Source organism: Felis catus, chromosome X (assembly GCF_018350175.1).
Source record: "Felis catus isolate Fca126 chromosome X, F.catus_Fca126_mat1.0, whole genome shotgun sequence".
NCBI classification, from domain to species: domain Eukaryota; kingdom Metazoa; phylum Chordata; class Mammalia; order Carnivora; family Felidae; genus Felis; species Felis catus.
The window spans coordinates 112,010,401-112,080,683 of record NC_058386.1 but is presented as its reverse complement, the minus strand read 5'-3'; the positions used below and the strand labels follow the sequence as shown (position 1 = coordinate 112,080,683).

General features: G+C 47.7%; 3 protein-coding genes across 5 annotated transcripts; all 3 read right to left on the bottom strand.

Moving 5' to 3' along the window:
- Positions 1–2,058: 2,058 nt before the first annotated feature.
- On the bottom strand, positions 2,059–23,657 carry VGLL1 (vestigial like family member 1). Of its 2 annotated transcripts, XM_019824372.3 has the most exons (4): positions 23,421–23,657; positions 18,620–18,842; positions 10,158–10,577; positions 2,059–2,872 (listed from the first exon to the last, which is right to left on the bottom strand). In XM_019824372.3, coding segments are annotated over exons 2-4 (624 nt in total). In that variant the 5' UTR covers positions 18,822–18,842; positions 23,421–23,657; the 3' UTR covers positions 2,059–2,870. The 2 variants fall into 2 exon arrangements, with proteins under 2 accessions (XP_019679931.2, XP_023104998.2); XM_023249230.2 differs by lacking the exon at positions 2,059–2,872 and having other exon boundaries at positions 9,421–10,577.
- Positions 23,658–39,807: 16,150 nt separating this feature from the next.
- On the bottom strand, positions 39,808–54,548 carry HTATSF1 (HIV-1 Tat specific factor 1). Of its 2 annotated transcripts, XM_023248895.2 has the most exons (10): positions 54,338–54,548; positions 53,913–54,158; positions 51,976–52,156; positions 51,289–51,336; positions 50,410–50,564; positions 48,091–48,254; positions 46,642–46,741; positions 43,455–43,544; positions 42,548–42,685; positions 39,808–42,066 (listed from the first exon to the last, which is right to left on the bottom strand). In XM_023248895.2, exons 2-10 carry the CDS (start codon positions 54,096–54,098, stop codon positions 40,828–40,830), a joined length of 2,301 nt encoding a protein of 766 aa, XP_023104663.1. In that variant the 5' UTR covers positions 54,099–54,158; positions 54,338–54,548; the 3' UTR covers positions 39,808–40,827. The 2 variants fall into 2 exon arrangements, with proteins under 2 accessions (XP_023104663.1, XP_006944103.1); XM_006944041.4 differs by lacking the exon at positions 54,338–54,548 and having other exon boundaries at positions 53,913–54,222.
- Positions 54,549–58,555: 4,007 nt separating this feature from the next.
- BRS3 (bombesin receptor subtype 3) lies at positions 58,556–63,550 on the bottom strand. The gene is made up of 3 exons (XM_019823491.3): positions 63,056–63,550; positions 61,220–61,571; positions 58,556–59,931 (listed from the first exon to the last, which is right to left on the bottom strand). The coding sequence occupies exons 1-3, from the start codon at positions 63,487–63,489 to the stop codon at positions 59,518–59,520; spliced, it is 1,200 nt and encodes a 399-aa protein (XP_019679050.1). The 5' UTR covers positions 63,490–63,550; the 3' UTR covers positions 58,556–59,517.
- Positions 63,551–70,283: the final 6,733 nt, after the last annotated feature.

Below are 70,283 nucleotides of genomic sequence, written 5' to 3'. Positions count from 1 at the left end.
CTTCAGGATCATCTCATTTTCCAAAGAGAAACTGAGACCTGGCCGGCTAGGGGCCGGGACTGGAACACAGAGGTCCTCAGTCTATGTTCCCAGTAGCATCAAGAAAAGGCTGCTCTGGGTGCCTGGGTGGCTCAGTCGGTTGAAGGCCTGACTTCGGCTCAGGTCATGCTCGGTTCACGTGTTTCGTGAGTTCGAGCCCCGCATCAGGCTCTGTGCTGTCAGCACAAAGGTTATTACAGATCCTCTCTCTGTCCTCCTCTCTCTCTGCTCTTCCCCTGCTCTTACTCTCTCATGAATAAACAAACAAACAAATAAATAAATAGGCGCCTCGGTGGATCAGTTGGTTGAGCATCCGGCTTCGGCTCGGGTCATGATCTCACAGTTTGTGAGTTCGAGCCCCATGTTGGGCTCTGTGCTGACAGCTTAGCGTCTGGAGCCTGCTTCGGATTCTGTGTCTCCTTCCCTCTCTGCCCCTACTCCACTCACGTTCTGTCTCTCTCTCTCAAAGATGAATAAACATTAAAAAATACAAATAAATAAATAAATAAGGCTACTCATTTGGAAAGATTGGTGGAGGGTCACAGTTTTTACCCAAAAAGTAACCGTAACTGTTGTAAATTAATAGACTCAACTTGCTTCAAAGCATACAGAATAATTAAAAGGACAAAAATAAATAACCAGACTTCACTTTGAGAAGATCTTTGAGGCTTCATTTAATCTTAATTAAATTTATTTTAAAAATTGCGATAAAACCACCATCCCACAAAAATTCACAGGGACGTACGGTTTTAAACACTTACACAGTAAAGGAATTGAAATGGGCCATGGCATTATTACTGCACATTTGGAAATACAAAATGGCTTACTAGATTATTTTCAATTAATTTTATCAAGAGGGAGACCATTATTGAAAGGGCAGAGATTGTTTATATGGGAGAGAGAGAACTGTTATATTCCAGTTAGCATTTGTTTGTGGAGGGATAACTAATTTCAGTGTCAGCACGGAGCCCCACTGGGGGCTCGAACCCACCAACTGTGAGATCACGCCCTGAGCTGAAGTCGGACGCCTCACCGACTGAGCCACCCAGGCGCCCCTCCAGTTTCGGACCTTGATCAATCTGCTAATTCTACACCCCTCACCCCCAAACTCGCATCTCAGAAGATTATCAACTTCTGACGGGGCCAGCCACCCCACCTTTGTGTGTGAAGGGTGGCCCCCATCTGGTGTGCATTTTTAATTCCAAGAGTCAAATGCCAAAAGTAAGTTGAAGAGGTGCTTTTCAAGTTCGCCTTTTGGCAGTGAGGCGGGAAAAGAAACCAAGAATGGGTAGAGAAAACCGGAAATCGAAGTGTGGGATTATGTAGGAGTTGACCTGGGTGGGGATTTACCGGTCTGTCCGTGGAGCTGGAGGAAGGAGGCCTGGTCTTCCCTCTTTATTCAAGTGGGAAAATCGATTACTGCTTTCAGCTTTATTCAAGATAGAGCTTCCGGGCTGAGGAATTTGTTCAGGAAACGTTATTCGATTTTACCAGGCTACAGAAGATGCCAGGCTTCTGGGAATCATTTCTTTTTCCTTAAACAGTACATTAGGAGTTCAATCCTAGTGGTACATATTATCTTTGAACACTGATGAATCTTCCTGGCGTGAGCCAAGGAACGCACACTTGCATGATCATGCATCACCCCTAAAAAAGAGCATGGCTTTTGAAGGTAAATAACTTGGACGAATTGTACTGGCCAAGTTTCCTTTCTCTCCCCAGACGTAGGAAACACATGTAACACACTGGAAAAAAAAAAAAAAAAACTGTTCTTGACACAGGAGAATGAGTGTAATTCACTCATGCAAGAGCTGTGGTCTTTCTTCACATAGCAGATGGGAGGGAAAGTATGGAAGAGCCACCCCGATGTAGTGCGGTGGGGACACCGTGGGCAGGTCATTTGGCAGCCCTAAGCCTCAGTACCCACATATTACATGGAGGTAATAATGCCAGTCCCAGGGTTGCCGGGAAGTTGGCCCGAGACCACGGATGTGAAAGAACGTGGAACGGAGAACAGCGTGATCCGAAAAAGTAGTTTTATTATTCACCCCCTGAGCTATTACACAGGAGCAAGTGGGGGCTGTGTGGACGGGGAACATGGACAGCAAGGCCTTCTGGGGTTGTCACAGGCTAACTGCCAAGCTCACGCTGGCCACAGGGGCGTCTGGTAGATTAGAGAGATGAGATGAATGAGTTTGGAGAAATTTGTCACTTTATCTGGAACAGTCTGCAGGGAGGTCCTGCTGCCATGGCTTGGCCCAAGCCTTGTCTTTCCCCACCAATGTGTCTAAGACGCCGTGGGTATCCCCATGGGTGGCCCCAGCGGCTCTGTACTGAAAAGACAGATCATACTTCCCAGATGTCCCTAACCGTGGAAGAGCCGAGGGGAAGGTTTCATTGTCTGGGGAAGCCAGGTGGGCCCCGTGGCAGGCTGTAAGGTGTCACCAAGGTCCAGGGGGACACCTGTGGGGCGTCAGATGCCAGAATCCTCATCCCCGGAGTGAGGGCAGGAAGAAACTCCTGGAACTGCAACTGACAAACGCTCTTGGCACAGAACTTACTCCGGGTTCCGCTTGGGATGGGGCTCAGTCAGTTGATTGTCTGACTTCGGCTCGGGTCACGATGTCACAGTTTGTGAGGGAGAACAGAAACTTGCTCCTGGCGCAATGCTCTCTAGTGACGGAAAGGGAAAAGGACGGTGCAGTCTCTAGACCCTCAGGATTCACAGTAGAAAATCACGGGCAGGTGTGGAAAAAGGAATTCTCTTCTTCCGACTGAAATTCAATAAAAAAAAAAAAAAAAAACACATTTCTTCTCTCTGGAGACTGGCTTTCTGAAAAACAAGATAAGCACGATGAGGAAGAAGCTGGCTCTGGGGTCAAATGAGCCCAGGTTTGAATCCCGCCTCCATCACTGCCTAGTTGCGTGACCTTGGGCGAGTTACCTAGCCTATCGGAGCCCCACTGTCTCATCTGTTGAATGGGGCTACAGGCGAAACCTACCTCTTAAGATTCTGGAAAGGATTAAGTGAGTTAAACCCACACAAGGCTCCTTCTCACAGTGCCTGGCACATAGCTGCTCCGTAAATATTAACTACTATCTTGTTAAAGAGGCAGGGTCATTATACGTCGCAGAGTAGAATCAGCCTCGTAGGGAAGCACAGGACTTTGGAGTCAGAGCGAGCAGACCCTGGCACTCACTCACCTTGACTTTGGGCAAATGATTTAACCTCCCTAAACTGCAAGTTTCCCATCCTGTGAGTGAGGAGAAAAATAGCGCCTACCCTGTAGGTCGCTACTGGTTCTTATTTTGCTTCACCTCCGTGAACCTTATCATTCTTCTCATCTCTAATGACCTTTCACTTCCTTCTGCCTCAGCCAGCCATTCCCGTGGTCACGCGCTAGACTCTGTCGTCACCTACACAGGTAGCACCCTTGCCATTTCAACTTCAAACACCGACTCTCCACCCACCACCTCCCGTGTCGTTGGCGTAAGTAGTCTTATCACTACATGTTTCCATAACCTAATCCTCCGGTCCGTCAACCTCCACCTCTACCCCGATCCCCCTCCATCGGCCTCCATTTCCTGCTTTGTGCAGGTCAGAGACCAGGCCCCGCTGTTACAGCCACTCCATTTGCAGATACCTTAGCCCCTTTCCCTCCCTCCCCATCCGTCCGGCTCGCCCGCCAAAGCCTCCCTCCAGATGAACGTTACCATTTGCCCTCTGCGCATCGCACTAGCCAAACGGCACTGAGGAAAATCACACAACCCGGCTGGTTCAACCTGCGACTCCTGACCTCTGACTCCCGCTGGGCGTTCAGGAGGCTGACTGACGACTTTCATACTTTCCCGCTTTTCGACCCCGGCATGCGCGCTCTCGCCCCAGAGTTGATGGAGGAAACAGAGATCGTTTGATCCATACTCTTCTGACTCCCCAACAAACAAACCAGCCGATCGATTCGCATCTGTGTCCCCTATTCTCCTTCTGTGCGCTTTCCATGTTACGACGTCCCTCCTCCTAGCACGTGTCCTTATGTCCACGTGTCCCTTCTATGGGCTCAATGAGCTCCCCCGTGAAACTTTCAAGAATCATGAGATCATGACCTGAGCCGAAGTTGGACGCTCAACTGACTGAGCCACCCAGGTGTCTCAGGGAAAACTGCTCTTAACAAGGTTACCAAAATTTGATGCCGCATCCGATAGAAATTTCCTGCTTTTCTTGGATCTCCCGGAAGCCTCTGACCCAGCGGATCACTCCCTGTTTTGACACATTCGCTCCTACTAGTTTCTTTCGGTTCTCCTCCCACCACACTGACCGCTCCCCTCTGCTGCTTCCCCTTGGCCCCAACCTCTGAACATCGGCACGCTCCTGGACACTGTCCTCCACCCTTCTATCTACACCCTCTGCCCCGAGGATCTAAATACTGTCATTTACACACTGATCCACCTCAAAGTTTTCCTTGGGGTTCCCTTCTGAACTCCTCGCTTACATACACAACTGTTTCCGACATCTATCCACTTGGGAACTAGAGCATATTATCCTAAGTGAAATAAGTCAGTCAGAGAAAGAGAAGTATCATATGATTTCACTCATATGTGGAATTGAAGAAACTAAACAGATGAACTGAGGGAAGGGACGGAAAAATAATATAAAAACAGAGAGGGAAGCAAACCATAAGAGACTCTTGAATACAGAGAACAAACTGAGGGCTGCTGGGGGGGGGGGAGGATGGGGTAAATGGTTGAGGTGCTTTAAGGAGGGCACTTGTTGGGATGAGCCCTGGGTGTCATCTGTAAGTGACGAATCGCTGAGTTCTACTCCTGAAACCAACATCACACAAGGTATGTTAACTACCTTGAATTTAAATAAATAAATTTTAGAAAACGAAAAAAAAAAAAGAGAGAGCGAGAGCGATCCTGAACTCATGATCCTGAGGTCAAACCGTGAGCTGAGATCAAGAGTCAGACGCTTAACTGACTGAGCCACCCGGGCACCCCAAATGCATCCACTTCTATCCGTCTCCACTGCAACCACCTAAAGCAAGCCACCATCTTTTCATGTTTCTTGTCTCCTTATTGATCTGTTTTCCTTCTTGCCTTCCTCCAGGGTATCCTGTCCATGACGGCTGAGGTGACCTTAGTTAAGTACAAAGTGGATCACCTTTAAAATCCTCCCTAGGGGCGCCTGGGTGGCGCAGTCGGTTAAGCGTCCGACTTCAGCCAGGTCATGATCTCGCACTCCGTGAGTTCGAGCCCCGCGTCAGGCTCAGGGCTGATGGCTCAGAGCCTGGAGCCTGTTTCGGATTCTGTGTCTCCCTCTCTCTCTGCCCCTCCCCCGTTCATGCTCTGTCTCTCTCTGTCCCAAAAATAAACGTTGAAAAAAAAATTAAAAAAAATAAAATAAAATAAAATCCTCCCATGGCCTACCAAGTCACTCACAACATAAAATCCAAACTCCCAACACGACCCATAAGACCCCATGTCACGTGGCTCCTGTCTACCTCTCCAGCGTGGTCTCGTGCCACACGCTCCGTTGCCCCCCGCGCTCTGGCCACACCGATCTTTCTCCGTTCCTCACAGGCCTCCCCCACCCCCCCCCCTTTTCCATGCCAACTCTTCCTAAAGCTGGCTCACCCCCCTTTATTCAGGCCCCTGCTCACATATCACTGCTTCACAGAAGCCCCCCTCTGACCGCCTTGTCCAAAGTTGGTCCCCACTTTACCCCTATTTCAACACCCTATAAACTTCCTTCATGGCACTTATAAGTTGCAAATGTTTTTTCCCTTTTTCGGGACGTGAGGTCCTGCCTTCCCCGCTAGATTATTAACTCTATGGGGGCAGGGACAGAGATAGTTTCATTCACTATTATATCATACATGTGTATCATAGCACCATGTCTGACAAATTGCAATATCAATGAACGAGATCAACGTATCGTTATCCGGTAGACATTAAAGGAACGCACAGTGTCTATTTCTACAACGCCCCTCCCCCCATCAAATTCCCTAAAAATTTTGGCACCAAAGTGCTTTGGGACTCACCCCTACAGGTGTGTGACGGGCAGCCCAAGGGGGCTGGGCCCGTATTGGAGGGCCAGGAAGAGACCCTGCCTTCCTTCCTTTGATAAATATTTATGTGGGCCTTCACACAGGAAATCTTTCAGAACTACTGAAATTCCTACTGAAAGATTCATCCAGTTCATTTTGAAACCAGGTTAATATAAAATATACAAAGAATCAAATGTATACGGGCGACTGGGTTCTGTGCCAAATCTTACAAAACAGGAAGCGAGGGCGTAGAATCTGCGCATTTCACAAGCTCTCCTGTGCTACTCAGCATCAGCCAAGACCGGGAGCCGGGCGGCGTGCTTGAGAGCAGGGGCTTTGCTGGGGTTCCTGGGAGTTACCTCCTTCCCAGTCCCCATGCCTTGCTGCCCCCCTCTGCCCAGAGCTAATAGCACAGAGCCCGATGCGGGGTTAGAACTCACGAACTGCGAGATCATGCCCTGAGCCAAAGTCGGACGCTTAACCGACGGAGCCACCCGGTGCCCCCTCCGCTGTGTGATCTTAAGGCAAGCCCTTTCACCTGTTTGAGACTCACTCTCCTCATCCATAAAATAAGACTGTTTACTCATTCAGTCAATCCCTGTTTACCGAATGCTTGTTGCCTAAGGCACATACACAATTCACAAGGTCACTGTGGGGCCGGAGCAGGATGATGTGTTTAAGATCTGGCTCGTAGTCCCCATCTGTACATGCTGCTGTTAGTTTTGGCCTATGAGCAATTTAAAGCATCAAGTTTTCAGTAATTCTAAGGCTTGACATTAAATATATATATATACACACTATTTTTTAATATGAAATTTATTGTCAAATTGGTTTCCATACAACACCCAGTGCTCACCCCAACAGGTGCCCTCAATACAGATATACACTATTAACAAGTACTTAGGAGACTTTATAATCCTGACGTTCATTAATTAATGTTCTGTGGTTTCTAGCATTCAGTCACTCATTCAACAAATACGTATTGACCTCTGGGCCAGCTCTGTTGCAGGTGCTAGGATGTGGGGGTACACACTTCAAAGTCTTGGCCCTCAAGGAGCGAACATTCTAGCACGGTCTACTATTGCCCTCACCCCACTCCTCGCTAGATTGTAAAGAACTTGACAACTGGGACTGTAGGAGCCTTTCCACACACATACACACACACACACACAGCCCAGAGCACAGCCTGAGGCACTCTTCCCAGGAGTCACTCTTTGATGGCCTGCTGTGGGTTTGGTGGCTTGCTTTCCCCCACCGCCCCCTTCACTGTGGCTAATTTACATTGGAATGTAAATCCTAAGCATTTACATATATTATTTCGTTTAATCCTCACAGAAACTCAGTGGGGCTCACGCTATTTTAACCCTCATTTTGCAAATGAGCCAAAGAATGGAGGGGTTAAGAAATGTGACCAGGTTTCTGAAGCTAGTAAGTAATGGGAACCCAGGCCATAAAGAGCCTCATGCTTTTCCACCCAGATTGTGCCCATTTGGATGTTCCTACTGACAGCGTTTTTTTTTTTAAGATTTTTTATTTTCACATCATCCCTACACCCAACGTGGGGCTCAAACTTACAACCCTGCAATCAAGAGTCACATGTTCTACGGACTGAGCCAGCCAGATGCCCCTGACACCACTTTCAACTTGAGCATGGAAGGCAGCCTGGGTGGCTCCGTCGGCTAAACATCTGACTTGGGCTCAGGTCATGATCTCGCGGCTCGTGGGTTCGGAGCCCTGCATCGGGCTCTGAGCTGATAGGGCAGAGAGCCTCCTTGGGATCCCGCCCCCCTCTGCCCCTCCCCTGCTTGTGCTTTCTCTGTGTCTCTCAAAATAAATAAATAAACTTAAATGGTGCTTAAAAAAAACTGAGTGTGGAGCCCAGAGTCTTGGCCTTTGGCCCCAGGTGGCATTTTCTTGGTCTGCAGAGTCCTGGGGTGGCCCGATGTTCTAGCCTGAACACTGAACATCTGGTACAAAGCAAACTAATCCTCACGAATTTCTTCATTTTGCTGAGTCACCTGGGTTGAATCTAGCTCAGGTAAAAGAACTCAACCGAGCTGGGAGGATAGCAGCATAAGAAAATGGTCAAGACAGCTCAGAGCCCGGAGCCTCCTTCAGATTCTGTGTCTCCCTTTCTCTCTCAAAAATAAAAAAGAAAAGAAAAGAAAAGAAAATGGTCAAGGCAGTTCATGAGGCAACCAGAGCATGGGTTCCTCGAGACAAAGACGAAACAAATTCCGGCTCTGAAAATACTCAATAGAAATGAAGATCTTTTCAGCTGAAGAGCCTGGTTTGCACACTCCAGCCCTCTCAAGTTTGTTCGCAAGATACAAAGAACAAACTTGAGTTTGACAGTGTGTTTCAAACAAAGGCAGAACCAGAGACATACTTTCACTTGCAAGGAGCGCCTTGATTAGACAACAAAGCTCCAGGGACCCCAGATGGTCTGCCCCTCAGTGTAGAGACACGGGGCATATTTTCCCTTTTATCAGGGAGCATTCCTGACTTCCCCAGCAGATCCTAGACCATCAGGCCAAGTAATGCCACTGACGTCAACGTTCGGAGGAGAGTGTGGAGTTCGCCGTTATCGTCAGACTTGACAATAACTAGTTGTTATGTTTGGGAGGCGAGGATTTGCGCGAGCCGTGCTCTCACTAACTGCTGAAACGGGGCTCTGCTGTGTGTACGCACAGGCATAGGTACAAACGCAGGCGGCCTAATTCTTCCTCTGAATCCGGTACATTCCTACTCAAACTCTAGAAGCGACAGAGTGGTTATTTTAACGGGCAATGTGTTTTCGACGTTAGGCTGGAACCCAGGGCCCGACTTAGGTTGGCTACGCTGAACAGGCCCTTTGTGCCCTGTATGTGTAGTTCAGGGTAAAGGCGGCTTCTAGCAATTCCTCTCGGGCGTGGGACACTGGAACTACAGATAGGTATGGACTAGGGGGCTGTAAAAGAAAATTCGTCCAGAGGATGCAGACTTGGCCCCATGAAACTATCAAACATATGTTATTACCAGTATTTACCCTGAAAGGCAAATTTTGTAGCAGGTTGGGTTGTCTTGTGGCTGAAAGTATACTTCGGGCCAATTCTCCCTCAGCCTTTTACAAAGAAGGGAGTCTTGGGGCGCCTGGGTGGCTCAGTCGGTTGAGCGTCCGACTTCACCTCAGGTCACCATCTTGCGGTTCGTGAGTTCGAGCCCCGCGTCAGGCTCTGGGCTGATGGCTCAGAGCCTGGAGCTTGCTTCCGATTCCGTGTCTCCCTCTCTCTCTGCCCCTCCCCCATTCATGCTTTGTCTCTCTGTCTCAAAAACAAATAAACATTAAAAAAAAATTAAAAAAAAAAAAAGAAGGGCGTCTTGGTTCTGGGGTAGGTACTTTACATCTCGTAGGCACTAATGAAATATTTGTCGGGAGAAAGAGTGACCGAAGAAGCGAAGGAGCCTTAAGGGGGTTTTAGTTCAGGGGGAGGGGTGGTGGCCAGGGAGCGGGAACCCAAGGGAAACCGATCAGGTTGGGGCCCAGCGTGCAAAGCACAAGCCACGGACCGCCGGGCTCTACAGTGGCTTTGAATTTTAATGTTTGGAGCAGATGGTTGGTATAGATGGCCCTTGGTTTTGCCCGGGAACCGGGCGTCACTGCGAGTTGCCAGCCTGTTTGGAGGATGGAGTTGGAGCCCGTAGGTATGCCACAGAGCTCCGTTTTACAGCCGGATTCTTTGGCGGCTTACAGCGAGGTGAATGCAGGACCCTGTGATTTTTTTAGGGCGCCGCCGAAATCATTTTTCTAGGATAAGTCCCGAGTCAACAGACTGGGGTCAATATTCGGGGCCAAGCTCATCTGGCTGGCTCCCTGGGTAACCCTGAATCATTAAGCTGTGACCCTCAGTGAAGCTTAGCAAGTTCACTTAGACTTAGGTCTACGGAACGTTCGAGCACAACGTCCCATCCCTCAGAAGCCCCACGTCCGGAGTGGGAGCAATGAGTCTTAGCACCCCATCTCATGCCCACTCCCTCTCAACTGCGACCAATCGGAAGCCATCCCCCGAGCGTCCGGAGGCGTTTCCTTACAGTGGGCTGAGCCGGCAGGCAAGTTGAAGGTCAATCCCGTGCTTCCGGCTGTCGGAGCAGAGCTGCAATCCTCCCACACCGCAGCTTCCTGAGGAGGGGCTAGGTATCGGTCCTGCTGGAGGAGGCTTAGGAAAGGCTCATACTTCCCGTCAGGCTGGGGCTGGGACGGCACGTGCCCGCCGGAGTAGGCGTGAGAGTAGCCAGGCTCCGAGGAGCCGGGGCTGGCCGGGGAGGGGTAAGGCCACGGCTCGCCAGACGGAACGGAGGGGCTCCCCGCCAGGGGCACCGGGTAGTGATCCATAGTCATGAGACCGGGCCCATGGAAGCTGCAGTCGGTGGCGCCGTACGCAAAAGATGCTCCGGGCTCTGGCTTTGTCCACTGAGAAGAGAAACGCCACCGATTCGGGGGCATGTCACCATCTGGGAAGGAAAGATTCGTAAGACATGTTAGGCGTTCATTGTTCGCGACGTGGAAGGAGCTTCATTTTTTTTCCTGGTTAGTACGTACTCTTTTTCTGATCTGAAGAAAATGTGGAAAAAGTGAACCCACAAAGCCCAGCTTAAGCATCATCACCCCAGACCATCGTCCGCCTTCTTTCTGGGATTTGTTTCCATCCAGGCCCGCGTGGCTTTCACATCACGTAGGATTTCGAAGGCTGCTTTTGCATCATTAAACACATCCCAGATATCCTCCCATAGCGACGGACGGAGCCAACCCCAGCCTTTTCAATAGCTGCCCAGTATTCCCTCCTGAGACACTAATAATGTGGCCAACAGACATGGTATTTGTGGGCAACTCAGTTATTTCCATCGTTTCAATGATCTCAATCGCACCCGTGGGGGAACATCTTTGTATATACATCTTTGCATCTATGACCAAAGAGCCCCTCCGGGAGACTTTTCTAGAAGTAGAATTGCTTGATTAAAGGTGATTTCTGTTTGGTTGTTGCCGGCTGGCTTTATTTTACAGCTGGTGGTTTGAATGCACCAAACAGAAGGACCCCACAGAACTTTATGAAGGGTTTAACATTTGCCTGTGTAACTCACTCAAAGAAGTCGAGGCGTTGAAACCCCATTTTCTAGAGGGATCTGGGGCATGGGGATGTTAAGACTGGACCAAGTGAGCGGAGCAGATTAGCCAAGCAGGGATCCGAGCTGGAGCCGTAAGTGATGGGTGCAGAAATGGTTGTTTGCACCTCTTCCCGCAGAAGCAAAATGCTCAAGGTCAAGGGGTGACTCGGTGTCTTCTTGCAAAGTTCTTGCGGACCAGCTAACGAGGCCGGAGCCTCCTTCGGTCTCATAGACACTGTTCTCACTGTTCCTATGGTAGCAGCTGAATCTGAGTGTTCAAAAAGTCTAGGACGGCTCATGACACGGATGGATGTTTTCTCTGTTCGCAACACCCACTCAGGCAAGAGGGGAGGAGGGAGAGAGGTCTGGCACTCATCCAGCCAAGATAATGAAGGGGGGCGTGGGCGTGAGACAAAGGAAGATCGGAGGGCTGGGGAGACTGTCTGGTCCCCTTCTCTCCTCCTCCCCGCCCCCCGGCACATGTGCCTCTCCCAGCTCTCCTGAATGTTCCACTTGCCTGGATTGTGTACAAGACAAAAACAGCTGAGTGGTCTGTGCAGTGACACTGGAGCCTCCCCCCTCCTCCCGTCCTAGCTTTTCATGTAATACAGATAAGAGCAAAATAAGCCCTAACTTATGCGGCACAGACATTCTACCCAAGGTTCCGCACCACTCACCGTGAGCAACGGCCCGATGGTTGGCCTTTCAGCGAAACCAAGGGCAAGGGAACGTATTAAGATTTGTTCTTGGGGATGAACGCCACTTTTGAAAATTGATATCTGCAGACCAGCAGCGATTCAGGATCCCGCGTGGCACAAACAGAGAAAGATTAAGCTGACTTAGTATAATCGCTGTGTGTGCTTGGTGTGGAGTAAGGTATCGCATGTCCTGAGTACAAGTTAGAAACAATGTGTAGCATCTGACCTAGGCACTGAATGCTTGAAATGTGCAAGGCAGGGCCCCAGGGTCTTGGGAATATTTTGAGAGAGAGAGAGAGAGAGAGAGAGAGAGAGAAAGGGAGAGAATCTCAAGCAGTCCCCACACCCAGCATGGAGCCCAATGAGGGGCTCGATCCCACGACTGAGATCATGACCCGAGCTGAAAGTAAAGAGTTGGACGCTCAACCAAGGGAGCTGCCCAGGAGCAGGTCCGCTTGGTCACTGTGCTCAGTTTGGATGGCAGCGTGTGGGGAGGCACAGTGTCCCAAATCCCACATTCACAGCAGCCCCACAGTGGGCCTTGGGAGCCCGGGGAGAGCCGCCTTTCTAGAGCAGGCATGGGTGCTGGTGTCCCACGGAGTTCAGACCCTGAATTTTAATGAGCCACTCTTTCCAACAGCCACAGCCCCCTACCCTGTGAACCGGGAAGCCATCCTGAGCCACAGTCCTGACTGACTCAAGGTTGCTGCTGCTGCTGCTGCTAGAAGTGACCCTGGTGACAGTTTCTTACCCAAGGTCCCCCCACCAGTTACCTCTAGAGATGAGAGAAGGAGCGCCAAGGAAGACTCCAGTTTTATGTAACCCCAAACTACATTCACAAGCAGAGACCAGTCAAGGGACATGTTGGTTCTGGGACACTTTTTAGCAGTAACCCTCATCTGCAATGTCTCCACTCACTCATTCACTCACTCACACTTGGTCTCCCCCACTAGCCAGGAAGCTTGGAGAACACAGAGATCAGGGCGCCCGGGTGGCTCAGTCGGTTAAACATCGGACTCTTGATTTTGGCGTAGGTCATGATCTCGCGGTTCATGAGTTCGAGCCCCGCGTCGGACTCTGTGCTGACAGCTTGGAGCCTGGAGCCTGCTTTGGATTCTGTGTCTCTCCTTGTCTCTCTGCCTCTCCCCCACTCATGCTCTGTCTCTCTCTCTCTCTCTCTCTCAAGAATAAATAAACATCTAAAAAAAAAAAGGAACACGGAAACCATTTCTCTTTTGTTCACCATCACACCCTCAAGGACTTGCATAGCACCTGGCTGTGGCTGTTGGTGATTATTACCAATTGTTATTGGGGGCTCACATTCACACGCTTCTTTCCTGGTTTGGAACTCTCCACGTAGATCCACCCAGGGGAAAGCACAATGGTAACGGCATGAGGCCGGAGGGTCCCCCCCGCCCCCTGCCCTTGGCCACCTGGTGCCAGGGAAGCAGAAGCAGGTGCATGTTCAATGTGGAGGATGGCGTAGACAGTGGCTGTGGAGAGAATTTTCAGAAGCCATTGCTCGTTGTGTATCCATTTCCAAGGAATACTACATCAGGGGTGGGCAGGAGCAACCGTGAATCCAGAACGGGTTTAAAGCAATTTTTTCTTAGTAGGGAGAGAGAAGGAGGAGAGGGGCAGAGGGAGAGAGACAGTCGTAAGTAGGCTCCGTGCTCAGCGCAGAGCCCGGCACGGGGCTCGATCCCACGACCCCGGGGTCAAGACCTGAGCTAAGATCAACGGTCGGACGCTCGACTGACAGAGCCGCCCGGGCAGCCCTGGAACAGTTTTGTTTATTGAGCACTTATTATGGGCCAGGCACCTTGCTTAGCACTCTGTGTGCGTGATCTCATGTGACCCGCACAGCAAGCCAGATGCCACGATGGCGCTAAGCGGTCTGATTGCCAAACTCGTGCCCTAAGCAGCTATGTCTCCACAGTATTCCAAAGAACAGAGGGAGCTGGGCGTTTTCACGAACTACTGGCGTTGGAAGGGTGGTAGGCGGGCATAATATCTCTGTGGGATTTGTATGCACCCTTTGATCCAGTCATTGCCTTTAGGGCGATTTGGGGATAAAATCAATGATTGGTGCAAAAATTTAGCTCCAAAGATATGCAAAGTGATATTTAGAATACGGTGAAAAATTGACAACAATCCAGTGTCCAAAAATTATAAGATTCCATAGATCTTTAATTTTTTTTTTCAACGTTTATTTATTTTTTGGGACAGAGAGAGACAGAGCATGAACGGAGGAGGGGCAGAGAGAGAGGGAGACACAGAATCGGAAACAGGCTCCAGGCTCCGAGCCATCAACCCAGAGCCCGACGCGGGGCTCGAACTCACGGACCGCGAGATCGTGACCTGGCTGAAGTCGGACGCTTAACCGACTGAGCCACCCAGGCGCCCCTCTGTCTCCACCTTTAATACAAATCCTGCTTTCTGAAGAAGTTAAAACGAAGCACCCTCCCAGCACACACATCTTGCACCACGAAAAGCCCAGCCTCTGGCCCTGTCCGATCTGTACGCATGGACGCTCCCTTCTGTGCCTTCTTGGCTAGTGGCGCTGGTCTCTTATTCATTCTCCCCAGAAACAAAGAGGATATTGTTTGTATTAGCCGAGGTTGAAACAACACCAGGGACAGCTTACAGGACACGATTCTGCTCCAGGCCTCTGAGGCGACCTGCTCAGTCCCACCCTCCGCCTTACGGTCGCCTCCCTGGGGTACCTAGTCTTTGGCGGGTTATCCAGAACCTTTTCCCTGGTGAAAATAAAAATGAAACACAGAACGTGGGCAGTATTTGCAAGTGGCTAAGGGCTCAGGATCTGTGTCAGATCAGCCTGGTTTCAAATAGACACTAGTGATCACGTGGCTCTCTGAGCCTCAGTTTCCTTCCCAGTGGATTATGGTTGAGGGGAGAGAGAAGAAGGTGGGATCTTTTGGGTCTGGCTCCCAAGGCCTTTGGGTGCTCAGGTATACATCCACTCACCTCTCAGCCGCCCCTGAGCAACATCGCCCGGCCTGGGGCTGGGACTGGGACGGGAAGAATACGGAGCGGGAAGTGCCCCGGGACCATGTCTCCGGCCCCGGAAGTGGTTAACTACTGAAGCCCGACCCTGAAGCCCAGGAGTCCTTTGAAAAGGGGAATCATTCAAAAATAACTTCACCCTGCATTTTCTTTTCTGAAGTACGGCCAGTATAAAAATATACATAGGTAAAATAAAACAAGCTTGATTTGGGAAAAGCAGCCAGGAAATTCGATGGCATTTCCCAGCCACGTGGGTCTCCGTGTTTGGGCTTTGCATGCTTGGCTTGACAGAGCACCCTTAGCAAGTGGCCGGGTTGGTAGTGAGAGCCTGTGAATGGGCGCCTGTTCTGTCGGCCATGGTTCAGCCAGGGCCCGGCAGCCTGGGCCTGGCCCGCAGGGGCTGAGACACTGCTAACGGTCAGTCATGAAAGGCCACTTTATGGATTTGCCACCACTTCCGAAGCTGCCTGTCTCTCACACAACACCTCTTGTGAGAACCACTGGGGGGCCGCCCTTTTTCCACGGGGCCTCCCCTGAGGCAGCAAAGCTGGTGAAACACTTGACTCCTCACAGCAAGGAGAGGCCTTGAGGAGGACGGGCCCTCCTTTGCTCAGTCAGCTGGGCCAACCTTTGCCTAGCTCACCCCACGGTCTGTGTGGAAGACATCTTGACAGGCGAGGGCTCTGGGAGATTCTCACAGGGAAAACGCAACCGGGAAGGTAGTGGGGAAGATGGCTGCCTCTCTGGTTGACCTGGGAAGGTTGGTTTGGACAAGGAACAGGGCCACGTCCAAGTTCCCTTCACGCACAGGGGTGTCACCGAATAGAATGAAGTCAGAAGGCATAGGAAACCGTACAGCCGCCACAGAGGGCCCAGAAGTCCCTAGAAAACGTGCAGGCTTCCGGGTGGGGCCTGCTGCTCTGTGGTCTTAATGCTTTGAACACAGGCCCTCATACCCACACAAAATAACACCTACATGGCACTATGTACCAGTGGATATGCATTATGTCACTGACTCCTTCTATGGTTCAATAATAATTGTAGAGATGAGGAAACCGAGGCACAGATAGAGGAAGTGATGTGACCGGAGATCACGTTGCTAATCAATGGTGGAGCTGGCCTGGGCCCCAGGCTATCCGGTTCTAAAGCCATACATCACATGGTGTTCACTCTCTTCAGTGGCGCCTTCTATGGCAGACATCAGTAGCCTATGATCCAAATCACAATTTCATTCATTCAAGAGATATTGTGTCAGGTATTGGGCTAGCTACTTGGGAAGCAGCAATTAACACAGAGTCCTTGCTGCCACGGAATTCAGAGTCTAGAGGATGGGAGGAGACAAGAAAGAAAACATATAATAAAAATAAAATATAAAAAATAAAATAAGATAGTGCAAGATGACAGAGGTTGACGGGTTGGGGGGGGCTTCTATTTTTTTAAAGAGATTGTGCAGAGAAGGCCTGGATGAAGAGGTGACGTTCCAGGGGAGACCTGAATGAAGAAAAGGGGAAGTCAGGCAGTTATCTGGGGAAAGAGCATTTCAGGGAGAGGGGAAAGGAAGTGCAAAGGGCCCGAGGCGGGATTGTACTTGGCACATCCTACAAATAGCGAGGAGGCTAGATTGGATTGAGTGAAGTAGGAGGTGGGAGGAGATGAAATCAGGAAGAGAGTGGGGCCCCATTCAAGACTTTGGGTTTGATTCCGAGACACAGGAAGCTACTAGAAGCTTCTGCAGAGAAGAGAGATAGGAGGAGATTGTCGTTTTAGTGATACCATTCTGATGGCTACTTTGAGAACAGACTGAAGGGGAGCAATGGTGGAAGCAGGGAGAGCAATCGGGAAGCCAAAATCCAGGGTGAGATGATGGCATCATAGCAGCAGAGGTGGGGAGAAGTGGTCAGAACTTGGATATATACTGTTTTTCATGTTTACTTATTTTGGGAGAAAGAGCACGTACATATGTGCACGTGAGCGGGAGACGGGCAGAGAGAGAGAGAGAGAGAGAGAGAGAGAGAGAGGGAGAGAGGATCCCAAGGAGGCTCTGCACCCCCAGTTCAGAGCCCAACATGGGGCTCGATCCCACGGAACTGTGAGATCGTGACCTGAGCCGAAATCAAGAGTCTGACACTCAACTGACTGAGACACCCAGGCGCCCCAGAACTTGGATATATTTTGAAGGTAAAACTGACAGAATTTGGGGGCACCTGGGTGGCTCAGTTAAATAAGCATCTGACTTTAGCTCAGGTCATGATCTCGCCGTTTGTGGGTTCGAGCCCCGCGTCGGGCTCTGTGCTGACAGCTCGGAGCCTGGAGCCTGCTTCCGATTCTGTGTCTCTCCCTCTCTCTCTGCCCCTCCCCTACTGGTACACACTCTCTCTCTCTCTCAAAAATAAATAAACCTCTTTTTTTGTTTTTTTAAAGGAGTAGTAACCAGAGAGGAAGGAAGAAAACCAAGAGAGTGTGACGTTAAGGAATCCAAATGAAGGAGGTTTTTTCTAATTATTTTTTATTTTAGAGAGCTCGAGCAGGGGAAGGGGCAGAGGGAGGGAATCTTTTTTTTTTTTTTTTTAGAAGTTTATTTATTTATTTTGAGAGAGAGCTCGAGCGGGGGCGGGGCCGAGAGAGAGGGAGACGCAGAATCCGAAGCGGGCTGTGAGATCCTGACCCGAGAGCTGAAAATAAGAGTTGGATGCTCAACTGACTGAGCCACCTGGGTGCCCTGCGAAAGAGGGGGCAACCAAGTGCCGCGGATGACTGGTCACACTCATTCCTGGTCCGCCTCTAAGTGCTCATCACACTGTTGGACGGCACGCCCCACTCCCCGCCCCCTGCCCTTCGCGCCCACGGCAACAGCAAACTCTACATCCTGCCCTTTGGTGTCCTGGGACTCGGGGAAAATCACGTCGCCTGGCTGGACAAATCACTTCTAGGAAAGCACTAAATGCTGCAAAGGTGAACACATCAGATATACACCACGTCCGCGTCCAGGCCCAAAGAGCAAAGCCAGAGTGATGGATTCTGCAAAGAGGGGACATCTTCCCCCGCAGGCAGAGGCCCCACTTGGCAGCTTTGCACAAAACAAGCAACCAAGGCCCAAGGGGGGGCCGGGCATTCGATGTGGGTGCTGGGCAAGTACGGGAGAGAGTTCCTCCCCCTCCCCCAATAGAGAGTTTTTAAAATCAACCAGGCCCTGGTCCACTGCACATTTCAGAATGGTGTTTGGAGGGGGGCGCCTGGGTACCCCGGTCGGTTAAGCGTCTGACTTCGGCTCAGGTCACGATCTCGCAGTTCATGGGTTCAATCGAGCCCCACGTCGGGCTCCGTGCTCCCCCTTTCTCTGCCCACCTCCCCTCCCCCACTCACACTGGGTCTGTCTCTCTCTCTCAAAAAGAAACAAACAGCAGGGGCGCCTGCTGTGGCTCAGTCGGCTCGAACTCACGAGCTCGAACTCACAACCCGAGCCGAGGTCGGACGCTCAACCGACTGAGCCACCCAGGTGTCCCGATTTTGACAAGAAACTTCTAAGAAAACGGGTGCGGCTTCTCATTCACAGTGTGACTCGCCTGCAGCAAATACACGCGTGTGAGCACAAAGGCATCGCAGAACCGGTCTTTCCGTGACAGCCTTGATAGAAACTTCCAGCTTCCTCCCACCCAGCCTGCTCACCGTTCCTCAGGATCACATCTGCACTCTGGCTCGAGGGGCTCAGTCGCTGGGGCCTCTTGACACTGCTCAGAGCCCTGGAGAAGTGTTCGTCCACTACGCTGCCGATGTCCCCTTGGAAATAGGTGAAAAGGACGCACTGAGAATTCCACTCCGTCTTTATGGGTCTCTGCAGCTGGATACCGGTCTTCCCCGTTTCTTCCATCGTGAGGGGCGCAGATGACAGCTGCAGATCGAACACAAAACGTTACTGGCACCATTTTTCCGAGCGGCTTGGCTATCGTTTGGATGAGGGGCCCCTGGGGGCAAGCACCCCAAAAGCTCTCACGATGCTTCCAGGGAACCCCGAGCCCCTGAGCGGCGCCCAGGAGCTCGTCCACCTCGCTGCGCTGGTCTGAGCACCAGGCGAGGAGCCCTGTGTGATCAACGTTCAGGGGACCAAGACAAGAGTCTACAAAGCGCCGAAGGGGTCCTCAAGAGCCTCAGATGAGAACGATCTGGCAACTCCACTACAAGAACAGCAGGGAGTTAAAAAAAAAAAAAAAAAAGGCCACTGAGGCCCAAACCGTAACTTGCCTCCTGGGTTAGTGCCTTCCTCCTGCAAAACAAAGGAGCCAACACTGACCCGGAACTGCATGTGGATCCCCCTCCCCGGACAGCTTGACTAAGCAATCCAGTGGGTATTCGAAGATTCCACTTTTCGTAACAAGCATTGCTTTCCGCCTTGATCGCTTTCGTGCAAGGGAATGAGACACATCAAATTCTCCCCACCCCCTGATGCTGTTGATCCTTGCACCCACCCCCCACCCCGTGCTGGACACGAGCACCTAAAAACAGCACCGGTCCCGAGGCGCCTGGGTGGCGCAGTCGGTTAGGCATCCGACTTCAGCCAGGTCACGATCTCGCGGTCCCTGAGTTCGAGCCCCGCGTCGGGCTCTGGGCTGATGGCTCAGAGCCTGGAGCCTGCTTCCGATTCTGTGTCTCCCTCTCTCTCTGCCCCTCCCCCGTTCATGCTCTGTCTCTCTCTGTCCCCCCAAAAATAAATAAATGTTGAAAAAAAAAAAACAGCACCGGTCCTAAGGCCTCCGGACACATAAATTCTGAACCAAATACACATCTCAAGAACGAACATGCTTTACACTAATATATATGGCAACGTTGGTGAAAAGCTTTTGAAAGATTGCCAGGATGTCAACCCCGTTGGCCGCCAGATGCTCCACACCTAGAACAATGCCCGGGACGCCGTAGAAGCTCGATAGCCCTTTGCTGAATTGCCTTAAACTTGGCTTCCATCATCGTATCCTAACCGTGAGCTCCTTTGGAGCAGAGACTGTCCTCTCGCACCAAAGCCAGGACTGGGCACACAGTGGGCACTCAAGACCTCCTGCGTGGCCTTGCTTTACTAGAGAAGTAGCCTGTGCTTCTTCACCTTTGGCCCCCCCCCCAACCCCACTTGCCAAGGTGCTCTGGCTAAAAGCACTTTTATTCATTCTTGTGAATATGATGGAAATGATTACAAGTTCAATAGCTATGTTCTGTGTTCTTCTCTAGTCACTAAACAATGGCCGAGTGCCTGAATGCCATGCAGAGAAAGCACAACGCAAGGCAATCATACCAATTAGGAGCCAGAAGACCTGGGGCTTTCCTCAGCTGTGTGATTTGGGGGGAGGCACATAGCCTCTCTGGGATGCAGATTCCTCTTGGGTAAAATTAAGAGGCTGGAGACGATGAATTTTGCAGCCCATTCTTAGGCTCCTAGTGTCAATCGATTGTGACGAGCAGGGGACCCTTCCAAAAAGTTCTCCTTTCCGACTCATTCTGGCCCCAGTCATAACTGGGCCCTGCCGTCATGAAGCCTTCATAACAACACAGCTTTCAATTGAGCACATCGTTCTGTTTCGCCCTGGTGGACAGCCACGCTAAGTAAGCATCACCAGGCCCGACCTGAAAAGGGAATCCTTTGTATCCTTATTCCAAAAAAAAAAAAAAAAAAAAAAAAAAAAAAAAAAACCACGCCAACAACCACTCTGAAACAGTGTTCAGCAGTTTCTTATAAAGTTGAACATATGCTTGCTATATATATGACCCAGCAATCCTACTTCTAGATACATAGAGCCAGGAGAAATGAAAACATATGTCCGTACAAAGACTTGTATAGGATATTCATAGCGGCTTTGTTTATAATAGCCAAAAAGTGGAAATGAGCCAAATGCCCATCACCAGGGTTATAAATAAACTAGCCGTGACGCTATCGTATAACGGAATGTCATTCAACAATGAAAAAGGAAAAAACTACCCGTCCACACAACAGCATGGAGAATCACAAAAATACTATGTTGGGTGAAAACAAAACAAAACAAAACCCAGACACAAAAGACCACATATTGTATGATTCCACTTACACGAGACTGGCAGAAATAACCTGTGGGGGTGGAAATCGGGAAGGGGCATGAGGAACTCTCGCGGGTGTTCGAAAGGTCCTACATCTTGAGGGTGAATGTCCTATGTGGGTGTACACGTTGGTCAAAATCCATCAGATGGTACGCTTAAGATCTGCGCATTTCACTAAAGGTAAATTATTCCTCGATAAAAAAAAAAAAGCACATGCGGGGGGCCTGGGTGGCTCAGTCGGTTAAGCATCCTGACTTTTCAGCTCAGGTCACGATCTCACGGTCCATGAGTTCGAGCCTCGCGTCGGGCTCTGTGCCGACAGCTCAGAGCCCGGAGCCTGCTTCGGGTTCTGTGTCTCCCTCTCTCTCTGCCCCTCCCCCATTCATGCTCTGTCTCTGTCTCAAAAATAAATAAATGTGAAAAAAAAAATTAAAAAAAAAAAAGTCAAGTGTACTGTATAATATCACTAGTGTGCGTAATTTTAAAAAGCCAAACTCATAGAAACAGAGATTAAAGTGATGATTACAAGTGGCTGGGGGGCGGGAGGGAACCGGGCAAGTCTTGTTTAGGATACAAAGTTATAAGGAGTAAAACCCCAAAGACCTAAGACCGTACAGAGAACGCACACACAACCCTATCGCAGTATAATCCTCCGATTTGCAGAGACTAGAACTAAACTATTCCAGCTGCCAAATAGAAAGTAACTATGTGAGGTTACGCGTGATCACTAGAGGGGCCATCCTATGACAATGTATACATTTATCAAATTAACACGGAACACCTTAAATGGACACAGTTGTGTGAAAACACAGCAAAAGAAAAAAAAAAAAAGGAAAGCAAAGCTGTTACGAAGCATAAGGTCATGATAAATATTGGGAGGCAGCGCTTTTTCTAAAGCTGTGGTTTACGAAATACCTCCTCGGTGCCTGAAGCTATATGGATATTCTCTCCAGTCTTTACAGCCCTCGGCGCAGGTACTATTACCCCATTTTGCAGATGAGCAATATGGGGGCCCAGAAGGGGAAATGAACTACCCGGGCCGCACAGCTAGGCGTGTGGCAGGCAGAGCTGGGATTTGAACTCTCTCTAGCTTCAGTATCTGTCCTTTCCCCACCGTCCCTTACCTGGTGGGACTAACAGTCCCCTTCTATGAGCCTCCGTCCGCCCCAGTCTACCAAACGTAAAGGCTTGGCTTCTGATATCTAGGGAACCTGGAGCCAGGCCCTAAAGCAGCCACCTGGTTTCCTTTGGGGGATACAGGCAAAACATCTGTGCACCCCTTCCAGGCGCCTCCGTAAAGCCGCTACTTGCGAGGGCTGCTTCGCACCTTTGCAGGACTCACGGCTTTACCCCTGGAAATGCCAGTGGCCACTGATCTCAGCTCAGGCTTGACACAGCTTGCAAATCTGTCTTTGAGGAGTCTCCCTGAAGCCACAGACGGCTAGACCCTTGAGGACATCAGGGCCCTGGAGCATGGCCCTCGTCTCCTCGGGTAAAGAGCACAGAGACCACAGGCCGCTGGCCACAGCCAGGAAAGGTTAGAGAGAGAGCCAGAGGCAACGCCTCATCCCCATCACCTTGGAAGGATCAGACCTGACGCAAGTGGGATCTTGAACAAGCCACAACTGCTACCTCTGCCCTATCTCGTCCTCCCCAAACACACGGACGCACGTCCCCAAGGGAAACCATGGGTTACGTCTCTGCATCTAGCTCAAGGGCAAGCGTCCGGCCGGCACCCATACCTCGGTGGGAAGGTTCGTAGCCCCCTCGGAGGACTATGAAATTCAGAGAAATGTTACCATCTACAGCCTTTGCAAAGCTGCATCTCACGGCACCTCGGGAGGAACACGGGCAGTTCCATCCCCAAATGACTCCAGGAGTGAACTGGGGTCTGGAACCCAGGGAAGAGCAGCGAGGCGGAGAGAGGGTGGGACCTGCCGGGAGACGGCCCGGTCCCAGTCCCCCGGCTTGTAGCAAAAGCCTCTTGCAGACAAAACCCTAAGGTCAAGCTTTGCCAGCTGTGCGGCTAGAATAGCATAATCACAAAAGTACCCTGGTCGCTTGCGATGTCCCCAGCACGGAAACGACCAAGGCGCCAAGCGCTCCAACTCGACCTCAAAATAATGGCCGAACTTCTGCACAAATACTCCAACACGGACTCCAATGCCAGCAGTCTGCCTGCAGGGACGCGGTTCCCACCCGTCTGCAGAATGGTACCAGGCACCTCGGGGGGGGGGGGGGTGTCGTGTCAGAGAGGTCGCCACTTGGCACGAAAGCCCCAAAGGGACCAGATCGTCTATCAGTGAGCAAAGCGTGGGATGCTCACCGCTTCCCCGCCCCGATTCCTTCACGGTTGAATTTCCATCACTCCTTGCCACCCCCCCGACCCCCCAAAGTCACCAGCTTCTCTTACCTTAACTCCTGACCATCAAACTGAGCCAGCAAGATCCCAGGGCTGGGCAAAGGTGCGTAGGGGTGGTCAGAGTCGCCTGGCCCACTTTGGAGCAGCTCAGGGCTTGCGGAAGCAGGGGCTGGGGATTTTGTACCCTCCCCTCGCTACTTTCTACCCCTCCAGCCCGGGCTATAAGAGGCATTTCCTGCTGGCTATCTATTAAGAATGCAGAAAATGCACTCCGACAAGTCCTTCGGGTTGGGCACCTGCAGGAATGAGGAACAGAGGGAGCTCTTTTTTATTTCTCTCTTTTTGCATTAAAAAAAAAGCACTTAGTGATATTGTCTCTTAAAGGAGGCGGCCAGTTGTTTGCCGGAAACCACACACAGAGTCACCGGCGTCTAGAACATCAGTCACCTTCACTCTCAGGGACAGGGAAAGTGCGTTCGGCCCATCCCAGCGTTCTCCCTCTCTCTCCCCGAGGGAAGAAGAGGGGAGCCCACACCCCGAGAATTCCGGACGTGTCACGGGCTTCCGTGGGCCCCAGAGGGAGACCACATCTCCGCCGTCATGGAAGGAATACACACCCAGCCTACGTGCCGGGGTGTTCACAGACACGTGTGCGGCGTGTGTATGTCAGACGGCAGAAGGGCGAGGAGGCCAGCGGGGCTGGAGAGGAGGGAGGCGAGGGAGACGGGGCCAGATCAGAGGGCCCCACGGGCCACGCTTAGGCTTTGGCTTTTGCGCCAAGTGAAAAGGAAACCCACTGGAGGGTTTGGAGAAAAACACATCAACGACTCCCGCAAGTTCTACCTTCAAAATGCATCGCTTTCCCACCACCTCCCCCAGGCTCGCCCAGGTCTGAGCGCCCACCCTTTCTCCTCAGCACCGCCCCAGAGCCTAACGGGGCTCCTTCCTTCCACCAGTGGCCCTTCTTGGTCCAAACACCTCAAGACAGCACCAGGGATCCTTTTAGAACATGCGTAGAATCGAGTCACTCCTTGTTTGGAAGCTCCTACTGGCTTCTCTTCCCACGTCCCGGTGACAAGGGCCCAAGGGAAGGAACTGCCCCCACCCCCTGTTCTCGGCCGCTCTCCCCACCCTCCCCTCCCTTAAGCTCCAGCCCTGCAGGGTTCCCGGCCTTTCCTTGAATGGGGTCAACATCCTCTCCGCTCAGTCACTTTGTTACTTTTTATTTTTATTTATTTATTTTTTTTACGTTGAGAGAGACAGAGAGAGCACAAGTATGGGAGGGGCGGAGAGAGAGGGAGAGAGAATCTTAAGCAGGCTCGGCACTGTCACACACCGTGAGATCAGGACCCGAGCCAAAATCAAGAGTCTGGGGTTTGACCAACTGAGCCACCCAGGCGCCCCCACTCGGTCACTTTGAGAAGGCTTCTGGAAGTGCCCTATCCCACGTCAGCAACGTCCCATATTCTCTGTCCTGTTAGCCCATTTCTCGGTTCTTCATAGCACTTTTTGCTGCTGGACGTCATGTTGCATATTTATTTGTTTACAGTTTGCCTCCCCTTCTAAAATAATGCCCGGTATACAGTAGGGGCTCGGTGAATATCTGCCGGATGAAGGAATGAGTGGCAGGGGAGAGACAAATGATTCAAGTATGCACCAAATGAACGCACATCTGCAATGGTGATAAGCCAATGTCGGGGCACAGAAGTGCCGCTGATAAGCAGCTCTGACTTCATCAGGGAACACTGTCTTCCCTGGGGAACTAACACCGGACCTGAGATCTGATAGGCTGAGAAACGGCAAACCACCCAAAGCAGGGCTGAGGGGAGTTGGGGGGTGGTCATAGCTAGTGCAAAGGCCCTGTGGTGGGAGCGGCCTGGCAAATAGAGAGAAAGGGGAAAGGGCAGCAGCGTTCGCAAAGGAGACAGTAGGGGGAGCACCAGGTGCCAGATGAAGTGGAAGGCTGAGCAGGGGTCCGAGCCAAGCTGCGCTTTGCAGGCCGCGTTGAGATAGTTTGCATTTTTTCCTAGGAATAAAAAGAAGCTATTAAAGGATTTGGTGGAGGTCTGTGTGGAGGGGTGTGGCGGGAGTGGGGGGGGGCGGGGAGTGACCCAATCAGATGTGTGCTGAAGCCATCCGTCTGGCTGTGATCTAGAGAAAGCGTTGCAGGATCAAGGCGACACGGACGGACCGACCGGTCAGAGCGCTGCTCAAGTAGTCTGGGGGAGGTATGGTGATAGCTGCATCTGGGGGTTGGGGGGAAGGAGGTGGATGTAGAGAGAAGTGAATGGATTCAAGACGTATTGAGAAAATAAAATAGATTTGGTGCTGAATTGGATCCAGAGGGGGAAGGGGACCAAAGATAACTGCTGGGTCTGGCTAGTGCATCACTTGATCGATTGGTGTGCCTCTCACTGAGCTATGAAACATTGCAAGAGTGTCTTCTTTGGGAGAGAAAAGAAAGATTGCTGTTTGAACGTGTTGATTTGGAGGAGTCTTTGAGCCGTCCGAGAAGACACGACACTGGTCAGTGAGGAGAGAGGTCCGAGGCGGGGTAGTCGCCATGAGCCAGCAAACGTTACCCCCAGAAGGAGCGGGCAAGGAAGCGGGATAAAACACAGGAGGGTGTTAGCGTCCTAAAGCCCAAAAGACATGTTTCAAGATGACAGAGCTGGTCACTTGGGGCCAATGCTGCTGAGAACTGCAAGAGTCTGGGGCCCGAGAATTTTCTGCTGGATTTTGTGGCATGGAGATCATATGTGATCTTAAGGAGGGATGTGGCCAGAGGCAGATGCGAGTGGGGTGGGACAAGAGGAAAAGACTGGCAACAAGGACGGTATTTGGCAGGAATCTGGAAGTGAAAAGGGGAGGAGAGATCAAGCAGAGTCTGGAGGTACGGGAGGGGGTCCAATAAGTTTGTTGTTCCTTTTTCTTTTCTTTAAAGATGTCATTTTATTTTATTTTTTAATGTTTATTTGTTTATTTTTGAGAGAGAGAGAGAGAGAGAGAGAGAGAGAACCAGCAGGGGAGGGGCAGAGAGAGAGGGGGACAGAGGATCCAAAGCAGGTTCTGTGCCGACAGCACAGAGCCCGATGAGATCGCGAAACGCTCAACCAACTGAGCCACCCAGGCGCCCCAGTCTTTGCTCATTTTTAAAGACTGAGTACCCTATTAGAGGGTCTCTAGGATTTCCTATGGCTGTGCTATTCTAAGTAAACTAAGATATTGTGAAATTCAAAATGGTAGAAAAGTAGCCACCTAGAACGTCCATTTTTATTGTTTTCAAATGCAAGTGCTCCCTTCCAGTTCAAGGTGATGGACAGAGTTCACATATTTAATCTCGTCGTCCTTCCAAAATCCTGAGAAAATGCCAGAAGAAATATAAAAAGAAGGACAAAAAAACCAGAAAAGCTACAATTATTATCTAAATTGAAAGATGAGTAAACAGAGGGGGGATGGGTGAAAAGGGCAAGGGCTTTAATTTTTTTTTTTTAACGTTTATTTTTGAGACAGAGAGACACAGAGCATGAAGGGGGGAGGGGCAGAGAGAGAAGGAGACACAGAATCGGAAGCAGGCTCCAGGCTCCGAGCCATCAGCCCAGAGCCTGACGCGGGGCTCGAACTCACGGACCGCGAGATCGTGACCTGGCTGAAGTCGGACGCTTAACCGACTGCGCCACCCAGGCGCCCCTAGGGCAAGGGCTTTAAAAGGTACACACTTCCAGTTACAAAATAAGTAAGTCGCGGGGCTGTAAAGTACGGCATAGGGAATATAGTTAATAATATTGTAACAACACCGGATGGTGACAGATGGCAGCTAGATTTATCTCAGCGATCACTTCATAATGTATATAAATGAATCACTATGTTGTCCACCTGAAACGAATACATTCTTATGTCAACTACATTTCAATAAAAAAGAAAAAGAAGGGGCGCCTGGGTGGCTCAGTCGGTTGAGCGTCTCACTTGGGCTCAGGTCATGATCTCATGGCTTGTGAGTTCGAGCCCCGCCTGGGGCTCTGTGCTGACAGCTCGGAGCCTGGAGCCGGCTTCGGATTCTGTGTCTCCTTCTCTCTCTGCCCCTCCCCTGCTCATGCTCTGCCTCTCTCTGTCTCAAAAATAAAAACATTTAAAAAATTAAAAAAAAAAAAAGATGGGTTTCTTTTGGGGGTGCCTGGGTGGTTCAGTCAGTTGAACGTCCAACTTTGGCTCAGGTCATGATCCCACGGTTCATGAGTTCGAGCCCTGCATCGGTCTCTGTGCTGACAGCTCGGAGCCTGGAGCCTGCTTCGGATTCTGTGTCTCCCTCTCTCTCTCTGCCCCTCCCCTGCTCACTCTCTCTCTCTCTCTCTCGAAAATAAATAAACATCAAAAACAATTTAAAAAGAAAAAGAAAAACTGTTTGCTGATTCTTGGGCTAGCCCAATAAGGCAATATCAATAAACTAGATGTTACCACTGGAAAAACAATTAGCAAACAGAGCCACAGAGAGGTTAAGAGCTTGTCCCAGCCAAGCCGTCTGACTCTAGAGCCGGTGCGCTAAACCACGGTTATGTGACCTTTCAGGAACAATAAAGAAACTTCTGGAAGTTATAATGTGGAGCCCACACCCTGCTAACACAGGGATGAGAGAAGGAATATGGGAGAAACGATTGAGAATCTTTCAAACAGAGCCCCAGGAAAAGCTCTGAATTAGTAGAGGCTAGAGTGAGTCATGGAGCAGAGAAGTTAGTTCTAAGTCTGCCAAGGCAGATGGGCCGTTCTCCAACTCTGTGCACAGTGTCTTCCTGTAGTGTTCACCCCTGGCTACAGCCAGTGAGAACAGCTTTATAAATAAAGCACTTCTTGTGCCCAGAGACGGAGCCCCGCTTGGACTTTTGTGGTCGGAGACAGTAGGGAGTGCCCAGGTAATTGGGGGGTCAGCCATGAGAATGTAGAGACAAAAGGCATCTTGGCAGAACATCCCCTGAAACTCGATACGTCCGTTCCGACACCGATGGCAACCTCTTTCCTATGCACGCTTCACAAATGGGAACCCTGCTGTGGGCACACCCGTCCCCCCCCACAAACGTTCACTTGCGCGCTCTGTCGCTTTCAGAGAGAAAACCCATCGGGTGAACAGTGCCTTTCACAACTGCAGAGGACCCCAAACCCGGCGCCAACCTGTAGTCATCTAGTCCTTCAGATGAATGGCCAATCACCAGACGTTGAAGCAAAACCAACAGCGTGACAGAGAAACACTAACATGAACAAGCAAACGAACTGACTTTGGAGGGGAAAGTTAATGCGGAAAACGTTTCAAAACTTCGAATCAGCATTTTGAGACATGTCCAAGAGAATCTTGCATCCATAGAACAAAATCAGTCTGCTATGAAAAAAAAGGTGATCGGAGAAGAAGAGTTTTCACAAAATGATAACGTAATTGCTGAAATAAGACAGGTAAATAACAGGGGTGCTTGGCTGGCTCAGTGAAGCGTCTGACTCTCGATCTCGGCTCGGGTCATGATCTCACGTGGATTCGAGCCCCGCGTTGGGCTCTGTGCTGACACCGCAGAGCCTGCTTGGGATTCTCTCTTTCCCTCCCTCTCTCTCTCTCTCTCTCTGTCTCTCAAAATAAATAAACTTAAAAAAAAAAAAAAGACGGGTAAATAGCAATGACTATAACTTGCAAACTGACTGGGAACAATCTGTAAAGCACATGGGGGAAAATGTCCTCTTTTTAAGATTTCAAATCAATAGGGAACAGCAGGATTCATCAATTGATGGTATTGAGACAATTGCCTATTCATTTGGCAATGAGTCAAGTGAGGGGCTCATCTTAAGCAGTTACCCCTTTCCCTCCACTTCAATTTCTCCATATCTACTGGCTCATTTGGCAACATCAATCAAAATGTCAAATACATATGATTTATGATGCAGGAAACCTACTTTATGACATGTATTTTTTTTAATGTTTATTTTTGAGAGAGCGAGGACAGAAGATCTGAAACGAAGTGGGTTCTGAGTTGTCAGCATAGAGCCCGATGCGGGGTTAGAACTCACGAACTGCGAGATCATGACCTGAGCCAAAGTTGGACGCTTAACCAACTGAGCCACCCAGGTGCCCCTCTATGAAGTCTATCTTTTCAAAAAAAAATTTTTAACATTTATTCATTTTTTGAGAGACAGAGAGAGACAGAGCATGAGTGGGGAGGGGCAGAGAGAGAGGGAGACACAGAATCCGAAGCAGGCTCCAGGCTCCGAGCTGTCAGCACAGAGCCCGACACGGGGCTCAAACTCAAGGACCTCGAGATCATGACCTGAGCCGAAGTTGGACGCCTAACTGACTGAGCCACCCAGGCGCCCCTATAAAGTCTATCTTAAAGAAATACTAAAAGATATGTAAAAATAAACCTGCATTTAACAAAACAGATTTTTTATTTTATTGTTTCATATATATATATATATATTTTTTTGTTGTTGTTGTTAAGTAGCCACCATAGCTAACGTGGGGCTTGAACTGATGATCTTGAGATCAAGAGTCACATGCCTCCAGAGGGACTGGTAATGCTCTTGGTTTTTGCTTAGTTCAAAAACAGAACAACAACAACAACAAAAGAAAAACAGAACAAAAACAGAACTAAAGAACGTCAGTCTATAAGGAAGTACATAAAATTCTCTCTTCATCACATGGGTAGAGGCTGCAGCTATTAAATAAGCAAAGGATGTCTGGAGGAGGTAAGGTGGATATTTATCTAAAGTATTTATTAAAGCTTTATTATATTTTATGGCAGGAAACGAAACACTCATGTCCCTTCCTCTCCTCTTTTATAAGTGAATTAGGGGTGCCTGGCTGGCTCAGTCGGAAGAACATGTGGTTTTGATCTCAGGGTCATTAAGTTCGAGCCCCACATTGGGTGTAAAGATTACTAAAAAAATAAATAACTAAACTTTTTTTTTTAAGTGTTATGAAGGAATTAGGATTCCCATAATCTAAATTTGCAGTACAGAAATAGCCAAGGGTCATTCAAATCTTTCCCCATCATATTTATTTACTGAAATTAACACATCCATTAGGATTGCATTACCTGAGGTCGGTATTTCCTTGGAATGGTCGCCAGCACAGCAGATGTGTTCGTTACAGTTGTGTTAACAATGTCAATTGCCACATGATCAAGTTAGCTGGAGCTGTCACCACCATGAAAAACGAGTGCCCTTCGACGACTCCTTTTGTTGGCAGGCCCAACACATCTTTACATCCATGCATCTTTGCAGCTCACATACCTTTCCTATGAAGCCTTTCCTGACCCCCTCCACTGAGAAGGAATCAGCCTCTCTGTGCCCCACTTCTCCGAGGCCAGACTCCTATGGAGACCAGCAGCGACAGTAGCCACCTGGGAGCTTGTTAGCAATGGCAGAATCTCAGACTCTACCCCAGACCTACTGAATCTGAGGCCCAGACCTGCTAATGTTTAAGAAGCACCACTCTAGGAGCACGTCACCAGAGCCTCTTGGGTCCCTGCGTACGAACGAGATCACCTTGACATTTAGTGCTCAGATGATCCGAGCTCCGTTGATCACCTACATTCGCAGGACTCCTAAGTCCTTTTCGGGTCCGCTTCCTGCCCCCCACCCCGGCCCCTGTCCCCGCCCCCGAGTGTTTCTGGGAGTCCTGAGGGCGTGTTCACACGTGCTCCAGAACCGATCAGGGCTGCCGCTCACCTCTGCAGTGTGCCTGATTTCCACTGCTACTGAATAGGCGACTTTTAAGCAGACAGTTCTGCGCAATGCACTTAAAAGCTAGCCCATTTCCCAAAGCGAGCACGGGTACGGAATGTGTTTGGTCCCGGTAGGATGAGGTTGGGGAAACTGCTGGACACAATGTTGTGCCAGACAACTCGCAGTGATCCATCAAATTACGCAGCCAAAGGCCACCTGATTGCATCCGTCCGGGTGAACTGGCCCCAGAGTCTTTTGACTATTTTGAGACAGAGAGAGAGAGAAGCAGGGCTGGGCCGCAAAACCGGACGTGTAACTGACGCATTGCTGGAGGCTCAGCGTGGACACGTCTGACAAACCGAAGACTCCAGGGGGACCCGATCACTGGTGGCTCCCCACAGCTTTGTGAGTTTTAGCTCTAGGAGCTTGGCCAGATTCTCACACTGAATATCCGAGAAAAATGCCCCCTCGTGTTTCTGGCAGGGCAAATGGGGGAAACAAACCACTGGGAACACACCAGAGCATTCTGTTTTTCTTAACAAGGTCTGCCTTCAAGAGAAATGAGCTAGCCCGGTTTTTATCAGAGCCTAACTTACCTGGAGGAAGGAAACTTCACTCTTGAACACGGGTTTGAACAGCACGGGGCCACTAATACACAGATTCTTTTCAATAAATACAGTACATTCCTGGAATGTAATGCATTTTCTCTTCCTTGTGAGTTTCTTAATAACATTTTCTTCTCTCTAGCTTTACTTTATTGTAAGAATACAGTTTATAAAATATATACCATACAAAATGTGCGTTAATTGACTATTTTATCGGCAAGGTTTCCAGTCAACAGGAGGCAATTAGTAAGTAGTTAAGTTTTGGGGACACCAGGGGATCCTGGCTGGCTCAGTTGATGGAGCATCCGACCCTTGATCCCGGGGTTGTGGGATTGAGCCCCACATTGGGTGTGGAGATCACTTAAAAATAAAATCTTTAAAAGAAGAAAAGAAAGGGGCACCTGGGTGGTTCAGCCAGGTAAGCGTCTGACTTCAGCACAGGTCGTGATCTCGTGGTCTGTGAATTTGAGCCCCATGTCGGGATCTGTGCTGACAGCTTGGAGTCTGCCTCAGATCCTCTGCCCCCCCCCGCCCCTCCCTGACTCGTGCACACTTTCTCTCTTTCACTCCCTCTCTCTCTCTCAAAAATAAACAAACATTGTTTAAAAAGACAACAGAAAAGAAAAAAATGATGAGACATTCAATGGCAAAAACCAGTTTGAAGAGACACAGCAAACAGAACCAGAGTCAGACGTGGCAGGAATGTCGGAAGTCGCTTCATCCAGTCTCCCGGCTTTAAATATCGTCTATACTCTGACGTCACCAAATCGAAACCTCCAGCTCTGACTCCAATCCTGAGCTTTAAAGACATATCAAATTGCCCGTTTGACATCTCGTGTACATGTCAGATAGACATCTCAAACCAGGTGGCTGAGACAGAAGCCTTCGGTTGTCCCCCCACCTCCAAAATATGTCCTGAACCCGATCATTTCTCACCATCTTTGCTTGCTTGGACGACCAAGATAGCCTCCTTTCTGCTCTTCTAGTTCATTCTCTACGCAGCAGTTAGAAATATCCCTTTGAGGGGCGCCTGGGTGGCTCAGTCGGTTAAGCGTCCGACTTCGGCTCAGGTCATGATCTCAAGGTTTGTGAGTTCGAGCCCTGCGTCGGGCTCTGTGCTGATGGCTCGGAGCCTGGAGCCTGCTTCGGATTCTGTGTCTCCCTCTCTCTCTGCCCCTCCCCTGCTCGCACACTCTCTCTCTCTCTCTCTCTCAAAAATAAAAACATTAAAAAAATTTTTTTAATTGTCTTTAGGAAATCACCCTGATTTTATTTATTTCCAGCACTATCTGAATTTACCTTTTAAAAATATATGAGAGACACTGGGGTGGCTCAGTCAGTGAAGCATCTGACTTCACCTCAAGTCACGATCTCATGGTTCATGGGTTTGAGCCCCGCGTCAGGCTCTCTGCTGTCAGCGCAGAGCCTGCTTTGGATCCTCTGTCCCCCTCTTTCTGTCCCTCTCTCTCTCTGCCCCTCCCTCTGCTCGCACATGAACGTGCTCTTTCTCAAAAATAAACATTAAAAAATAAAATAAAAATATGTGAGTATTGTCTCTTTCTCCCTCAATTTCCTCTTGTTAATCCCTGTATTTCCAGACCTAAAAACCTGTCTGACCCATAGTTTGGATTCACTGAATGAATGAGCAGATGAACTATTGCTTCAGAAAGTTTTTCTTTTTTTTTTTAGATTTGTTTCACAGGGGAAAAATAAAATTTAATAGGGATACATACAGGGAATCCACACAAACATGAAATTACCATTAAGATTTAAAAAAATTTTTTTTAATGTTTATTTATTCTTGAGAGAGAGAGAGAGAGCATGAGTGGGGGAAAGGCAGAGAGAGAGGGAGACACAGAATCTGAAGCAGGCTCCAGGCTCCAAGCCATCAGCGCAGAACCCGACGCGGGGCTCGAACTCACGAACCGTGAGATCATGACCTGAGTGGAAGTTGGAGGCTCAACCCACTAAGCCACCCAGGTGACCCCCATTAAGATTTTCTTTTCGGGGCGCCTGGGTGGCTCAGTCGGTTAAGCAACGGACTTCAGCTCAGGTCATGATTTTGCGGTCCGTGAGTTCGAGCCCCACATCGGGCTCTGTGCTGACAGCTCGGAGCCTGGAGCCTGTTTCGGATTCTGTGTCTCCCTTTCTCTGACCCTCCCCCGTTCATGCTGTCTCTCTCTCTGTCTCAAAAATAAATAAACGTTAAAAAAAAATTAAAAAAAAAGATTTTCTTTTCAAGTAATCTCTATACCTAATGTGGGGGCTCGAACTCACAACCCCGAGGTCAAGAGTCACATGCTGCACCGACTGAGCCAGCCAGGGGCCCCGCTTCAGAAAGTTTGATAAACAAACTCCCAATGGCACGGGACGCAGATAGAAAAAGTCTAAGACTTGCAGACCTGTTCTCGTATTCCATGGATATACTCGCACGCTCCCGCTGATTCATTTGAAGAGGTGTACGGACTTCACCATTATCCCTGCTACCATCATTCTGGGTGATTTCCACGCCCAACTAGAACTGGCCTTGGTGTTAAGACTGAATTTGTAACAGAAATATCGGCAAATACACACACGAAATACAGTCTTCATGCCAACTGGTCCAAATCCCTACAGGGGTGCTGGCATCTGCATTTGACTCCGGCTCTCATTTCTTCCTTGTCATCAGAGACGGAGATCATTCGAATGGTTAATGGGACCGTGTCTCGTCAGATTGGAAGGGACCCAAACACGTTTGTAAAGACACGCAATTTTGGTAACGTTTCCAGTTGTTTGCAGAGCAGGTAGAGAGAATAAATGACAGGGAAGAAGAGCGTAGGGAAGTCAGAGAACAAGTCATATTAGAAATCAAATCAAGGTGGGGGCGCCTGGGTGGCTCAGTCAGTTGAGCGTCCGACTTCGACTCAGGTCGTGATCTCAAGGTTCGTGAGTTCGAGCCCCGCGTCGGGCTCTGTGCTGACGGCTCGGAACCTGGAGCCTACTTCAGATTCTGTATCTCCCTCACTCTCTGCTCCTCCCCTGCTCACACTCTGTTTCTTTCTCTCAAAAATAAATAAACATTAAGAAAAATTAAGAAAAAGAAGAAATCAAATCAAGGTGTTTTCCCAAGGAAATTTGACATAATTCATTTAAGAAAGACATTTTACATCCAGTAAGATTTCCAGAAACGTGGATTCCATAGGCTCCCCTCTGAGATGTCCTGGTGATTAACTGTTAGAAAGTCTAACATATCTTACCAAGGCCTTTTTACTATAATTCAAATCCAGTTCCCCATGACGATAATGAGCAAGGATGTGATAAAACTGCAATAATATAATTTTTATGTCCCCAAACAGAGATTAACTCTACCTGTGAGCCTTGTAGTTGCAAAATATTATCTCCTTGGTTTTATATTACAGATAACTGTCATTACTCCCTCTTCCCTTGCCCTACTTGAAGTTCCGCACGTTTCGCTAAAAATACGGAGTTCTTTACAGAATACGACACCTTTGGATGATTCTTCCCAGTCCCGAAAAAGTATTTGTTTATCACGTGCCAGTCACTGCTCTAAGCATTGGAGAGACAGCAGAGACCAGGAGAAAGCCTGGCTGTTACTGAGCTTGTACACTGCTGGGTGGGGGGAGGTGGGGACAAGACAAGCAAACACACAAACGCAAGATAGTGTTAGAGTGCATCATTGCTCTGAAGAAGGCTCTGGGGTGAAGGCATGGAAAGACAGCTGGGTAGGGAGGAGGGGCATTGTACCATGGTTAAGGTGGTCAGGAATTCTCAGTAGGCGATACTGAAGCATTCTGAAGGATTACAAAGGTGCAGCTTGGCTGGGGAAGGAGCATCCCAGGCCAAGGCACGTGCAAAGGTCCTGACATCAGGATGAGAAACAACTAATGCCCGTGTGACTGAAGAGTGGTGCACTGGGAGGAGGCGGTCTGCTATGAGTCTGGAGAGGCAAGCAAGGCCATTCAGAGCTCCGTGGGCGGGTCACAGCAAGGAGTTTGGATTCTATTCTAAGTGCTATTGGACGACAGTCATAGAACACTGTCAGGGCATTTCAGGCAGTGAAATTTTTTTTTAATGTTTACTTTTGAGAGAGAGACAGAACGTGAGTGGGGGAGGGGCAGAGAGAGAGAGAGAGAGAGAGGGAAACACAGAATCCAAAGCAGGTTCCAGGCTCTTAATTTCGGTTCATGTCATTATCTTATGATCTGTGAGGTCAAGCCCTGCATCGGGCTCCACGCTGAGTGTGGAGCCTGTCTAAGATTCTCTCTCTCCCTCTTTCTCTGCCTCTCTCTCTCTCTCTCTCTCAAAATAATAAACTTAAAAAAAAAAGAATCAGGGGCACCTGGGTGGCTCCGTCGGTTAAGTGTCCAACTTCAGCTCAGGTCATGATCTCACAGTTTATGAGCTCCAGCCCCACATGGGGCTCTTTACTGTTATCACAGAGCCGGCTTTGAATCCTCTGTCTCCCTCTCTCTGACCCTCCCCCACGCTCTCTCCCTCTCAAAAATAAACATTAATAATAATAATAATAACAATAAAAAGAATCAATCACCAAAAACCAAGCTCATGGGGCACCTGGCTGGCTCAGCCAGCAGCGTGTGTGACTCTTGATCTTGGGGTCCTGAGTTCGAGCCCCACGTTGGGTGTAGATTACTTAATAAAAAAACAAGGGCGGTAAAAAATACTTCAAGAAAAAGAGAGGTCAAGTTATCACATTTTCAAACTTTAGACATACAGTTGAGTCTAGAAATTTGACACTGATGGTGCAGATTTATCATCACTTTTATTTAAATCTAAATTCTATGAATAAGTTGGAAATGGCAAATGAAAACATGCTTTCTCTTTAAATCTATTTCTTCTTTTATTTTTTAACGACCTTTATTTTTTCTCTAAGTGTATTTACGTTTTTGAGTGATGTCTACACCCAGCATGGTACTTGAACTCGGGACCCCGAGATCAAGACTTGCGTGCCCCTGCGACTTGTGCCAGCCAGGTGTCCCCAGATTTTATTACTTTTCTTTTAAGCTTTTAATTCCAGTGTAGTCAGCATACTGTGTTGTATTAGTTTCAGGCGTACAATATGGTGATTCAACACTTGCATCCAGTACCCAGGGCTCATCACAAGTACCCTCCTTAGTCCCCATCACCTGTTTCAGCCACACACACACCCCCACCTCCCCTCTGGTAACCATCAGTGTGTTCTCTGTAGTTAAGAGTCTGTTTCTTGCTGTGTCTCTCTTTTTTTCCTTTGCTCATTTTTTTTTTTTTTTTTTTTTTTTTTTTTTTTTTTTTTTTTTGGTCTGTTAAATTCCACGTATTGGGCGCCTGGGTGGCGCAGTCGGTTAAGCGTCCGACTTCAGCCAGGTCACGATCTCGCGGTCCGGGAGCTCGAGCCCCGCGTTGGGCTCTGGGCTGATGGCTCACAGCCTGGAGCCTGTTTCGGATTCTGTGTCTCCCTCTCTCTCTGCCCCTCCCCCGTTCATGCTCTGTCTCTCTCTGTCCCAAAAATAAATAAACGTTGAAAAAAAAAATTCCACGTATGAGTGAAATCATGGGGTATTTGTCTTTCTCTGACCAATTTCACTTAGCATTATACTCTCTAGCTCCATCCACGTCATTGTAAATGGCAAGATTTCATTCCTTTTTATGGTTGAATAATATTCCACAGTATATATATGCCACCTCTTAAAAAATTTTTTTTAAATGTTTGTTTACTTTTGAGAGAGGGAGAGAAAGAGTGCGCGTGTGGGATGGGCAGAGACAGAGAGAGAGAGAGAGAGAGAGAGAGAACCCGAAGCAGGCTCCAGGCTCTGAGCTATCAGCACAAAGCGGGATGCAGGGCTTGAACCCATGAATGCGAGATCGTGACTTGAGCCGAGGTCACACGCCCAACTGACTGAGCCACCCAAGCGCCCCTATGTGACCTCTTCTTTCTCCGTTCATGAATCGATGAACACTGGGGCTGCTTCCATATCTCGGCTCTTGTAGTTAGTGCTGCTATAAACATGGGCATGCGTGTATCCCTTTGAATTAGCGTTCTTGTGTTCTTCGGGTAAACACCCGGTAGTGGGATTGCTGGATCCTAAGGTAAGTTCTATTTTGAATTTTTTTGAGGAACCTCTGTGTTGTTTGCTACGGTGGCTGCACCGGTTTGCATTGCCACCAACCGTGTGGGAGGGTTCCTTTGTCTCCACGTCCTCACCGACACCTGTTCCTTCTTGTGGGGTTGGTTTTAGCCACTCTGACAGGTGTGGAGCAACGCTTGCTGCTTAGAGCCTTAGTCTTCTCCCGTCATCATGGCTATTTCAGCAGAGGCACTAGGAAGTGGTGTGGCGTCAAACCCTGGCAGCAGCAAAGCCACCTCCGTGCCACTGCTGCTCTAGTTTTCCTTACCCAGCCCGGGACCAGGACTGAATCTTAGTGTCATAGTCTGGAAGTTCTACAGAAAACTAGTCACAAGCTGCCCTGCTTTTTGCTTTCTACATGCGTGTAACGCGTGTGACCTCCCATAGCATCACAACCCTCTCGGTTCCGAGTGAAGAGACAAATCCGTGCGACTCTGAACATCTGAAAGTAAACATGAGACCATGAAGGTTTTTTTTTTTTTTTTTCCTCCAGCAATTGATCCCTAGGACACCCGGTGTCTAAGAATTTAGCCTATTTATTTGCAGTGACCACTTCGTGATTTTAGAAAAGGCTAATTGTAACATGTTTTGGGTTTTTTTTCTTATGTCAGGTTAGTATTTTATTTGGGTATGAATTAGCCACACATGTAAATGAGGCGTGGGTAGAGGCAAAAATCATCGGTCGGATTTTAAATGATGTGACGGTCTTTTAAAAAGGCACGTGGTTGGGGCGCCTGGGTGGCGCAGTCGGTTGAGCGTCCGACTTCAGCCAGGTCACGATCTCGCGGTCCGGGAGTTCGAGCCCCGCGTCGGGCTCTGGGCTGATGGCTCGGAGCCTGGAGCCTGTTTCCGATTCTGTGTCTCCCTCTCTCTCTGCCCCTCCCCCGTTCATGCTCTGTCTCTCTCTGTCCCCCCCCCAAAAAAAAAAGTTGAAAAAAAAAATTTAAAAAGGCACGTGGTTTGTATCGGAGACTCAATAAGGAAAAAACCATCTCTAAGAATACTGACAAATCCTTACAAGGGGACATTTATAAGCCTTTTCCTGTTCTCCAAGCCATGGCTTTGCTCAAATCAATTAAGAGCACTTCTCAGCATTACACTGAAAAGTTTATAGTTTACTTTCCAAGAAAAAATATAATAAGATTCACATCGGGAAAGTCATATTGAGAAAATCAGCTAACTCCTACCTCTTCTCCAAGCCTCAGAATTCCCAAATAATTCATACCAGAAAAATAGATTCCCTTCTGAAAAGGAAGAGGCAGTGGCTTCTAAATCGACCAGATTTGGCCGCTCGGGGCTTCAGGAAGAGCCCACAGTTATCATGAATGGAGGAGGAAAACATATTACTCCGATTTTGCCCTTATCAGGTTTCTTTTGCAGAAAGCGGTTAAGAATTTCAAGTATCTTGTGAATATTGCCAAGACCCCTAGTACCTTTATCTTCTAACATGGAGTTTCAAGTTTATTATTAGAGACTTGAAGGCATCCCCGAAGCCACTTCTGGTTCACACATTCAGGGTTAAGTACACTACTTGAGATTCACGTAAGCTACGCAGTCCGAAGGAACATTAAGCTTAGACGTTGCCAGGTGATCGTGGAGCACTACTGTGCTTAAAACCCGCCCCTATATCGTTCTTTTCTTTTGCTACCAGGACATGTCCTTGCCTCACAATCAACTCCATCGTCTTGGTCCGACTACTTAGTCAACTGGCGACTGTGCGTATACGCTTCATGCTTTTTCATGTGTTTGCTGACACCATCTCGCAAATGACTCACCATTTTACAGCTATTTGTGACTTTTGCTTCCAGGGTGTTCAAATACAATGAGCATATTTGTTATCGGCCAAATTAATGAGCAGGGGAAAAGAAGTCAGAAAGAAAATGGTCCCCTTCTAATGGCCTTGGAGCTGGTCTGTGTTGTGGTTCCGTGTTCCAACCATTGCGTACGGAAGATAATTTTTTTTTTTTTTTTTTTTTGGTCTCAAGAGGGTAATGATTACACTTACAGACGGTATAATGAAAAAGCACCAAGGCAGTTTATTTTAATGCTTCTAATTCACGAGAGTAACTTCTTAATACTACATCAGAAGTCAATTCACCAATACTGAATCTGGAAAGCACAATGAAGAAAGACTCCAATTTTTATTGGGACTACACAACTGAACACAGTACTAGCCACCATGAATGTAGAACAAAAAGCCAAAGTATGCATGACAAAAGTAGATCTTAAACTCCAGGGGATCCATAAACCTCCGAAAAGTGTATACAAAAAAAAGCCGTGTAGTGTGTGCATACATTTTTCTGGGGAAAGGTCTCATAACTCTAATCAGCTTCTAAAGGGGCCCCAACAGTACACAGATTTCTAACCTCCTCCGTATTTCCAATGAATGGAAGCTGGGGGCCTCAGGAAGTTCATTTTTGCACATCTACGAGTCAATTTCCGGGGGAAGAGGGTGAAAAAGGAAAACAATTATCAAAGTAACTTGCAAGGACCGGGCAGGGAAAAACTCCAGAGTGTTATCTGCTTTATAAGTTTAGTAACATGTTCTGGTTTAGGGAGGGGAAGTGGGGACGTAAGTTCTAGCGTAAGCGGGGAAGCAAGAAGACTCCTACGGGCTTTTTCAAATCCTCACAAAAACCACACTTTAGTAAGAATTAAGCAATAGCGAGAATTTCAAATGCAATGTAACGCCGAGTCCTCTTATCAGTTTCAGCATATTAACAACTTATTTTTATTTTTGAGTATCACAAACTTCAATCAGAATAGTTTAAAAAACATTATTGTGCATGCAATTAACAAATCAGACAAAGGACAAAGTACCCAGCTTACTTGCATTATATTATGAAGTTTTAACTCAACGGCCAATGAACACAGATTTAAAATCATTGAGTACAGGTACGATGAAAACGTCACTGCATTACTCTGATGGCATCCTACCACGAGGCACGTGTGCATGTAACACTACTAGCAACTGCCCTGGAGCACAGGCAGAATGGAGCCAGGGGAAGCTCCCTACAAAGCGAGTGTAAAGGATTAAATGTCGTCTTCGACGTCGTCGTCGCTACTGAGGACAAAGCTGCTGCCTGTGGACAGGGGCCCCTCCTCCTTTGCGTTCCCCGAGCCCCTCACTGTCCCTCTCTCGTCAGAATCGTCGAACAGCTTCTCGTTGGAATCTTCATCTTCAAAGAGTTTCCCGTTGGAATCATCCTCTTCGAACATTTTTTCATCCACGTCTTCGTCTTCCTTTACCTCCACGCCCTCCTCGTCTTCTTTGTCGTCTGAATCTTCAAACATCTTCTCGTCGGCGTCTTCGAGGCCCTTTTCGTCGGCATATTCCTCGTCCTCTTTTTCGTCGGACTCGTCGTCAAAGACCTTCTCATAGGTGTCTTCCCCTTCTTCCTTTTCATCGGACTCTTCGTCAAACTCTCTCTCAGAGACTTCCTCGTCGAACACTCTTTCAGAGCTGCTGTCTCCAAATTCCGATTTGTCAGAGTCATTGTCTTCGAACTCCCTGTCAAGAACGTTTTCACCAAATTCCTTGTCGGAGCCATCCTCTTCGAAATCCTTCTCGAGGCCATTCTCTTCAAATTCTTTTTCGGAGCCATCTTCAAACTGCTTTTCAGAGCAGTCTTCTTCGGATTCCCTTTCGGAGTCGTCTTCTTCGGACTCCTTTTGGAGGCTCTCCTCCTCCTCACCCCTCTTGCTGGGGCCATCTTGGTCGGACTCCTTTTCAAGGCCATTCTCTTCGTAATCATTTCTGAGCCTCTTCTTTTTGGATTCCCGTTCGGGGCCATTCTCTTGAGACTCTGTCTTGGGACTACCCTCTTCAAACTCCTTTTCAGGATTGTCTTCTCCTGACTCTCTTTCGGGGTAGTCTTCCTCACGCTCTCTCTTGGGACAGCCTTCCTCAGACCCTGTTTTGAGGCAGCTTTCTTCAGGTTCTTTCTGGGGGCAGCCTTCGGCCTCTTTTTCGGGGCCACTTTCTTCGGCACCTTTCTCAGAAGCATCTCCTTCAAATTCTCCCCCATCTTCGGTTTTTTCAAACTTCTTTTCATCTAGAGGCTCTTCAAATGCCATTTCAGTGGTGGCCTCTTGCGCATTCATCTTAGACGTGCTAGGGTGCTCTGAAAAATGCCTTACTCTGGAAGGCCCTGCCCTTTCCGAAGCACAGACGGAATTTGAACGCCGAAGGCCTCGGTTGGCCTCGGGAGCATTGAGGAAAGCCTCCCATCCTCTCAGCCTTTCCTCCCTTTCTCTTGTGGTCTCTTCCACCTGTGGAGAAATGGGAACTGCCATCAAAATAAGTTTCAGGCAAAAAGAAGTGACGATCTCTCTGCATGCTTCTGATAGTGACGCAAGTACCTGATTTTATAAGGCGTCTCTTCTTAGGAAATGAGAACATTCTTCTATCTCCGGTTTGCAAAACTTTAACATCTTGATTAACTAGAGTCGATTTTAACATCGCTTGAATAAATGCCCAACAGCACAGTACTCCAGAGATGTCTCACCAACGAAACCGGTAATATCTGAACTCTGCCTGTACTTTACTTATCACTATTCTGAGCACGCCTCCAAATTTTAGGCTTCTAAACTGAAAGACTAAAACGTTTTTCTTTCGAGGCTCTGAATGCAAAGTATCATTTAGAAGAAGTACTGTTACATTAAACAGATTAAACGGAACCCAAAGGACCACCAGCCCAGTATTTGTTGGTAAGGAAACAACTGCTGTGCCCTTGACAGTTACGGAATTTACCTGATAATCTGTAGTCCCATCCCATGCTTGCGCAGTGATTTGACGGCCGCCAAACCACCTTCCATCGAGAGTCTGAATACAATAATCAGCTTCCTCTGGATCTCTGAAGGACACGGAGGCCACACCATCTGGGTGTCTCTAGAAAGACAAGAGAAGGAATGAGACAATTAAAAATAAAACGCACACGTTTGACAAGACAGGCGCGTAGTGGTGGTGTTCTGATAACCTGAGCTTAAACGTTTTCTGTACGAAGCCTTTCTTCCTTTGGACCCCAGCCAGTGACCTGAAGCTAGCGGCTGCTTTAGCTTAATCTTGTCTATCAAGAACCGAGCAGGATGTCCTTGGAAATGTTTCTACTGACAACCCTGTCTAAAGAGAGGCAAGATGGCAGAGCTGTTAACGAGTGTAGACTCTCAAGTCAAATAGCCCCAGTGGGGCTCTGCCACTTAGCAGCTGAGTGACCTTGAGCAAGGTGCTCGACCTAGCACCTATCACCCATCTACCTCAAAGGATCATGAGGGATTAGGCGAGGGAACATGTAACGTAACTCGTGTGCAATCGATAAATGGTGACTCTTTTCATTATTCTGTGTCGCTCTTGGACGTAAGAAACGGGTAACAAGGGGAACATACCGAAAAATATTTTTGCTGGATTGCTCTTCGAACATGGAGGAGAATAATTCACAAAGAGGCGGAAAGGCGGGCAAACAGGAAACCACCAGGTCTCACACATCTTTCTCGTGCTTTCTTTCATCTGACAGTATCTGACCATCCAGTGAAGCCCTGCCTTGCAATCCAAGCTCATCTAATTTTTGCTAACAGATGACCACCACTAGATGGCAGCCACGAGTCTAAGATTTGGGGCCCGCTGACCTCTGGGAATAACTTACTAAACCGAAAGGACTTACATCAAAGAGAAGGAGCTTCCTAATTTGTCCGAACTTTGCGCACTCCACTCGAAGGTCTTCTCTGATCTCGTTCAGCACCAGTGGATCGTCCTGCAAGAAACACACGCGATTAAAACGGGCTTGCCCCCTTCTGTAAGTACACATCCTGAGAATCGAATTTCTCGCTCTGACCAGCCAACAAACAAACAAACAAAAAGAGGTTTTGCGTAAAATTAGCTCTTCTTGTCTAAGGTCTACAAAATTCTAACAAGTCAAATGCCACCTCAGGCCGGCCCAGTTTTAAGACGGCTGGACCAATGCCTCTACTTTACTGACCAAGGGAAATCAGGATTCTAGTAAAAACATACAAAACTGGTTCAAAATATTTAATACATTTAGGCGGGATTCCACTGTTGCGGGTAGGGGCGGGGTGGGGGGGGGGAGTAGCATCCTTTTCTTTATTTCCGTAGCAAAGTCTCGGGCCTTTCCTACGAGGATATCAAATTTGAGCCAAAATCTTCCTGTATCTCCCTTTTCATTTTTTTTTTTTAACGTTTATTTATTTTTGAGACAGAGAGAGACAGAGCATGAACAGGGGAGGGGCAGAGAGAGAGGGAGACACAGAATCTGAAACAGGCTCCAGGCTCTGAGCTGTCAGCACAGAGCCCGACGCGGGGCTCGAACTCACGGACCGCGAGATCGTGACCTGAGCCGAAGTCAGACGCTTAACCGACCAAGCCACCCAGGCGCCCCACTCTCCCTTTTCATTTATACCAGCTTGAAAAATGAATATATCCTCACCGCTGTGTAGTATCCTGAAGCTTAAAGAGAACAGTTCCCTCCCGTAGGAAAACTCTTTAACAGAGCTGAAAATGGAAATTTTCAAAAGACAACGCTTGGCAGGCAATGGGCTGGAGACTAAAAAATCAGACTGATGCACTGAAACCTTCTGCACGACTCTCCTAACTTTTTCCCAGGGTGGTGTTTTGTTTTCCCAGGAAGGAATAAACCATATTTCCAAACTAAACCTACACTGGCCAAGACGGTGGCCACTAATCACATGTGGCTACCGAGCACTTAAAATGTGGCTAGTTCAAACTGAGGTGTGTTCCAAGTCTGAAATGAACACCAGATTTTGAAGATTTGCCACTAAAGGGGGAAGAAAAAAACCGCACAACGTAACCCACTGATATTTTACATAACATGTTGAAATTAAAAATATTTTGGATATATTGGGTTAAATAAATTCATCATTAAAATTAATTTCCCCTATCTCATGTTATATCTTTTTTTTTAACACTTATTTATTTTTGAGAGACAGAGAGACACAGAGCGTGAGCAGGGGAGGGGCAGAGAGAGAGGGAGACACAGAATCTGAAGCAGGCTCCGAGCTGTCAGCACAGAGCCCGATGCGGGGCTCGAACTCACAAACTGCGAGTTCATGACCTGAGCTGAAGTCGGGACGCTCAACCGACTGAGCCACCCAAGCGCCCCTCATGTTATATCTTAACTGTAGCTACCAGAAAAATTTAAATCACACATGTGGCTCACATTCTATTTCTATTGGACAGCGCTGGTATACATAATGAGAAACTTACATCTGCATCGAGATTTTGACTCGTCATCTCCTAGTATTCAAATTTGCCAGGCATTTATTTATTTATTTATTTATTTATTGAGAGACAGAGTGAGCGAGCGTGTGTGAGCAGGGGAGGGGCAGAGAGAGGAGAGAGACAGAGAATCCCAAGCAGGATCCACACTGTCAGCACGGAGCCTGATATGGGGCTCGAACTCACGAACCATGAGGTTATGACCTAGGCTGAAATTAAGAGTCAGACACTTAACCAACGGAGCCGCCCAGATGCCTCTATCTATCTATCTATCTATCCATCTATCTATTTTTCCATAATGTCTACACCCAACGTGGGGCCTCAAACCCACCACACGGAGCTCAAGAGTCACACGCTCTTCTGACTGAGCCAGCCAGGTGCCTCCAGACATGCATTTTTAAATAAGGCTTTGGAAAAAACAACCAATAAATAAATAAATAAGGCTTTGAATAAAATACTGGAGACCCTCTGAAGTTACGTTAAATATCTTAGTCTTCACATTGTTCACCCTGATACCAAAGAGTATTTTTTAGGCAGAGTGCTTCGAAGAGCGTGCATGTGTACCTGTGTGGTTTTTGAACATTCGCCATTATCACTGCAAGCCTGAAGCAGTTCTGCTCTATTTCAAGCTTCTCCAGAATTCTACTCAGAAGAGACATCGAACGTTACGTATTGCCCACATGTGTCTCCCGAATGATCTCAAAAGATACGCAGACCCCACAGGTGCACAGTGAACCCCGTCACATCGCTATCGGCTGGGCTGGAGCTCGACAGACCATTCCGGGGTCCTCTCGGAGGGGGCTACAATGAAAGGGCCATTCTGTTTAAATGCACAGAAGGGCTTTGGTTGCAAGTGGATCATTTGTAAACCTGGAATTTTACGTTGTGAACGTTTTTTTTTCTTCTTCTGTAGCTTGTTATCTTTCCGTTTGCTTACCTTTCTACCTGTCACCTTTCTCTACCTTATGTGTAACTGGTTATCATGAATTTCAGGACCCAGGCAGGGAATGAAGAAAAGTTCTTTCACAAACGAGCCCGCGGGTCTACGCAAGGAGACGACGAGAACAGGAGGCGGGACGCGGCACGAGGCGGCCCGGTTGGCGAGGCTATGTTTATTTGCGGTTCTTAGAATTGTACACGGGCGTCAGGTATTGCAAAGTCCTCCCGATAGCCACGGAACAATTCTGTCCGAGTTGCGTCTGGAAGAACAAACCTTCCCTACGTCAACACCAGGAGCTGTACTTCCTTAACCTGACGCCCCACCCAGAGCAGCCCGCACTTGCCGGACGGCGCTCAGAATCTACAAGCAGCGCCCGGAAATCTTTCCGTGATTATATTTTGAATGATTTCCCGTAAGCAGGGAGCTGCCACCCGCAGCCGCAGTGTGGGCGTCCCCTGGGAGACAGCTAAGGGAGCCCTAGGCTAACCACGGGAAAATCCGAACACTGCGGGGGGCTCTTGGCTCCGTCTTCCTACCTTGCCGACCGCGTGGACGCGGAGGGCGCGGCACGAGACAGACGGGGCGAGGGGAGCTCTGGGTTCCCTTGGGGACAAACAGCACAACCAGCGTCTCCGTCAGTGAGAATACCGCCTCTTACCTCAAAATCCATTGGATGGAACATATTCTTGATGATGACAACTCGTTCGTGGCGCATTCGGGACGGGCCAGCTGTTCTCTCGGGTCTCCAGTCCAGCTGCCTGGTGCAACAAAGCAGTAACAAGAAACTCAATTTTGTTTCGTACGAGAAACTCGTACGAAATTTTGTTTCATACTTGTGGGAGAGAAGATGAGGACTTGTTACAGTAATCCTCTACGGGGTATTTAAGGACGTTAAAGATGTGATTCCACAACAACAGTCCTATTCGGAGAACTCTCTAAAGTAAAAATAACGGGTGGGTCAAAGACGGACCCAGTGTCTTGAAATCCCCAGGACGTATCTTTTTTTCAGAACTGCTGCCTGGTCACAAACATTCCATTGAGACTCCTGTAAAAGTGCTGGCTATTTAGCATTTATAACTATCCAGTATTTACGACTATGCTCTGAGGGCAAGAAACGTGTTCAAATCGTATTGGTTTTTTAGCCGTTTTATGATTGCGAAGAACAAAATGCATTGAAATATGTGAACATAAAATCTGTTACAACCTTAAATTTCATTGACAGTTTTTAGAAAATTGGTAGGTATTTAGTCCACCCGTTCCCGTAAAAACGATAGGACATCACAACTAAATGCTTTCTTGATCCTTTTACCGCTGGTTTGAGCGTAGTGTTAGAAGTGTTATCGGAACTCACTCTGAGAAAACAAAGCACTTATCCTTTTGGCTAACTTCTTAAAACTAGAAGATTTCAAAAAGCATATTACCCAGCCAATTGGAGTGGTAGCAATTTGATGACATCACGTATACACCACGGACAACCACACAGTAAATATAGTGATAAAAGCTATTGTTTCCTCGGGCGCCTGGGTGGCTCAGTCAGTTGAGCGTCCGACTTTGGCTCAGGTCATGATCTCACGGTTCGTGAGTTCGAGCCCCGTGTCGGGCTCTGTGCTGACAGCTCAGAGCCTGGAGCCTGATTCGGATTCTGTGTCTCCCTCTCTCTCCGCCCCTCCTCTGCTCTGTGTGTCTCTCTCAAAAATAAACATTAAAAAAAAATTTTTTTAAAAAGCCATCGTTTCTAATTTCCAACACCTATCAACGAGCCCATAGCCTACACATACCGCGTTACCTCCTAGTGTAGCTGATGTCCATTCGCACCAAAAGTGAACTACTGGCTCTGATATAGCAACCTCAACTGCTTTATTTAATCCGATGTTCAACTTCTTCCAAAGAGTCTCACTCAAGCCCACGTCGTATTACGGATAAACACACCAGAAGATAAAAACACGGCCAGATCATCCTACCGCACAGATCACCGAAGCCCTCTGACAATCTAATTAAGCAATAATTCAGAGGCGTATTTGATGGAAGAAAACTAGGCGGCTCTACCAAAAACGTGCTCTCGGATATTTACAAGAAATCTTTCAAAAAGGAAAACAAAACCACAAACTTTTGCTGCAGAGACAGCTTTTTCTTGTAGTCTTTGCACTTCTTCTTCTTCTTTGAGGCATCATATTCCCCCTTCAGCTGAAACGTTGCCACTTCGACATGTAGCTTGTAGCCTCGAATTTCATCTTCATCCAAAAGTTTTAATGCGAGATCCACGGACTCCCTCTTTATAAAGGTAAAATGAGACAGTCAGGAATTTGCACACTCACCCGAAACCTCTGGGAGCTTTTCTTGGTGAATGAGGACTACACACACAATCAAGGTTTCATCACTAACTACCTCCTTTGAGGTAAAGAAGCAGACAGAATGCCGTATGAGGAAACCTGCACTCTGGACGCGGCTGTCCCCCAACCAGCTATGTGAACTTGGGCAAGGTATTCAATTTCTTCGTCTGTAAAATGGGAAGAGAAATGCCTTCTTTGCAGGGTGCTTGATATAATTAAGAGGAAGAATGCACATTAAGAGACAGGGACCGGCATGGAGTGGGTGCTCGATGAATCACGTCGTTATTGGAATAGTAAGTGGTGCTGTCCCGTGGAGTCTCAATGTCTCAATGAGGCAAATGGACTCGCGTGACTTCTAAGGTACCTTCCGGTTTTAAAATGCTAAAACAGTCCTCCTTAAAAGGCTAGATGCCTCAAGAACTGGGAAGAGCACAGCGAGCCGTTACTTTTTTTGTTCCCCAGTTAAAACGGAGGTCTGTGAGACAGTGTGAAGGTGACTATCTGACAGCTTGGACATTGAATACCTTTGCAGGTTCTGGGCAAAGGGGGCGGCCGGCGGCCCTACACAGAGTCCAAGATCTGAGGACCCGAGGAGGACACGAAAAGGAACTGAACTCGGCCGCACAATCAAATGCGGATCCCAGAACAGCGATTTTTTTGGAGCTTAATTTACTGGCTGGCCAACCTTACGCTGTTACGGATCCTAAAACTGTATACACAAAGTTACTCAAAACCTCGTTTTTCTCTTTAAAAAAAAAAAAAATGAAAAATCCAATCCAACTGGGGTGCCTGGGTGGTTCGGTCAGTTAAGTTTATGACTGTTGGTTTCGGCTCAGGTTGCGATCTTGCGGTTTCGTGATTTTGAACCCCACGTCGGGCTCCGCGCTGCCAATGCAGAGAGAGGGATTTTCTCTCCCCCTCTCTCTCTGCCCCTCCCCCACTCGTGCTGTCTCTCTCTCGAAGTAAAGAAATAAACAAAAAAAAATTTGTTTAAGAAAATCCAATCAAACTCTAAGAATCTGTTTACAGATTTTTAATAACCCTTGAAGAACTCGTAAAACCCTCAGCTCTCCTTGTATTTGAAAATTAATAACTGCCTGTAACGGTCATACTCACGTATGACCCCGTCACGTTCAAGAACCAGCCCCAAAACCTATCTTCCGGAGAGCTGTCAGCTTAACCCTCCCCCTCCCCCCTGTCTGATTTCACTGAAATGCTGCACACTCGCAACACACGTGTGGTGTTGATACTGTTGTTGGGTCACTACGATTTTACTGCGTTAATTATTTTTCCCCTTCCATGACATGGGTACCGGTCATCAATGTGCCCACTGCTTCTGTACCCTGCAGTCATGCAGAACGCGTGCCCCTAAGGTGAGAGGCGTTCCAGAAACAATGACTACCTTTGACGTGGGGCTTTCCCTGTGCAATTTATGCTACCACGGACACATCAAGTTCTGCAAGTTTTTATCAATACCGCCCTCTCTTCGCTCCCATCGAAAATGCATTTCAAAGCGGTAAGCGGACCCCACCATCTCCTTTAGGGTCTAATTCAGGGCTCAGAAGACTTCTGCAAAGGGCCAGCTGGTCGATATTTTAGGCTTTGTGGGCCACGTGCTGTGTGCCTCAACCACTCAACTCTGCCGCTGGAGCCCGAAGGCAGCCACAGACAAATGAGGAAACGAATGAATGAATGTGGCCACGTCCCAGTAAGACTTTATTTACAGAAACAGGCAGTGGGGCTGGAGTCTGCCACACCTTGGTCCAATTCATTCCAGGGGGCAAATAAAATGTTACTGGCTTTCTTTTCTTTGTGGATTTTTAAAATGTGTTCTGAGCAGACTTTATGCCTATACTCCTAGAGAGATCTCTGCAGTGAGAATCCTTTCAAGACAAAAGTAGCACTTCAGTCACAGGACTTACGTAACACCTTGACCTGGTAACGCACTTTCCTAAAAGAACAATAACCTCGCCGACGCGATACACACAGGCACAATCTGAAATTTCAGTTTTCTTTCGCATCCTGTTTTGAATAGTTCTCAGGCCTGGTTCCTGAGTTACACATGGAACGACGAGAAACTTGACCACATAACTAACCTTCAAATAACAGCAAAGACCATCTCCTTTAAGATTTCCTTGGTTATCTTTGTAAAGCTTGACCTTAAATTCTTCTGTTTGAGGATCTCTCATAATAATGCCAAACTTGGACATGAGCTGTATAAATTCATCCACCGTAATGTCTGGAGGCAAACCTGTAACAGGAGGGGAGAAAAATTACAAAGACAATGACAGTGAGGGCTATGTAAGCATTCCACCAGCTAGAAATCTACAACTCAAAAAAAAAAAAAAAAAAAGAAAGAAAGAAATCTACAACTCAGATGAACATAATTTCCATTTTTTTTTTTTTTTTTTTTAGAAAGAGAGAGCGAAAGCGAGAGTGGGCCAGGGAGAGGGGCACAGGGGGAAAGAGAGAGAGAATCTCAAGCAGGCTCCATAGTCAGCAGTGCCCGACGCGGGGCTCCCATCCCATGACCCTGGGGATCATGACCTGAGCTGAAACCAAGAGTCAGACGCTTCACCGACTGAGCCACCCGGACGCCCCACAATTTTGATTTTCTAAATGCACGTAAAAAATCTCCCAGCTACAGAATTGAGGAAATTTCATGTTTTCATGTATTCAAATATACATTAAAATCACAGTTTGCTTAAGCCTTGTATTGCCGAAGGGGCAAACTGTCGTAAGTTACGTAAAGCAGACCCCAAGCATGCAAAGTTACACACAACTTAATTTTTCTCAGCTCTGTAACTAACAAAAGCCAAATTCCTCACAAACGCAAGCAGTCGAACAAAAAAGTGACACAATGATAAAAAACCAACAGATTTTGGAAAAGCAGAAAACTAAAGAGCACTTTGTGAAAAAAAAAAATCTCAAAACCAGGTATTTTCTTTGCTAACTTTGTTTGAGGGTATACGTACCAGACACATATACATTTGTATTTCTGTCTTCTTCAACATGAAACCATCCTAAAAATGAAAAAAAAAAAAAGAACACATGCAAGAAAAGGTAAGAGTCACACTATGAAACCAGGCAGTTTCTTGAAACTTCCAGGACTCTTTTCTTATCCTTAGCACAAGAGAGACGGACTCAAATCACTGTCCAGCTTTCAAAGTACTGGATCTTTTGACACACAGTTTCAGAACCCTGTCTGAAAAAGTATGGCTCGTTATCTCGGTTCTTTATGCTTCTCATACTGCCTTAAAAAGACACTCATCCTTGAGCTGACTTTAGGCTGGGGCATGTGTAAGTTGCTTCTGACTCCAATCTACTGTGTCAGACATGGCCAAGCTGAGACAAAATTGCCTTGAGTTCAATTTAACTCAAAACGTGTAACAAAATTACCTTACCAGCAAAACCTTCGATAATCCCCTAGCAATAGCTCTAGCTTGCAGAGGAGGAAACTGAGGCACAGAACTGCAACAGCCTACCCAATGCCCACGAGTTAGTGCGAGAGCCAATATATGAACCCAAATAATCGTATCATTAAAAAGCCCTCATCTCATGCCTCCTTCAAGCTGGTATTATTCTCCCGACAGTAACTATATATGCACATAACTAACATCAAAAATTTTCACATTCCTGTTTTGCAAGTTAAATCCACTTGCCTGATTCGGCCTTTCTCTTTTCTCCCCTCTTTTTGGGATCACTGGGTTCAGGGGTTTTTCTTTGAGGAGGGTCTTCTGCAGTCCTGGCAGTGGCTTCTTGTGCATTTGCAGTGGAGCTAGACGCCCCATCGTTAGAAAAGCCATAGTTGGCCTGATACGTAGCAATGAAATCTTCAGTGATCTAAACAAAAAATTCAGCACACACACATACAGAAATTCAAAAATGTTTTCTTCCCAGAAAAAGTTTAACATTGTGTTAAATGGCAACATGGTTATACAACTGGACCCAGAAGTGTTTCTGCAGATAATGGGCTGTTGTGATTACAGCGTAAATACAAGAAGAGTCACCTTACACAGAAAAGGTGCCTAAAATGATTAAAAAAACAAACAAAAAAAGACACGGGCACTTGGGTTATCACCACGAAACTCTGAGACGCTACTGGCATTTTAAGTGATGTTGGCCCGGTTTCTAGTTGGTTCATTTATAAATCACTACCTCTCTACGGTCTACTTGCCGAAGGCTAAAGTACATACAACAAAGGAAGGACCAGATAACAATAAAACAGAACAAAAACCGACCGTCAACTAAGAATCTAACAACGGAACCCAGTTTTCTTTTGCTACAGAGATACACAGAAGTGTACGCACACCAAATATCTGAGTATCTGCGCGCAGAGAGGACGCAGAATGGGACTGATTCGCTACACAGAGAATAAAGCTAACAATTATAAAACCAAATGCTTATTTTAACTCTTTCACTAATGAAATCACACGATCATTTAGTGCCAGAACAAATTAAGAACAAATTCAGCTCACATCTACCCTCCTGGCTTTTAGGGGGGTGGGGGGGGGGGGGAAGCACAGGCGCACAACGAAAGAAATGAGAGTTCTATCTTCATTCTGATCAATGTTATGCACATTTAAAACTCCAAGTTTGAAGAGGTATGGGCTTCCATAACATAAAGAGACAGAGTCACAAATGAATCCGTGATCAGGCTATTGTGAAAAGTACTCAGAAACCAAATCTGCACTGGCGTTGGCACCGCAATACAAGCAAAATGAGAAATTCAACAAGGTTGAGGGAATGGAATATATATACACAAATACAGAATGGAAAGTAAAAAAGTTGAAATAAGTAATTTTAAGAATAACAGTCAAATTACACAGTGGAGACACGGTTTATATTACCAGCCTGCAAGCTGATTCGTGTGCTTCTGGTATCTTTTTCCACCCCTAGGAGACTTTGATTAACAGGATACTTCGACCGAAAAGTTTACAGAACAAAGTTAACGCCAGTTACGTTACTTCCAAGCTGGGATAATATACTTAATTTCCAAGCACTCTACACAAATCGACACAGATCTCGGTAACTATTCTTTGCCCCTCTAGTCCTATTCCTGTGGCTATTCAGTTCAAACACACACGCCTAGGGACACAATTCAATAGGAAGGAGAGTTAGAAAGTTGACTCCAAAAAGAGATACAAATGGCCACTTCCCCACCCCCCCCCCCCAAAACCAAGAAGCTGCATTTTGCACACAGTACATCAGCTGAACAAACATCTGAATTTCCTAGGGTAAGTGAGGTTGCCTATGTTAGATTAACAACTACTAAATTTGCTCTTGGTGTGTTTCCTCTTTGCAATAAAAAGCAGTCACCGATGCAATAACCAACTGTGACCTTCACAGACAAAATTCATAAGGCATAGAAGAGCCTTAAGAATTAAATTGCATTTAAGGCATCTCGTACCGATTTACGTTTCTCTACACACCGGTTCTGCAACAGACACAACAAAAAGAAACGTCGCGACCCGTGGAGGGGGGAGGGGGGGGCGGGGGCGCTCACTCGGGACCTCAGCAAAGAAAACGGAAAAGGGACGCCCCGCGAGGGCTGGCCAGGAGGGCCCGCTCTGCAGTGGCGCCCGCGCCACGCTCCTACCTTGGGGAACCAAGCCTTCTTGTCCAGGTCCCACTCGTACGGGGTGTCAGCCGGCTGCTGCCCGAAAGAATCGGGCTGTCCGTCGGGTTCCTTCTGGGTGTCAGCGTCCTTGGCATCGCCGTACAGTTCTTGCATTCGCAACTGCTCGTCAAAGTCGTCGTTCCCATCCAAGTTGTTGCCGCTCATGTTGCCGACTTAGGAAAGGGACGATCCCGGCGAGCGTGGAGGCCCAGATGCTGCCGGAGGCTACAGAGAAAGGCAGGGTCGGCCGCGCTCGGCCCGCGCCCGCCGCCCCCCGGCACGCCTCCCCGCGGCGCCCCAGCAGCCCCCGGGAGATCGGGGCCGCCCGGCGCCCGCACCGCCCCCCTCGCCTCCCGCCCGCTGCGCGCGCCGCTTGCTGGCCGCCTGGCCGCGCCGCCGCCCACCTGGCTCGCTCCGCGGGGCCTCGGCGCCGCGGCTCGACCCCGGCTGTGGCAGGAGCGCGCACGCGCACGCGCGCCGCCGCCGCCTTCGCCGCCGACCCGGTCCGAGGCGCTCGCGGCCCCCGCGGCTCGCGCGGCACGGTCTGGAGCTGGCTGGCCGACTGGGGCCCGCTCAGGCTGACGCAGTCGCCATTGTTGGCGCGTCGCGACGTCGCGGGTCGCGCCGACACGCCTCCGGTGGCGTCAGAAACCGCCGACGCGGACGGGAGGGCGGGCGAGCGGGCAGGCGGCTCAGGGGCCCCGGAGGCGGGGCGTCAGGCGCGCAGCCGTCCCGCCCCGCTGCCCACCCGGGCCTCCTGGGCTGGCGGCGCGGGGACTGCGGGGGGCCGCGGGGGGCCGCGGCGCCTCGGGACCTCGGGCTCCGCGGGGGCCGCGGCGGGCGGTAGCAGGAGGCGTGGGAACGTCCCCCCTCGGCGGGCGCCATCTTGGGAGAGTGGATGGGGCGGGCGGGGCGGCTCTGCGTTGCTGCCAAGAAGACGGGCCTCCTTCCCCTCTTCCGCGTGGGAAACGTGGCTTTGGCTCGTTTCTTTATGATTTCCCCGGGATCGACGCCGGCTCTGGTTCATCTTCGTAGCCTAAGCTATCCTAGCACGGGGTGTGGTGTCTAGTGCGTATTGAATGAGTGAGCGAATGAATGAATGAACGAACGAACGAACGTACGAACGTACGATGGATGGGGACCAACCTTCTTTTCCCAGCCTCAGGCCCCTCCTTTAATCTCTCCGGTACCTTCCCAGGCTGGAGGTCGACTCTATGGAAAGGGAAGGCGGGGAGTAGATCCCTGCCCCTTGTCCACCGGGATTCAGAGATGCTCAGCTCCAAACCTTAAACAGCCAAGTGTAAGCACCCACTTTACTGGCCCACTGACTTCGTTGTTCTGTTTTGTTTTGGTTTTTGCCTGTTAGAAAAGCACAGAATGTTTTTTCCTCCGTACAGCTTTTTCGCAGAAATGACATATTTACCGTAGAAAATAAAGAGCACGCTCTCTCTCTCTCTCTCTCTCTCTCTCTCTTCTTATTGGGCAGATACTTGTTGAGCCACCAGGTACCAGGGACTGCTAGGCTCTGGCGAGCCAGCAGTCAACAAGACAGGCTCAAATCGAGAGAGACACCCTTGTTTATGTAGATGATTCTTATCAGTATTTGTTGCACGAAAAGCAACCGTTTAAAAGTTTTTATTAATTCCTTTAAGAACAACAGCAATAAACTCATTATGTGTACACATAAAATTTTATAAACCAGACCTGAGGGTGGGGAAAAGCTTACCAGAAGAAATTATTTCTGCTCTTCCAGTGACCTTTTGATTCTAAATATAGCAGTTGCGCATGGGCTCTAGAAAATCCTAACTCCCCAAATACCAGCTGTGAGGACATGGTTTCAACCATAAACGGTGATTTTTAAACAGTAGCTTGGGTTAGGGTGGGTTGTTTTTTGTTTTGTTTTTTCCAGTTACATTTCTTTTTCAGGAAGTTCTCGTGCTGTTGGGGACCATCGGAGAACTGGAGTCGCTTGTGTTTTTATGATATAGACAACATGAGTTTTATTAGGCTCACTTATTTAAGCGTTGCTAAGTATTTCTTCCTGGATCCCAAAATAGTGTACAGCTGTTTTCAGCAATGTGTTATTGGGGTCCGATTTCATTCCTGAGTTCACAGCATAGGTGATAATATGCTACACAGCCCTGCTACCGCACGTGACCCTCTGGATGCCTGCTGTATCCATGGGCCCCTCTGAACAGGTGGCCAAAATGGTCCCTTAGGCCTGGGTCCGCTGTGACCCAGCCAGCATGGCCCCCAGGCTGCCCGGTGACCTGGCAGGGGAGCCCTGCATTCTAGACCGAATTTGGCCGTATGAGCCAATAACAACCTCTCCCAGGGACAGGAACGAGTCCGGAACGGGCAGGGACACGGTCAGAGTAACACGGAGGGCGGGAGGCCCGCACAGGGAAGGTAATGGCACAGGGGCCTGCTGTGAAGTTCCCCAGGAGCGGGAGGAGAAGCTGAGGCAGTGACACAGGCTCACCGGGTGACCGCGATAGTGGAGCAGTGGTGTTGGGAGGCACGCACCCTTGTACCTACAGTGGCCTTCTGTTCGACCACGAGACCTGACCGTTGTCTTGTTTCGTTTTAACCACGCTGTTGTCTCTATGAGGCCTGGTTCCCGGTTCCTAGTTCCCTGTGTGCCCGTAGAATTGAGTCCCTGGTAACTGAGGGAATCTGTAAGCATCTCTGTGTTTGTGACCCGTCTTTTTCAAGTTTTTTTGGCAAGTCATAGAAACACTCAAGGTAACAAGCAAAAAATACCGATCTATGAGGAGGAGGAGGATAGCTCCTGAAGTTCCAGGATGGGAATGTAGCGGGGTCTCACGAGGGAACCAGGAAGAAGCTGCTGGACCCAGGAAGCTGAGCCAGTTCTCAGGACCCAGACAGCCAGCTTCTCTCTGAACGTCTTCATCTTTTTAGGGGCGATCTGTGCTACGCTCTTGGCCTAATAGGTCATGGCCTTCTTGGTGGATAAGAATACATTAATTTGTAAGAGCAGACTTCTCAGCCGGAGAAATCTCCTACCTGGCTCAGGAACTCTGGAAAATTACTGGCCCGTACCAAACTACATCCATATTTTTTCATGGCCTCTTCAAGCTCGCTCTCTTCAGGAGTTTTCCTGTCCCTGCTTCCTGTAATCTCAACATACAGTGGAAATAAAAGGAACTCCTTTTGACAAAAAGAGAGATGGGTCCCTGACCTGCGATGGTTGACACTGCAGAAATCCTTCTAACCCAAATTTGCTACCTTCGGTGGGTATGCCAGTGTTAAATGTTTTCTGGCACTTTCCACGTCAAAGACAAAGACTTTGTTTTCCTGCTTTGTAGCGTATTATTATGGTTGTTTATTCGAAGTCTCGGGTCAGGGCACACCCCATTTGGGACCCTCTCCAGAGAAATGAAGTCTTCCACAGTAACGTTCCTGGAACCACAATAGGCAGTGTGAAAGAAATTGTGGCTATTGGGACCTACTTAAAAGGTTAGCTCTGATAAGGATCATCTGTTAGAAACAGAGAGAGAGAGGGAGAGAGAGAGGGAGGCCACCCCCTCCAAAAAAAAAATCAAAACAAAGCCATGGATTTTAATCTCGATTCCCCAACTCTGGATGGGGGGCGATGCCCTATAAAACCATTTAGGGAATTATTTTATATCAGATCCCTGAGTCACCCCTGAATTACCAAGAGTGAGGAAAATGAACGTTCTTTGAGTTCTAGTTTCACCAACTGCTAAACAGCTTTCTTGGCTTTTGTTATCTGGTACTTTTATCAGTTATTTCTAAAATGCCATGCTTGGAAGAGTAAAGACGTAGTTTTTACTCAAGAGTGAGGAAGTCGTAAAACATCTGGGAGTTTTGTGACATGCAAATAACTTAAATTTTCTGATTAAAATGGGTTCTCAGTTATATTCCTCCAGAACTATTGTTTTTTTCTTATTTGTATTTTGTTTTTCAAGTTTATTGGAGAGGGAGAGAGAGAGAGAATCCCAAGTAGGGTCCACACTGCCAGCGCAGAGCCCGACATGGGGCTTGCACTCACAGACTGCGAGATCATGACCTGAGCTGAAATCAAGAGGCGGATGCTTAATCCACTGAGCCACCCACGTGCCCCTGTCAGAACTATTGTTTTTAAAATATAAACTTACACAGAGTCATTTAAAACTTTATTTGATATTTATTTCCCACCACTTATTACGATGTCCAACTTAACACTAACACAATATTGGCACCCCCCCCCCCCAAGTAAAACAATGTTACACACATGTAAAGTTTAGTGTTGATAACGCGTTCCCTTTTTGGAGCCACATCATCAGCAAAAGTTCACAACTACACGAGCCATTTACAGAAAGCTCAAAACTACCAAAAGCACACTCCACAATCAAGGCTTTGGAGATACGGATTTAACTAAAGCGCCAAACACATCCTTTAATTTGCCCCAAGAAAACATTTTCTAAAACCACAAATCTAAACCTGACACACCTATTGACGACAGTTTGTTTGAAATAACAGTTCTTAAGCTTAAAGCGTTAGCAAGTAGGAGCAGAGGACAGAAATTCAGAACCTTCTATCTGATTTCCAAGGGCAGAGGTTAATCAGGCCACGCCCTTACAGGACTCAGGCACCCATCGGGTTTAAAGAAGTCAAGCAGGAAGATGATCTGGGAACAACTGCACGCCCAGATGTGAAGGATTTCGCGTGGTACTTCTCCATTTTTTAGAAAGAGGGCACTGCTTACCAGAGAGAAATGAATTTCCTTAAAGGAAGAATTTCAGACACTGGCTGGTCCACGGGGTTTTCGACAGGGGTCCTTCTCTGGGGCCTTCCGATGACAATAAGCGTGGCCACTTATCCTGCCCGTGAGTACGGCGAGTTCTTCACAATATTTGTGAAAGACATGTGCTCCATTATCGATCGATGCTGGTTGTAAGTGGAACTAATAAGTCAGTAAGTGTTGACCCAGTCAGACAAACACCCTGCCCCAGATCCTCACTCGGTACGTTATAGTCACTGACCCCAAAACATTTTCACAGGAATCGCAGTTTTAGTTACGATGGGACAGAGATCAATGGAAAAGAGCAGTCAAAAACACCTGCGAAGCTTTATTTTTTAAGGACTTTGTTTTGCAAGAAAACTGCAGACGTTTTATTTCTGTCTGATCCCCTTTTCATACACAAAGCAGAATCTCTAGATTTGCACCACATACTGAACACAGACACAGTGTTATGCAAATCACAGGAGTATACGAGAAATGAGAAGTGTAGATGTGACGGGAACACGTTGGATTTTCCAGTGTCATCCCGTTTATTTCACCTTCTCTCCCATCCGAGGTCCCGTAGGACCTGCCGACTTACAAACGTGTCTTTTGACACCTAGTGGGGCTTCATTGTATTTAGAAAGCCCGGTAACGTTAACGTTTGTACATTGAAAAAAAAAATATCATGGTTTGTCCTTTCCTTTATAAGGATCTCTCACTCCTAGGATTTCAGCACAATGCACAAACAACAAAAATCCTGACACCATCCACCTACTCACAGCTCAGAGTCGGATACTCATGCTGGGAGGAAAAATACCATTTTTAATTGAAAAGCTAGACTCTGTCATCTTCCTTCTTCGCACTACACCCCGTGAACAAGGTCACGCTAATTTCAGACACCTGCGTGCTTGTAGCGCCGGGGACCCTTCCCATCACTGCCAGGTTGTTAAGAGGGGTCTCGGCAGGAGGAGGGTCGGGCGGCCCTGCCTTGCAACAGAATAACTGAGCTTTGAAATGCCGCTGGAAGGTTTTGCTCAGCCAGTACAGAGCGAAGGGGTTTACACAGGAATTGCTGAAAGCCAGAACCCGAGAGAAAATGGTGACAATGAAATGAATGGCAGAGGGGTCCACGTAGGTTTGATAAGTGAATGAGTGGTAGAGATACAAGAGGTGATTCGGCAACCAGCAGAGAGCAAACAGGGCCACCAGCACCAAAACAGTTTTGGCAATTCTCTTCCGGGACTCAATCTGTAGGGGGGAAGAAAAACGACCACAGGGGGGGAAAAAAAAGATCATTTAGCTGGCAGAGATTTTAACGAGCCACGCTCTAGATTTACATAGACATGAACAGTTAACAGGCTGGCATCCCTTTGAGCATGCGTTTGTGAAATAACGCGTTGGTTGGGATCTGGGGGAAGGCAGCCCGTGCCTATAGAATCCAGCCAGTTAATTGGCATGGTAACCCATGATCTTGGTCTCATTAGCTCTAATTCAGAGACTCCCAGCCCCAGTTTTGAGATACTCTAGGTCGTCTCCGATTATCTCAAGGAGCGTTGTGGAATTCTTGAAATTTTAATTTAATTAAAAACAGAGAGATGCTATACGAAACTGCTTTCACTGCCTCGGCAGAGGCTGGCTAGGTTAGGGTGTTCTTCCGGGGTTTATGAAAGTTGCCAAAAATTATTTGTAATCTGTAGGAATTCTGACCCTACAGTCAAAGGAATGAAAACCAATGTGTCATCCTACCTATACCTGTGAAAAGTATGCTGCCTACACCTGTTAATGAAGGAAATGAACCAGGTTAAGTCCCTGTGGTCACAGAGTCAAGAGAACTGTTCACACGGGCACCAAATATGCAACTTCAGCCTCATGAGCACCCCTGTTGAACCAACTGAATGGACTGGTCAAGAATAGCCTCCCCCCCCCCCCCCAGGAAAAATAGAAATCCTGTTGGTGTGTTTTTAATCAAATGGAACAATGTTTTGGCAACATTCTTTTTGTTCTGTTCATCTTTAGGGAGGGAGGGCACACCGGCTCTTGCAATGGTCTTAATCAAACTTCTGTGAGTCACTGTGTTCTCTTGCCGCTGCCACTTACCTCGTCCCTTGAGCCCTCGGCTTGCTCATCTGAATAAGCCGGTTGGTTTGCAAGTGGTTTGCTGTTCATCACTAGTCGATGGTGTAAATAATTTTGACAGCTCCCAAACTTCAGCTGTCCCCTGTCTAACAATAGCAATCCCACCACTTATCGACTGCTTACGATGCACCGGGAACTATGCTAAGTATTTCGTATACTTCACCCAGCCCCCATCTTCATTTCACAGGCAAGGAAACCGAGGCTCAGAGAGGTTAAGTCACTTGCCCAAGACTGCACAGCTAGTACGTGATAGAGCCAGAATGACAGACAGACTGTCTGACAGACTCCAGAGTCTGTGACCATAGCAAAGTTACTATCCCGCTATCGTAGTTATTGCTCGCAGGTGCAAAAGTAGGAATTTCATTTCTAAATTCATGCATGAGTCCTGATTAATACATACCTGCTTGCGGGCATGGCTTTGTTCCTCAGTAGGTATGTTCAGGGTGCTTTTGTAAAGGGTCCTAGCAATCAGAGAATAATAGACAGAGATAATTGAGAGTGGGATAATGTAGAACACCAAGAAGCACAGCAGAGAATGTATCTCTTGCATGAGCTTCTCGGAAACAGGATAGGAGGTACACGCTTCAAGTGACATATTTTTGTTGGGATCTTGAAAAGTATACACGTTTGAAAATATAGCCTCTGGTAGAGCAATGATCATGGACACGATCCAGACGCAGCCAGCTTTGGCACAGGTCTTCAGAATGGCATTGGAGGGCTGTCGCTCTAGGGGCTTCACAACTGCCTTGTATCTGGAAACAAATAACCATAGGCAAAGGTCAAAATACATATCAAAACTACAGAGTCTTAGGGCTAAAAGTGATCTCAGTGGCCATCCAGTTCTGCCTCCTATGCACATGTATATAACCAGGTCAACATTAAGCAACTGACTGAGTTATGATTTCAATAACTAATAACACAATACACCCCAGGATTTTATGTTTCTGCCGATCATCTTTTCTCTTATTCACTACGAGGAACTATTTCAGATTTGGAATTTTATAATTTTGTGTGTAGATCCTCTATTTAGGACGAATACATTTTTTTCAGCATGATTTCTTTGTATGATTGAGAGTAACTCATTACCTGTGTATCACCTTATGGGTTCTAAAAGATTTCCTTTTTGTATAAGTGACTGAGGTTAAACCTAATTCTCCTTCCTTCGTGAGTGAGCAGCCATCAACCTTCCTAGGAAAGAATTCTGTGAGTTTGTGCGGTAAAGAGAAGAGGGTTAATTTCTCCCCTGTTCATACGTGCTAATTTGTTGCCCGAGCCGATCTGTAGGTAAATTTAGAGCAAGGCAAGGGTGAAATTGGACACCCCGTGCCCATGCAAAGATGTCTTTATGCTGACAAATTCGCCTTAAAATCTACAGCCTTTAAGTAAATCTGCACTTGAATAGGATATAAAGCTTTTCCTCTTCTCTGATTCCAGAATCTGAACATTTGGAGCCTCAAAATTTTTTTCATGCTTTCACAGTTATTCTACAATAGGAACACAGAAAAACACAGTACTTAGACTGAAAATATCCTAACGGAGCCGGAATACCCTGACTGCCGGAGGTTCTCACACGCTCTATCCACAGAGCTCTAAAAGTCAACCGGATTAATTTATTTCTCCGGAAACAAGAATGTCATTGAGTGCCTATAGAGAAAACAAATACAATTAGGTGGTGACATTACATTAAGTTACCAGGCAGCCGAAAACCTCACCGTTTTTCTGCCATTGGTTAATTTGATGAATTTCAAGTAAATTAGATGCATGTGTATGTGGTCAATTTCACACCTATGCTGATGTTTTAATGTTGACCATATTGTACCACTAGGCTGCACTAATGTATAAAGCATGAATTGTTTTTCTTTTCCACCTGGAACAATTTGCCTTACTTAATAAATAAACTGAATGGGGGGGGGGGTTGGAAACACACACGGTTCAGTATTGTTTCAAGCAAACAATTACCCTCCAAAGAGAATAAATTATTCCCAAAGCATACAATTCCAGCCTTTCCTCCGATGCTAACCCAGGAATTCTAACCTTCTCACACCAACTTTTATTTTAATTGCCCCCCCCCCACTCCCCGGTTTTCCAATCTTACATCTACGTTACAGACTGTAGAAAAGCAGAACAGTAGCCGATGAATGCTGAGTACAAGCCTTCCTTTCTTTCTTCTTCTTCTTTTTTTTTTTTTTTTGTTAATTTCACATCCTAGCAAATAAAACTGAGAAAAGAAACCCACCTGTCAGCGCTGAGAATTGTTAACGTGAACACTGATACACCGACAGAAGTGAGCCGGATGAAAGAAAGCACCTTACAGCCAATTCTTCCGAACAGCCATCCTTCCGCAAGGTAGTGTGTTGCATCCACCGGCACACAAGTTAGCAGAAGTAAAAGATCTCCAAAAGCCAGGCTGGTGATGAAAATATTTGGAACTGTTTGCATGGATTTAGTCTTGAAAAAGACTTTGATGAGAATAGCATTTCCAAGGATGCCCACTGAAATGATCACAGCATAAGTGATGTAGATAGCACACAAAGCTTCTATTCCTGGAGAGTTGTCTCCGGTCCGTCCTTTATTTGTGGTATCATTAGGAACGACAGAGCTTGATGAGTCTGTGTCATTTGTGATTGGAATTAAAGTCTGATTAGGTGACTGAAGCTGTCTTTGAGACATTTCTTCTGAGGGCTCTGCCTTTGATATTTCTTCTGCTCAGTTTAAATGTGGCTGATTGTCACGTCTAATGCCTACGTCTAGTAACGAGATGGTAGAACAGAGCAGAATGGCAAGCAAATTCAAGACACCCGGATACTCCTTTCCTTCAGTTGTTCTGTGTCTCCCAGCATGCTTGGCTAAATGCTTACCGATCTGGCATTGAAGGGTGGGAGGTGGAGGAGTTTTATTGGCGTTTCCGTGACAGAGGGAGGGGGGTTGGGGAAATGCTCTGCAGTTGCTTGTTCTTCCCTGTTGGGGAATCTTATGAATAATTAGATATTATAAAATAATACTTATTGTTTACTAGAATCACCTTGTTTCCATGTCTGGCCACGAAAATCTACATGGGCGTCGTCCATTTTCTCCCCGGACTCATTCATTTCTCTGCGATCAGAAGATGGTCTACTGCATGTTCCTTTTCGTGAGAAATAGGTATGTGTGTCCTCTGAAGCACTAACTTGAATCCACCCCTCTAGGTTTAATATCAGAGAGGCGCTGAAGCAACAAATCATTCCCACTTTGACAGGGCTGATGTCATTTGCAAGCAGGAATCATTCAGGCGACCCTAGTTATCGCCCAGCTCTGACACACAGTAATCCCCCACCATGCACATTACGGGGGCCGTGCCACAGAATATCCACGCAACCTTTCAGAGACGAAAAATCCAGGCAAACCACCAGTTGCTTTGTCTCTAAATGTCCTAATCAAGCAGCTTTAGCTGTTTGACTGTCTGTTTTAATGCCCCGTACGTTTGTAAATGCTGCTGAGGGTTTCTCTCTTCAGAAATGGTCATAATGAACCTGCCTTGTTGCAAAATGGAGTAATACAGGACGCTGCTCAGAGGTCCTGACACAAAAGGACTTGTAAGAATGAGAGTCATTCATTTCAAATGTAGGAATGCTGTGGGTTGCTCCAGAGATGACAGGCAGGTAGATGATGTTTCCATCAGCTGGAGGAAGAAGAAAATTAAGGCAATCACCTTAGTACCAGTAAGAAAAGCCCCTCGTTGCAGACAATGTAAGTATGTGATTTCCGTGTGTGTATGTGGGGTGGGGGGGGGTGTTTGGTAGTGGGAGGCCAACCATTTGAAGGCATTTAATATATCACCTGCTGAGAAATCGTCTCTGAAATGATCCAGTGCAAAGGATGATCTCTCGGCTACGAGAAAACTCTGTGTAGCGAGGTTTTTATAAATATGTCCATATCAGAGGTAGTCCGGGAAGTGAAATGAAAAACAGCAAAGTATTTGGCTAGCCAGTGATCAGGAGGGGCAAGTCAGGATTGCTCTTTATACCTGACAGAGTACGTGCAATAAATCCTACAGGGAAAGCGAACCGGATGAATTGAACCAATTATCTGGTTAATTCGGGTCCCCCAAACCACACCAATCCCCCCGCCCTTTGTGAAATTACCTCCACAGCTTGACTTACTCAGCCAAATAACTGTTTCTGATGGCAGTGGGGGAAGGGAAGTGTTTGGATAAACCCAACCCCCTTAGCTTTTAAGAATACACACAAGTAATGTCATGCGCTGGGCTGGCTCTATACAGTTGATCCATTATCTGGTTCTCACAAGCCAATGACAGAATCTCTCTGGGATTCCTGTGTGTCATGTGGCAAAGAGCAAACTATCTTCCAATTCACACCTTGGCTGATGGCCACACGGCACTGGGTAGTAAGAAACAAACTCTTGGCGTGTGATTTCCAAAATTATCTGAGTTCCACACATCTCAGGCGTGCTTTCAGGAGGCTTCAGCTACCAGCGTGCCTTTCTTCTTCCTGGTCGGGAGAGGTTAGGAGACAGCAGTGGTGTTGGGGGCACTGCTGGAGCAGTGGTGTTCTTGGATCTCTAGAGTTCCAGAATTCCAGGATGTCAGAGACGGGAGCAACCTTGGCGATGATGAAATCAAGTCCTCTAGTTTTCTCAGGAGCAGAATTGAGGTTCAGAGGGGAAAAGTATCTCACGCAAGGGGTCACACAAGTACTCAGTAGCTTACAGTTCACCCCCCAACCGTGGCAATGTCTAATTGTTCCTAGTTAAAGTTGCAGGGCACTTAGCCTCTACAAAAGGGCGAAATCCTTTGTTGTTTGTGTTTAGTGCATACTTGGTCAATATAATCATCCAAGTTTTTCAAATCCAACTACTTGTTGGAGATGAAGCCACTGCAATACGATCCTAATGTCGCCTTTTAACTCAAAGTAAAGGTTGGACATTGAACAAATACGTTGCCAGTTTTCTGAAGCTGGGGTTTCCTGGTTCAGCCCAATTCAGTTAGTGTTGCTAAAATTTTTTTTTTTTTTTTTAAATCTCCACGGATCTGGGAATCCAAGGGTGCTGCAGAACTCTTCTCTGCCTCTAAGGTGGTGGGAGAGGGATTAAAAAACAGTTGCTGGAGATAGTCTGCAGTTTTGGCTCCGATGTTCTCAGGCATCAGTCGAGCAGGACAGTGGTTTTCAAATTTTGTCTTGTGTCCAAAATCACCAGGAAGGCTTGTCGAAGCACATTGCTGGATCTCACCTCCAGATATTCTAATTTGGGTAAGTCTGGGGTGGGGCCTGAATATTTGCGTTTCTTTGTTTTATTTTTTTAAGATTTTATTTTTAAGTAATCTCCACACCCAACGTGGGGCTCAAACTCACAACCCCGAGATCAAGAGTTGCATGCTGTACTGACTGAAACAGCCAGGCGCCCTGAATATTTGCATTTCTAACAAGTTCCCAGAGGATTACTGGTGCTGTTGGTCAGGGACTACACTCTCAGAACCACCGATGCAGGACAAGAATAAGCCAGCTGTTCAAGAGAAGTATGGCTTTTCCTGATACTGAGGTCAGAGACATATTTCTGTGGGTCTTCATTAAAGGCAAGGGAATCTGCAAGGTGATGAATACTTCAAAAATCCTGCCTGGATAGGGGCGCCTGGATGACTCAGTTGGTGGGGCGTCCGACTTCGGCTCAGGTCATGATCTCACGGTTCGTGGGTTCGAGCCCCGCGTCGGGCTCTGTGCTGACAGCTCAGAACCTGGAGCCTGCCTTGGAGTCTGTGTCTCGCCCTCTCTCTGTTCCTCCCGTGCTCTCTCTCTGCCTCCCAAAAATAAATAAACGTTAAAAAAAATTAGTTTTTAGGGGCACCTGGGTGACTCAGTTGGTTAAGCATCCGACTTCAGCTCAGGTCATGATCTCACGGTCTGTGAGTTCCAGCCCCGTGTTGGACTCTGTGCTGACAGCTCAGAGCCTGAAGCCTGTTTCAGATTCTGTGTCTCCCTATTTCTCTCTCCTCCTCTGCTCATGCTCTGTCTCTCTCTTCTCAACAAATAAAATAAAATGTTAAAAAAAAATTTTTTTAAATAAATAACCCTGCCTCGATCTCTCAGTCCCTGGTAAGCCAGAGTTCCTGAGCTCTTGACTACCTAATTTCCAAGTCACCCAAAGGACTTGGGGTGATTCTTCCCATTGGGAGAAAGATGAAGTGGGTAAACTCTTTGCTGACTACTTAAGCACAGTTTGTGTATTTAAGAACTGACACATGAGGGGCGCCTGGGTGGCGCAGTCGGTTAAGCGTCTGACTTCAGCCAGGTCACGATCTCGCGGTCCGTGAGTTCGAGCCCCGCGTCGGGCTCTGGGCTGATGGCTCGGAGCCTGGAGCCTGTTTCCGATTCTGTGTCTCCCTCTCTCTCTGCCCCTCCCCCGTTCATGCTCTGTCTCTCTCTGTCCCAAAAATAAATAAACGTTGAAAAAAAAAATTAAAAAAAAAAAAGAACTGACACATGAATAACCAGAATTCTCAGCCCGTAAGTGTCTAACCACAGAGACTCCTTTTTAAAAACTAGTCTTATGCTCGGGTGCCTGGGTGGCTCAGCAGGTTAAGCCTCCGAGTCTTGACTTCAGTTCAGGTCATGAGATCAAGCCCCTCGTCTGGCCCCGTGCTAACAGCACAAAACCTACTTGGGATTCTCTCTCTCCCTCTCTCCCTGCCTCTCCCGTATGCACACTCTCTCTCTTTTTCTCAAAATAAATGGCTAAGCTTTTTTAAAAAGTTTAAAAACTAGTCTTATGCTGGATAACAGGATGGAATTCCTTGTTATTAATTAACTGGGCTAGATCCATTTTAAGAGGACACAATTTGACTTGTAGATGTATTTGGATCTCCGCAATAGTGATTCCTGTGGTCATAGTTCTCTGTTCTCCCTCAAAATTTCTTGCTTCAAAACTTTCTTGGTCCAGTTTCTTATTTGAAGGGGACACTGTTCTTCAGAAGGAACTTTGCAAAGACTAGGTAGAATAAACACAACTTATGCACTGCTAGGCTCTACAAAAAATAGAAATTCCAATTGGCTCTTTTAAATGGAATTTCTTGTCAAAGCTAATTCTTGTCATGATGAAACTTAAATTTTTTTTAATGTTTATTTATTTTTGAGAGAGAGAGAAAGCATGAGCAGGGGAGGGGCAGAGAGAGAGAAGGAGACACAGAATCCAAAGCAGGCTCCAGGCTCCAAGCTGTCAGCACAGAGCCTGACGCTGGGCTTGAACTCACAGACTGTGAGATCATGACCTGAGCTGAAGCCAGATGCTTAACCGACCGAGCCACCCAGGCGCCCCAAGGTCTCTTTAAATCTTAAAAGTTCACATCACAAGAAAAAAAAATGTTTTGGGGCGCCTGGGCGGCTCGGTCGGTTAAGCTTCCGACTCTTGATTTTGGCTCCGGTTATGATCTCATGGTTTGTGAGTTCAAGCCCCACACCGGGTATAGAGATTACTCTAAAAATCTTTTAAATCTTTGAAAAAAAAGGTTTCATCACTATCTGTGGTGACGAATGTTAACTAGACATTTTTTTTCTTTTTTAAAATCCTCTTTCCCCTTTTATTTATTTATTTTTAAAAATGTACAACATCGTGACTTCACAAGTCTACATGTTACGCTGTGCTCACACAAATGTACCTGCCATCTGTCACCATACAACACTATCGTGATACCATTGACTATATTCCCTATGCTGTACCCCTACTCCCTGTGACTTATTGATCCCATTAGGCTTCTTTTGGTGATCATTTTTCAATATATACAAATATTGAATCATTATGTTGTACACCCGAGGCTGATATAATGTTCTATGTCAATGACACCTCAATTAAAAAAAAACAACAACATCTCTTGTCTTTCAACATCCCTCTCTACACACTCAGTTTTGGTAGAAAGAATTTTCACAGTTCTCCTCCTTAAACAGACCCAAGAATCTCTACAGTCGGGTCCACGTAGGCACACGTCAGTCCTTTATTTGTTCAATCCAGTCCGCTGGGCTATTGGCAGCTTAATCTTGCCTCTTGAGACGAACTTCACAACCGGCCACATCAAGGTGATGCCACTTACAGCTCTCAGTTGGCTGATTCAATTATCCCCACTACTTAGGAGCCAAGCTGTCGAAGCCAGGTCCCCGGTTCCAGAGTCAGTGTTCCTAACCACTACCCCCAGCTGGACTCTGATTACCAGTGTGGATCACCCAACCACATTCTCTTTCAATGGCAAGTGTCCCCTCAGAGGACCCTCCTTGGTCCTTCTCTGGAATTTGGCCTCATTTGGGACTATCCCAGGCCATTAGACATCGTTAACGCCTTTGGACCTAAGTGGGCTGTATTAGGAAGAGTCAGGATCTCATTCCCTTTGCCACCACGAGACTCCTTCCTGGATGCAAACAGGTGCCTGGCTAGGACACGGACATGCATCCAGGGAGGCTGGGCTGGGGACAGATTCAGATGAGAGCCGCCATAGTGTACCCCAACTCACTGCTTCCTCAGACTTGGCCTTTAAAAATAAACAGCAAAGACACCGGCGTGGGAGCGCATGGGGGCGGGTTTGGGGAGTAAACAGTCCAGTGTGGTTGAAATGTGGGTGTGAATGGGAAAGCAGGGTGGATAAACCTGGCAAGCAGGTTGAAGTTAACCAGTGGGAAACACCCGAATGCCGTGGGCTGAGGCTGCACTTAATTCAATAGGCAATAAGAAGGTATTTCGGGCGCCCTCTCCACAATCTCAGACCAGATGCCCAGGGGCATTCTCGTAGATTCTTGGTTAGCAAATGAGGGATACAGCAGCCACACTACACTTGTGGCTGGGCTGTGCAGTTGGGCAAATTCAAGGGGGTATCTGGACGATCTTGGCTTCTCTAAAAACACATAAGGTGGGGGCACCTGGATGGCTCAGTAGGTAGAGCATGGGACTCTTTTATTTAAAGATTTTTTTCTTGTTTATTTCTTCATTTATTTGAGAAAGAGGTGGGGGGGTGTAGAGAGAGAGAGGGAGAGAGAGAATCTTTAAAAAAAATTTTTTTAAGCGTTTATTCACTTTTGAGAGACAGAGCACAAGTGGGGAAGGGGAGAGAGAGGGAGACACAGAATCCGAGGCAGGCTCGAGGCTCTGAGCTGTCATCACAGAGCCCGATGCGGGGCTCGAACCCACAAACCGCGAGATCATGACCTGCGCTGAAGTCGGACGCTCAACAGACTGAGCCACCCAGGTGCCCCAGGAGAGAGAGAATCTTAAGCAGGTTCCACACTCGGCACAGAGCCTGATGCGAGGCTCAATCTCACAAGCCTGAGATCATGAACCTGAGGCCAAAATCAAGAGTCGGTTGTGTAACCGGCTGAACCCCCCAGGTGCCCCAAGCATGTGACTCTTGATCTTGGGGTTGTGGGTTCGAGTCCACGTTGAATGTAGAGACTACTTAAAAAAAACTTAAAAAAAAATACAAGGCATACCTTGTC

Excerpts from the sequence above, each read along its gene's own strand:
- VGLL1 (XM_023249230.2), bottom strand. The coding sequence starts at position 18,821 with ATGGAAGAAACGGGGAAGACCGGTATCCAGCTGCAGAGACCCATAAAG. Across the intron at positions 10,578-18,619 it reads AGATGTGATCCTGAGGAACG|ATGGTGACATGCCCCCGAAT; the intron begins GTGAGCAGGCTG and ends TTTCCTTCCCAG.
- HTATSF1 (XM_023248895.2), bottom strand. The coding sequence starts at position 54,098 with ATGAGCGGCAACAACTTGGATGGGAACGACGACTTTGACGAGCAGTTG. Across the intron at positions 52,157-53,912 it reads AGAAGGCTTGGTTCCCCAAG|ATCACTGAAGATTTCATTGC; the intron begins GTAGGAGCGTGG and ends TTTTTTGTTTAG. Across the intron at positions 43,545-46,641 it reads TCCATCCAATGGATTTTGAG|GACGATCCACTGGTGCTGAA; the intron begins GTAAGAGGCGGT and ends TGTTTCTTGCAG.
- BRS3 (XM_019823491.3), bottom strand. The coding sequence starts at position 63,489 with ATGTCTCAAAGACAGCTTCAGTCACCTAATCAGACTTTAATTCCAATC. Across the intron at positions 61,572-63,055 it reads ACAATTCTCAGCGCTGACAG|ATACAAGGCAGTTGTGAAGC; the intron begins GTGGGTTTCTTT and ends ATTTGTTTCCAG. Across the intron at positions 59,932-61,219 it reads AAAGCCATGCCCGCAAGCAG|ATTGAGTCCCGGAAGAGAAT; the intron begins GTATGTATTAAT and ends TCCCCCCTACAG.